Source organism: Microchirus variegatus, assembly GCF_963457635.1.
Source record: "Microchirus variegatus genome assembly, chromosome: 2".
In the NCBI taxonomy this organism is placed as follows: Eukaryota; Metazoa; Chordata; class Actinopteri; order Pleuronectiformes; family Soleidae; genus Microchirus; species Microchirus variegatus.
In genome coordinates this window covers 41,186,172-41,258,260 of record NC_139803.1, presented here as the reverse complement: position 1 = coordinate 41,258,260, position 72,089 = coordinate 41,186,172, and the positions used below count along the sequence as shown (strand labels likewise).

The 72,089-nt window shown below is 42.2% G+C and overlaps 3 protein-coding genes across 3 annotated transcripts in view; all 3 read right to left on the bottom strand.

The window, feature by feature from the left end:
• actn3b (actinin alpha 3b) overlaps positions 1–6,072 on the bottom strand; it is a 33,893-nt gene extending 27,821 nt beyond the window's left edge. Inside the window, exon 1 of the mRNA XM_083909583.1 lies at positions 5,698–6,072. Coding sequence (XP_083765709.1) covers positions 5,698–5,832 — 135 coding nt within the window. The 5' untranslated portion in view covers positions 5,833–6,072. The remainder of the gene's footprint in view (positions 1–5,697) is intronic.
• Positions 6,073–15,748: 9,676 nt separating this feature from the next.
• Positions 15,749–25,896, bottom strand: rbm14b (RNA binding motif protein 14b; the record flags this gene model as incomplete). Its single annotated transcript, XM_083885902.1, has 4 exons — positions 25,860–25,896; positions 19,898–20,250; positions 17,378–18,410; positions 15,749–16,076 (listed from the first exon to the last, which is right to left on the bottom strand). The coding sequence occupies exons 2-4, from the start codon at positions 20,244–20,246 to the stop codon at positions 15,749–15,751; spliced, it is 1,710 nt and encodes a 569-aa protein (XP_083742028.1). The 5' UTR covers positions 20,247–20,250; positions 25,860–25,896.
• A 3,845-nt stretch (positions 25,897–29,741) lies between these two features.
• ccs (copper chaperone for superoxide dismutase) lies at positions 29,742–35,162 on the bottom strand. Its single transcript, XM_083885803.1, has 8 exons — positions 35,040–35,162; positions 33,501–33,573; positions 33,199–33,336; positions 32,155–32,329; positions 31,982–32,042; positions 31,574–31,651; positions 31,330–31,433; positions 29,742–30,269 (listed from the first exon to the last, which is right to left on the bottom strand). Exons 1-8 carry the CDS (start codon positions 35,061–35,063, stop codon positions 30,110–30,112), a joined length of 813 nt encoding a protein of 270 aa, XP_083741929.1. The 5' UTR covers positions 35,064–35,162; the 3' UTR covers positions 29,742–30,109.
• Between the last annotated feature and the right edge of the window lie 36,927 nt (positions 35,163–72,089).

Below are 72,089 nucleotides of genomic sequence, written 5' to 3'. Positions count from 1 at the left end.
ATGTCCTTTTTTTCCTCCACTTAGATTAAAATCATATAAAAGAGTGATGGGCCGATAACCTATACTAACTACGGAGGTCTCTTCTGTAGTGAAATTCACTCACTCATCTGACCTTTTCTTCATTGTATAAAATGAAGAAACATGAAAAAATAACGATTATATTGGGCTCTTTTTGGGAAATATTGTACTGTACTGTACAAATACTCACCAACTATCGTTTTTTTATAGCATTCAATGTTTTCAAACTTTCAACTAATTCAAACTAATGTTACAAATAAACATTAAACTTTTTGTAGATTAGCATAAAAAAATCAATTGGCATTTCAGTCCACTAGATGGTGCCAAGTGCTCGCTGTTGTGTGGTATATCGCAATACATGATTTTGCAAATACTCGTATCGTGACTTACATATCGTATAGAGGTGTATCTGGTGATTCCCACCCCTACTAGCAGCTCACTCAGCCAACTGTTTTGGTCGTAAGTCACAACGCAGGAGCTTCACGTGTTTGCTAATATCCAGTAAGACATTTTAAAGCCAACACGGACATCAAGACAGCAATATCAGATAAGATGAGAGATCAAATTTCAATGCTGCATTAATATTTGAACTGTGAAGGGAACATGAAAATTAATTATCACCGGCCACGTGGTGTCAAATGTGATGATTCGAGTCACTTCCTTTCAGAAACGAGCCACGAGTTAAGCTACGAAGATGAGAAAAGTACAAAGACTGTCGTGTTGCCATGACTACACCATTGTGACGTGCACCAAGTGTCAAAAAAACCACACACACAGTGGGTTTACTGAGTCTTTCTCTGGGCTGCTGTGAACCTTATTCATTATCAAGTGAAAAAGCCACTGTTTACGAAATTGAATTTCCATGATGTTCCCTAAATAGAGCCGACGTGTGTTTGATATTCTCAAAACATCAGGTAGGAGGCCGAATCAATGGCTGCTGTCTGGCTGCTGCACTAAAGGCAGCGTTGTTAAAAGTGCAAAATGACATTAGGCGAGGATAGATTCGATCACGCAGCACATTACGTGTATGTTAGGTGCACTGGATAAATATCACCTTACTAAAAAAATAACAACTGAATGTAAAAAGGTAAAAAGCTCCTTTGGACACTTCATTAGTTTTGCCCTCAGGGGGATAGATAAGAATAATATAAAATTAAATTTGGTGAACGCATTAAATGACCTTTAACACTCAGGACAAACTAAGAATTATGCACCAGTCCCTTTTTCTATATTGATAAATACATATAATAGAGCTTTTTAACACATCTTTGTCCATTTTAATGTTGTTTCATAGCAAAGTTCAATCTTCAGTCTTGTTTTTGTGACTATAATTCAAACTTGGGACAATTTTGTCATCGACCCGGCGATAAATTTTCTTCTTTTTTTTTTACGCACGACAATAAACAACACTATTTTTAAAGTTCAGCGACAATATGCCAACTTGATCGTGTAATTTCCGAAGTGTTTGGTGCATGTGTTTATGGCGTTCCTGTGACTTAACACGTCAGCTGAGCATAAAGGGCTGTTTGTTATAAAAAAACTTATGTAATGTGTATTTATAGGTTATGGTTGCTAAGCATTAGCGCGGCTATGCAGTAAAAAGCTGTTCCACTTAGCCGTTTAGCAGCTGAGCTCTTAAATTTTTAATGTACTGAGATTTTCTACTTTAATATTCTTCGATATTTCGACACTTCATACGACCACAGATGTTTTGTCATTGGCAGAGCTAAACGCCGCTTTATCTACACATGTTCGGGATTATCGACGTGCCCAACGCGAGCGCACTCGTCCGCAGAGAGTTAATCTTTAAACGGCCATTGATCGCGCGGCGCTCTCCCGTCGATGTGTGCTCGTGTAAAGCCCTCTCCAGTCTGTCGGCTCAGCATCTGCGTGACGCAGACATCAATACGCTTTGGATCGTTCGTGGAAACATCTGCTTCTGTCCTCAACTGGCCCCCGAAAACTGCCTGACAAATGCCAGCGAGGGCCCCGTCTTATTACGATAGGATTACACTTACTTTGATAAAAGTAACGTGAATGTTGCCAAATCGCATCACTCCATCCCCTCATGCCTCGCTCCACCTGACACCCTTCCCTGGATGCAGCATCTGATTATTTTGCCAACTCGTATTAAATTAAATTCCCGCGCCATGAATCATGGAGCCAGCGATGTATAATACATATAGATATAGATATATATACGATTCAAATGCATACAGACACACCAGGCTAGGACTATTTCTAATGTCCGGTATCAGATTCGGCATCACAGTGTGTTGACAAACATTTTTACTACTGCGTCAAGTGTCGAGCCGCTTTTTCCACTGAATTTTCAAGGACAGAGGGCAGAACAGGTGGCGCGAGGACTTCCTTTCGTATTCATTACATTTCAAAATGATGCACGGGGTTATATTTACGGGCTGATATCAGCCCCTCAGGCTGGATCTTACATGCCGAGAAGAGCAACGGAGTACGGTGACCTACTCCCCCGGGAGGTTGAGAGGTGAAGACTAAAGAGGGAGGATGGGGAGGGGTCTAATTCATCATGTTACTTGATGAGAAGATTGACAGCATAAAAAAGTTTAGGAAAAGACAAAAAATACGACAAAGGGGTTGCATAAGGAAAAGGGAAAGTGGAAGTGTTTAGCGACAAGAAGAAAGCAAGAGATGAAGAAGAAGAAGAATAAGGACAGGGGGTGAAGTCAGAGCCGAGCAAGTCGAACGGTATTTTTAGGAAGATGTTTATTTGTGGGTCTGTGAAACCAACCCGGGGTGTATATCTACCAGCCTCTCTCTCTCTCTGTTACCATCTGTTGAGGTCTCTCAGCCTGTCACACTACCTCAGATTCAGGGAAGGAGACATTTTACACTGACAGAACAATTCTGCCACCAACATGCCTGTTTAAAAAAAATCATCTGTGATGTAATTCACCACAAAAGTGCAAATTAGATTAGGTTAGATTGTGGCAGGCTTGTTACAACAGCACATTCATAAGCTGAGATACGAGTTAAAATGTGTGCAAATGTATTGGCACGGCTGGGTTTAGTTAAATATAATTATTATTGACATTCGATCAATCCTAGACTCGGCCTAAACTACTTATATAGCGATAAATTAGACATATTTCATAGAAAAACAGCACACACACAACTGGATAATCCAATCAGGGTTTAAGACATTTCAAATACACCGTAATATTAACGTCTGTTTCGCTCAAGTAATGCACAGTGTTTACAAAACACGGCTAAAAACAAGTTAATAATACGCAAAAATAGAGGAACACAAAATTTCAGGAAGCTGCTTTTGCATTAGCAAACGTACGTCGCAAATATTTTCCCCCGCTTTTCCCAAATTCTACTCAATCAATGACAGCAGCAGAAAAAGAAGCGACTTCATTTATCGCATGTTCTTCTTGTTTACTTGTAGAATTCTTGTTTTTTGATTCCTCACGTTGACATTTTCTATATTTTCACCACACAAAACGAGCACAGGTTTATTTACGAGGAGTCAACTGATCAAAATACCGATAGTAACAATATTATTATATAATACCATGTATAACATACAATATTATTAGTGCTCGCTCAAATACATGAAAATACATTCATTCGATTGCATGACAGGTGTGTAAATTTGAGCTTTTTTCCACAACTACGCCTTATATTGTGTCCAGATTAACCTTAATATCATCAGTGTTTCTGATTTTTAACTTATATAAAAACATAATAGATGATATTTCACCATAACTGCAGCTTTAGAGCCACTGGAAATCTGTGTTTATGTACAGGGGCTCGTGAGGTCAACCAACATGGCGGCCATTCAGGCGAACGGCAAACTTGGCCAGGACAATACACGGCAGCCATTTTGAAAAATAAAATCGCAGTTATACAAAAAACATCTGCGAAAAATAATAATAATAATAATGAATAACGGCTGCGGTCTATGTAGCGCCCCCAAGTGTCAGGATACATGTTAGCTCACATTCACGCTGTCCCCATTTATATAAACTGAACCGTTAATGTGATTAGCATTAGCCGTTTTTCCAGCTAAACGTTTCAAAATGGCTGCCGCGAAAAGAGCCCATTAATATCTTATTTCCCCTCCGCTCAAACAACGCGGTGTCAGAGTGGCTCATTTAATGTGATACACAGGCGTCGTTTAAAGCTTTTAAATGTTGTTTATGTCGTAATTTACCTTGATTGTTGTCCTTTAGCTGCAGCTGCTAATTAAACGATCCTGTTCAGCTCGCGACCAGGGCAGGGCAGGGCGGGGCGGGGCCAGACTGTAAGTTGCCTTGGCAACAGTTAGCCACTACACCCGGCTAGCTTAAAACGGCTAATAATATGAGGATAAAAACGGTGTTTTTGCCACATATTTTAATTTTTTCTTTTAACAGTTAAATCGTTTTTTTGTGGCTGGATATGTTGTTAATTTAGGTCAGGCACAAACATGGACGCATCAGGCACACAGAGACAGTCAGCTTCAATTATATGTTGATTAATTTAGCAAATAAATCTGAAAACAGTAGCAATGACATATTAGTGAAATAAATTACATATCAAACATACTGGTAATGGAAAAAATTGGCCACAAATTGTATAGGAGGACCAGTTATTATACCAGTAATTTTTTCTTGTAACAGTTAAATCGTTTTTTGGGGGGAGAGATATTGTTAATTTAGGTCAGGCACAAACATTGACGCATCATCAGGTACACAGAGACAGTCAGCTTCAATTATATGTTGATTAATAATAATTTAGCAAAGACATTTGAAAACTGCCTATTTTATTACAGTTTTAAGCAAAAATCAACCAAAATATATGTAATAAGGGTGCAAAAAAATGTGAATATTGGGTAAAATCTATTTCTGGAGTTTTATAATAATAAATAAATAAATTACATATCAAACGTACTGATAATGGAAATAATTGGCCACAAATTGTATTATGGAGGATCAGTTATTGTTATAATATATATTTTTTTACCTCAGTTGTGCAAGTTATTAACATTTTATTATTATTATTCATTAAATTATGCAGAAGCAGTTGATATGTAGTAAACCTGGGTGTGGGTTATTTGGGACTCTACACATAGACCAGTTTTGGTAACCCAGCCATGCCAACAACAGACTCATTATGTGATCTAAAATAGCCACTTTAAATAAAGAAAATGCCTTTGTTTTCTTCAGGTCGAGCGTTTACATGTGTTTTTAAACCCTGCTGCACGTTAGTTTCATGTTGTTAAAAGCGCACAAACATATATTTATGTAGATATATATGTGAATTTCTAAAGTTCTGAGGGAAATGAAGGCTGAAGACTGGGCAGGGTCGTATTATATTTAGACAGACTTCGCGGGGCAAGCGGGGGTAACTGAAAGACAACACTAAGATAGTTCCACGGCCTAAAATATCTGCGCGCACAGCTTCCAGCAGAAGTGCCAGGTGCAAGGACAGCGGCAGCGCAGATGTCCAGTTTCCTGTTAGGCTGTTTTCAAACTCCACACTCTCTCTATGGGACAGACTACTGATACACAACACAGTCCAAACTCTAGTGTTAATGTGCTGAAAAGCAAATTAAAAAAAGGATGAGGAGTTAACAGCGTGAGAGCATGTGGGTGAGTCTGTGCGTAATTACGCACGGCGGCACACGCTGCTCCAAAACCAGCTCCAGACCCTTACCTTCCGCTGCTGCTTCTCCCAGGCGGGGTCCAGCAGCAGGTCCCTGTCCCAGTCGTCCTCCTGGGTCATGTACGCTCCTTCAGAGGTGATCGTGTAGGAGTTGCTGTATGTGATATGGGTCTCGACAGCTGTCATGGTGCCGCCTCTGTCAGGACTTCTCAGGTCCCCCTCAGCTTATGGTGAAGAAAATAAATAAATAAATAAATACAACGAGCTTCAGTTGGGACCAACGACGCCGCGAGGACAAGAACCTCCTGGAGACAAAAGGGGGGGAGAGACAGTTGGGGACTCCACGGATGCGAGGTGCCTGTGCGGAGGTGGTGCTCCCACTACCAGAAGACCCTGCTGGCCGGTGTTCCTTTCCTGGTCAAAAGTGGCACACGTGACCGCACCCGAATAAGTATGGGAACCGATAGCTCGGGGTATCAGGTTCTGACCCTAAAAAGGCGTCAAGGGCGGGCTGGTGTCCCGCGAGCGGGGGCCCCGGGGCCTGTGAGTGGCCGGCGCGGACGCCAATTACGCCCCCCACCGGCAGCAGCCAGGTTTTTATGGGCCTGTGCGGTGGTGCACCTGTCGCTGTTAGTGATCCTCAGTGGCAAAAACCCAGAGCCATCCACCAAAAAAAAAAAAAAAAAAAAACAGAGATGAAAGAAGTAAATCTGACAAAAAAAAGGGTTAGAATTTTTTTTTATTAATAACTACTTTTATTGTTGTTATTGTGTGACTCCAGACAAAAGAGCTCCAGCTCCAGGTAAATGGATAGTTTTAACTGTCTGTTATGGAATGGCTAACAATACAGGGCAATAACAACATGATAATAATAGATAATAATAAGAAAATGGTAAGATATGGCACAATATGGTAAGATAAGATCAAATAAGATATGATAATTGTAAGAAAATAATAAGTAAATATATATAAATAGTAAAATATGGCAAAATATGGTAACCGTAACAAAATAAGAATAACAAAATAGTAAAATATGGCATAATATGGTAATATAATATATGGTCACAGTAATATAAGATAATTGTAAGAAAAGTTATATAAATAGTAAGATATACCATAGTACACCACGATAACATCAAACAAGATGAGATAATTGTAAGAAAATTATAAGAAAAAATATATATAAATAGTCAAAAATGGCGAAATACTGTTACAGTAATAGAATAAGAGTAAGAAAATAAGACAATAGAAAAAATAAGTAAGATATGGCATAATACAATAAAATAAGACCATAATAAAATAAGATAATTGTAAGAAAATATATATAAATAGTAAAATATGGTGAAATAGGGTTACAGTAATATACAATAACATAAGATAAGAGTAAGAAAATAGTAAGATATGGCATAATACGGTAAGATAATACATGGTCACAGTAATATGACATTAGATAATTGTAAGAAAATAATAAGAAAAGTTATATAAATAGTAAGATACCATATTATGGTGAGATAAGATACAGTTACAGTAATATACAATAATAGTAAGATATGGCTAGTCCAACGAAAGACACATTTTTATTGTCAGCGCAGCAGAATTACTGTAATGTTTGTTATTTATGATATAAAATATACAATTGCCACACAATAAAGTTGAAAATGTACGATTTAAGTCTTGTATTACCATAAAAATGCCATTCAACGCGTTGAACTATAGTGTTTAAGTGGTATTAAGTGAACAATAAAAGAGACGGAGGCATTAAAATGAGATAAAAAAAAACGTAATTTATTGGAGATTTGCATGCAAACGGATGGACAGTACACGTTCAAAGGCAAATATAGGCCACACACAAGCAGACGGTATCACTTTTGCATTGATGTCAGTCGGTGACGTGTGATTAAAACACAGTAAAACATGACGACATTCATCAGATCATAAAGAAATAACGACTCATTTGTCTTGAAATGAGGTCGGTGACGCAGTAACTCTGTCACTGAACTGCTGTACGTTGTAATTACTCTTTTTTTACGCTTCGTAAGCACAGCTCGGTCCATTAACCCAGTTGACGACTGACGACGCTAGCTGCTACAACGAGCCCGAGGGAATTTAACTGCGTTGATCACCGTCAACCGATCGTATAAATATAGATGTATAAAAAAGAAAGAAAGAATTGGACCACAGAAAAAGACGAGACATGGAACTCTACAGTCAGGATATTATACAAGCCAACGCTACAACACTTTATATACGAAATCATGTCGTTAGCCTTTCTCCAGTGTTCCTGAAACTTAACCCCGTTCTTACATAATCAACAATCACGAGCAGGTGACCATCGATACATAAAAGGCACTTGAAAAAAAACAAAAATATTGTACATTTCATCAAGACTATGCTAGGCTAGGTCTAAGGCCGGCAAACAATTACAGAAGGTTTCCGGCGGAGGATCTTAGCCTGGTGGGGGCTAGTTGACGGCCCGGTGTACGGTCCCTCAAAGGGTTCCGATCGGGCTAACACTTGCCCCACGAGTTGTTGGCGTACTGCTTTTACCTCTCGGTTTCACGCCCTCTTGAAACTATCTCCTGAAAGTTCTTGCCCACCTATCAGGTGTGGTATTTAGCCTTAGATTGAGAAAAACTTACTGTTTTATTTACTAGTTTAGTAGCTAATTTGGGGGGAGGGCGATTTCTACCGATATCGCTAGCATTCCTCATCCCAACAACGTTGAAGTCGGTCAGCCAGTCAAGTCAAGCGAACCGTTAGGCGTTATTGGAGTGTATTACGTACGCGCACCTTTTCCATCTGTTGTTGGAACATTATCAAGATTAATTCCCTACGGTGGTCATTTTTGACTCGGCAGTTGTACTTGGCGTGCAGACCTTGACGCAGTACGATGCAATATTAGACCGAACACTGGGGGAAGGCTAATGAATGAATGTGTTGTGTCGGATTCACGTTGCGTCCACACCCTGAGGTAAGGCTGAGGTACGACTCTACTGCTGGTGTTTCTGCCTGAAGGTCAAGCAGCGGTAGAGTCTTGATATTTGTGCTAAAATAACTATAATACTTGTGAATTACATTTGATTAAACCAAAGGCCATACGGCATATGTGTTTCCACCAAGCCTGTGATCTGGCTAGCATTTCCTGGTACCTGGTAGGGGCGTGGAAAAGGGTACGTAAGGGTACTCAAATCAAATTTACGCCTTGAGCTCCAACACAACTTGGCACAACGTGCAGTCAACAATGGCGACATTAGCAACTCTTGCTACCTCGTCAGCCATGACAGATGTGAGCCTACTTAACTTTGATAGCGACCTCTACCACAAGCGCCTGCTGTACGGAACACGCCACTCTTAAGGTACCGTTCGGAATTCGCCACCCTGAAGGTACCGTCTGGAATTCGCCACCCTTAAGATACCGTCCGGTACACGCCACCCTTCAGGTATCGTTCGGAATTTGCCACCCTTAAGGTACCGTTCGGAATTCGCCACCCTTAAGGTACCGTTCGGAATTCGCCACCCTTAAGATACCGTCCGGAACACACCACCCTTAAGGTACCGTTCGGAATTCGCCACTCTTAAGATACTGTCCGGAACACACCACCCTTAAGGTACCGTTCGGAATTCGCCACCCTTAAGATACCGTCCGGAACACGCCACCCTTAAGGTACCGTTCGGAATTCGCCACTCTTAAGATACTGTCCGGAACACACCACCCTTAAGGTACCGTTCGGAATTCGTCACCCTTAAGGTGCCGTTCGGAATTCGCCACCCTTAAGGTGCCGTTCGGAATTCGCCACCCTTAAGATACCGTCCGGAACACGCCACCCTTAAGGTACCGTTCGGAATTCGCCACCCTTAAGGTACTGTTTGGTATTGGCCACCCTTAAGGTACCGAGCGACTAAGTGGGATGACAGTTTCATGGGTTTTTGGTGGCCCTTCGCAACCCTTTGAGCTTTAGCTTACCAAACTGAACTGAACGCTATCACGTGGTAGAAACGAGTCTTACGAGTTTGTGCTCAAAGCTAACCGCTCAAAAGTAGGTGGAACTCCCCAGAGCTGTGTACTTGTGCGTCTCAGCTGCTAAACCTGTGGAATCCCGGGCAGAACAACACAAAACAAAAAGGTATGTGCACACAGAGTAGAAGGGAAGGGAAGGGAGGAGGCCATAGCGAGCTTGAGCTGTCAGGGGTTTTCAGAGATGCTAGCTGCATTCACCCAAGCACAGGAAGCCCAGACGCACAAGCAACTGAGCTGAATTAACCTTTATCATAGTGAGGATTTGGGAGAGTATGGGGAAAGATAGGAACAACATATGGGGACGGGGGGGGGGGGAATAAAGCATGTCCTGATCATGGAGGCCAAGGAGGCAGTCGATCTCAATCTGGAACTACACCTAACAAAGATAACGTGAAAGCTAAAGCCAGTTCACACGACGCGATCTTCAGGCCAATAATCGGCTCGGTGAAGGGTTTAGCTCTTGATTCGCAGTGGGGAAAACTTTTAAAGACGCAGTTCGAGAAGATCCGTCAGTACCAGACAAAACTATCAGACCAGGCTGAGGGGGCGTTTGCGTGTATGCAGTGGTAGTGCAGGAGTGGGCGAGGCAAGAAGTTTGTTTACATGAAGGAATTGCCAACTACAGTTCTAAGTATTTTTTTACCACATCGGTCGACCTGCAGACTCGAAACTGAGCTACATTTGAACCTATTTTCAAAAAAAAAAAGTGCGTCTTTATGACGACGAGATTGGCGAAAGATCGGCACGTCCTTCAAGAACAGGCACAGCGATCGTCCGACTCTGAAAATCGCCGAGTGTGAACTTGGCTAAAGAGGCAAATCAGCGTGGACTCACTATGATGATAATATTAACAGTAAAAAATGAATTATTGCATTCAACAAAAACCTCCTCCAAGATCAGGGAAAAAGTGGGGTTAGGGAGCGGAGTTTTCCGTCGACTCACCTTACGTTCAACTCATTTTTAATCATCCCTTGATCAGCTCCTTCTACCATTTCCCCTTCTCTTTGTTAGGCAGAACTTCATCCCACAGCTGTGGAGTCAAAGCCATCTCCGTCACAATCACGTACAGAAACACATATCCAAGCCCAGTCGTTCCCGGAGTGATCGCAGGGATTACAGAAAAACAGAGCCCGCCATCCCAGAGAAGTCCTATAGGAACCCTGAGATTGGTGAGAATCTACAGGTCAGACTGGCCTCGCAACCCCCCCAGGGCCGTATCTTATAGGACGTTTCTGATTGGCGCGCGGGCTGCGAGGGATTATGGAATTGTTAACCTCTTGCAGTCGGAGGTTGAGTGTTTGTTTTTTTGATTCTCTATTGAAGCTAAGATCCCTTTTCACAGCAGTCCATCACTGACGTCCCCTCTGAGTCCACACAATAACACAGGAGGACGGGGGGGGGGGGGGGGGGGAGGTTGGGTCAGGTGGGTGGTTCTGGGAAGTTGAGTTCCACGAACCCAGATCCAACATGGCGACGGCGGTGGCGGCGGGGGAAGGCAAAAAAAAGCGCTTTGTGCGTTCGTTCGTTTGTTTGTGTGTGAACGGCGGAAAAGTAAGGTAGGTATTAAGGGAGGAGGAGGAAGGAATAGGAGAGGAAGGAAGTAAGGAAGGGAAGGAAGGAAGTGAGGGCGGCGAATACGGCGGTGGAGAGGTGTTGACTAGCGGGCAAAAAGGAGGGGGGGAGAGGGTGTGGGTGGGCGTGTCCGCGTTGTGCCAAGCGTCACCCGTCAAACGAAACACACACACACACACTTCCTGTAGCGCAACCCCACCCACCAGCCGCCAGGAGGAGTTACAGAGCAGGGAGGAGGAGGAGGAGGAAGAAGAGGAGGAAGGGAACAGTCAAAGGAAGAGGGGGTCGGCAGGTGGGAAGAGGAGTTTGTTTGTTTGTTTGTTGTTTGCTTGCTTTGTTCATTTACCTTGGTGGTGGAGGAGGAGGAAGAGGAGGACAGAGAACAAGTTCCCGCTGCGTTGGTGTCGCGTTAAAAGTTGTCCCCCCACGTTGGCTCGCGCTGCCAGTTCCAGGTTGGCACGGGTGACCTAATTTCAGTTGAGATAGTTAGTTCAGAGCTGGACTGTCACTGTCACTGTCGTCGGGCTTTTTTGTTTGTTTGTGTTTTTGTTTTGTTTTTTGCGGCAGATGATCACACATGCAGGTCTGAGAGCAAGAGGACACAAAGACACACGGAGAGGAAGAGGAAGGAAGGGAGGAGGAGGAGGAGGAGGAGGAGGGAGGGAGGAGAGGACCAGACCAGACCAGACGCACACCCATCAAACCCCCAGGAACAGGACTTGCTCCACAGATCAAAATGCACCCAAGCCATTCCATCTGTGTGCCTCTCCCCAGCTCTCAAACGTCATTTTTGTCCTTTAAGTAGAAAAAGGACATCCTTTTATTTTATTTTTTTGCCAGAATTTCACCACTGAATTTTTTGGTGAGAGTCTGGGGAGAGAAAGGAGCGACCAACCCTCACTTACCCTGACCAAAGAGAGCAAAGCTGCGGCACCAACATCTCTACACCCGTGTCCACCCCCGGGTTCCCCACAGTCAAATGGGTCTGGTGGTCATTTTTTTTACACAAGAGAAACAGAATCGTGAAGAAGAACAACGTAAACAACAAGAAGAAGAAGAAGAAGAAGGGGAAATGTCCAAACCCTTTGCTGTCTTTTTGTCACAATAGTCAGCCAAACATTCTTTATTATTATTATTAGAATAAGGTGTGTAGTAGTTATACATTATTCTCCATAAAAAGCATGCGTTTTTTTGTTTTTTCCTTTCTTTTTTTTTTTTTTTTTTTAATCTTTTGTCTTTTCCTACAAAAAAAAGAGGCAAAAATTAAAATACTTCTCTATAAAATATGGTTTTTCAAACATGGCAAACAAGACATTTTTTTTTTTTTTTTTTCTCTCTCTCGCAAAACCACGTACTTCTACAAAGGATGCAACTGGTATGTGTTTGTATATACGACACAGAAAAGATTACACTGTGAAATGCAAAAGTCACTGAAGCACTAAAAACCACAGGGGGAGGAGGGGGAGGGCGGGGTGATTTCATAAGGTGTGTGTGTGTGTGTGTGTGTGTGGGGGGGGGGGGGGGGGGTGTGCATCAGACCGTTGTCAAATAGTAGCTGCACAAAAAAAACAAAAAAAACAGCGATTGTAGAAGCAGATCGGTGGAGTTAATGTGAGAACGCCACCGATCGGATAAAACAATGGCAATTACAATCCGACGCAGGTCTGGTAGTTTGTGTGTGTGTGTGTGTGTGTGTGTGTGGGGGGGGGGGGGGGAGGCGACTGGAAGACACTGCCCCGTCTCTCGCGTCATTGGTGCTATTATTTCTGCTTTTATAACCAGAACCTGTGAAGGCTCCATTTGTGGCTTTTTTTTTTTCATTTATTTATTTCAACACTGTGATATGAAACTAAACGAAAAAAAGGCCCCCGTTCAGACCTAGCATGTCGACGTCCTCGGTAAAAAAAAACCCCCCCCAAAAAAACAATCGACGGATGCTTTTTCCCGTGAGAAACGAGAGGAGCTGAAGGCAGACGGCGCTAGGAAAACGGTGTTAAAACTGTGGCAACACACGAGCGCTAATTAAAGGCGGACTCTTATTCCGTCCTGTGGACGAAACTAAATGCACGCATGCTAACGTGTGTTTTAACGGCGTTAACGTTAACGCACGACTGACCAGAAAGAGTTTGTGTTTACGTCTATGGCACCGGAATCCAGGCACCGTTTACCAGTTAGCTCCTTTAGCGCAGTTAGCTCCTAAAGCGCAGTTAGCTCCTTTAGATAACCAGCTTACCTGTGGACTGCGTATATGTGCCTCTGTTTTTTTTAAGTTTAGCTTTACTTTAGAGACTCATTTTAACAATCGGGAGTCACGTCAAACATGGAGTCGCTCGTGTCATTTGAACGCGCAACGTGTTTCCATGACGACTGACTGGAAAAAGACGTACGTGACGTCATGTTTACGTGCCGTGGCACTGGAGTTCAGGCACCGTTTTCCAGTTAGCTACGTTAGCTCTTTTAGTTTACCGGGTTGGCTACAGTCGAACTGGAGCGGTCTGTTTATTATTAAACGAGAAGACCAGCGCTACAAATAACTAGCGTACTTCTGCCTCTGTTTTTTAAAGTTTAGCGTTACTTTAGAGACTCATTTTAACAATCGGGAGTGCCACGGCACGTAAACATGACGTAGCGTGCGTCTTTTTCCGGTCAGTCGTCATGGAAACCCGTCAACGTTAAGGCACAACGTGTTTCCATGACGACTGACCGGAAAATTGACGCACGTGACATCATGTTTACGTGCCGCGGCACCGGAGTTCAGGCACCGTTTACCAGTTAGCTGCGTTAGCGCCGGGTTAGCGCGGCTACAGTAGAACTGGAGTGGTCTGTTTATTAAACGAAAAGAGCAGCGCTACAAATAACCAGCGTACCCGTGTACTGCGTATGTGTGCCTCTGTTTTTTAAAGTTTACCGTTACTTTAGAGACTTTAAAGCCGTAATCAGGACGGATGCTAACCGCGGGTCTGAACGGGGGGCCTAAAGTCGTACGGATTGTCGCACGGAAATTCCATTGAAATGATTGAAAAGTAACAATCGAAAGCACTTGAAAAAAAAAAGAAAATATGTGGGAGATATCACTCCGCGTAAATGCACTTCTTTCAAAGCTTATAGGCACATTATTAATTAAGCTCGTCACATTGTTATTGTGATTCCTATCGTCGGGATGCTAACGATCCGTTGTAAACAGCTCATTCAGTAGTCACGCGGGGGGGAGGCCGATCCCCTCCTCCCTCCTATTTACAGACCATTAAAACCACGTTATTCGACTCGTGTTACATGTAAACTACAGGACACGGAAACAAAAATAAACACACCGTTTTTAAAAAGAAAGGCCTCTGAACGTGGAGGATTATCTACAAACGTTACTGTCGCTGAAGGAAAAAAAAACACACAAAAAAAACACGTGATAATAGAGAGGTAGGCGGCTGTCGTCGGGAAAGGTGAAGCAGTGTCTTTCAGCGGAGGGGGAGGAGGAGGAGGAGGAGGAAGGGAATCAGAAAAGAGGGGAGGTGGGAGGGGTCAAGGAGCGATCCAAACATACAGTACAGTACGTATTATTATGTGTGCTTCACGTGTTTTTGTTTCTGTTTTGCAGTCGAAGAAGCTGCTGCTGCTGCGTTTGTGTGCTGCCAGGGCCTCATACTGCGTCATCCACATCGCATTCAAAAACAAACAAACCCCCACAGCTCCCACGCAGAGCACGTCCACCTCGATCCTGTTGGACACGTTGCAGCGCAGCCAGTAAACAACGCGTTTGCCTATTTTTTTCTCAGATTACATTAGAAATCATAAAAAGGCAAAAAAAAAATTAAGGTTTCAGATTAGCTGCCCCTGACGGATCATCTAGGCCCCGAAAAAAGGGGATCACGGGTCACGCTAGCCACGTTCCCATGGTAATTATATTCTTTGTAAATGTTTGGATACTCCTCAGTTTCCATGGTTACCATCTTTCTTGTTGCCTCTTTTTGAGCAAAGAAACCAATTTGGAGATGACGTGAAACGTGGAAAGTCTGACCCGGAACCCCCGAGGTGGAGGAACTGGACTCCAAACCAATGTTTTTTTTTTTTGGCCTTAGAAAAAAAAATCAACTGGCTTGAAGAAATAAAAGGCATATGGAAGCAAAACCGACAAAGGCGTCGGTTTAATACTGGCACAAGTGTGAGACTGGCACGGTCAAATAAGAAGGAAACACAAAAAATAAACGGCGTAGAAGAAGAAGCGGTAAAAATAATGCCCGTGGCTGCGCTGCGTGCGAACAAGACCCAGGTGAGCTCGTGGAGTCCCCTCATAGAGCAGGTTAATATTAATAAACCCAGGAGAGGTTTTCCAAACCTGACCCCCCCCCCCCCCCCACAACACACACATACATTCACACACACACGTATACAGCTGCTGTAAGGTGGTCGAGTTTGGGGAGGAAGAGGAGGAAATGTGTGGGGGTGTTCAGGGCAGAGAGGGAGGGGAGGGACGAGGTGGGGGGGGGGGTAAGGCGGGGGTCAGAGAGTTGCGTGTTGCTATCGGAAGGGGGGCTCAGGCGTGTGAAGGGAGAGTTCGGGGCGGCGGAGGATGGCCTCCTTGCGCGTGGGCGGCGGCAACGGCGGCTCATACACCCTGGGCGCGGCCATGGCGGCTGCCACTGCCGCGGCGGTGGGGACCACTGGCCTGAGGGCGTCCAGCGCGGCGACCTGCTGCGCCTGCATGGCGGACATGGCGGACATGGTGGGCATCTGCATGGCCGACACTCCCGGCATGCCGGCGATGGCCGTCATGGCGCCCGGCGGCGGGTAGGCGTACTGGAACTGCGGGTACTGCTGCAGCTGCTGGTAGTACTCGGCGTAGTACCTGTGAGAGAGGAGGAGGACGAGGAGGAGAGGCTTTATGCTAGCACTTAGCAACACAAAGGGTTCACAATGCACTCGCGCACACTTTAAAAAGGAGCGTTTGTTGCCTGAAATGAAATATACACTACCGTTCGCTTAGAAATGTCCTTATTTTTGAAGGAAAAGCTCTTTTTTTCAATGAATATAACATTTAAATGAATCAGAAATGCACTCTATACATTGCTAATGTGGTAAACAACTATTCTAGCGTAACCCTAACCCTGGTAATCGCGTTAGAAGGCTATTGGATGATTAGAAAACCCTCGTGCAATGATGTTAGCACAGCTGAAAACAGTTTGGCTAGTTCTCTGACAAAATATTTCTAATCTTGTCAATGTCTTGACTATATTTTCTATTCGTTTTGCAACTCTTTTGATGAATAAAAGTGCGACTTTTAATGGACATCCTTTATTTAGTGACATTAAACTTCTGAACGGTAGTGTAATACTTATAACGTCCACAAGAAACAACTTCCCCTATCACAGCCTTTGTAGCAAAAATGTAAACATGGAAGTGGGAATGAAACATCTTGGTCAACATTCGCTGTCGACTCCGTCATGAGCCATGTCACACAATTTTTATTTAATTTTTTCTAAACACAGTTTTTTTTGTGCCTTAGCATCCTGTTAGCTAACTTCACTCGGAATTGTACATAACTACAGCTGCATCATGTGACGTTTTATAGAGACGTACTCTTGCGAAACTTACTTATTTAGGCCTGGAAATCAGTTTTTTCCCACTTTCAAAACTTTCCTGGGAATTTCACAACCGTTGGGAACCAGGCTGACTCTGTAGCAAAGGTTTCTATTGATGCTAAAGTGGTTAGCGATGTCGAATCAGATCTTGCTTTGCAGTGGGGGGGGGGTTGGCCTGTAGCGAACAACCACGACCAACTAACCAACCAACCAACCAACCATGCTGCCTCATGCTTTCCATACAAGCAGGTGGTAATGGTCTACATCCATCACTGAAAATAAGGTAACTGGAAGACCTTGTCATTTAGCGACACATAAGAGCTAAAGTGTTAGCCACAGTTGTCTCTCGTTTTGCCTACATGCTGAATCAGTCGTAAAGCTGTCCCACTCAAAGACCCGGTCATCGACTGCCCGATGTCCCTGGCCCAAAACGCGTTAACATCCGTCAAGAGCAACGGATCTACAATCCAGTTCCGCAAAGCCTGATGCTGCCTCGTTCAAAGTGAACGTACATACGAGTGCAGTGAACAAAACAAAAATAATAACGATGACGATGATGTGTTCCTACCTGGCCATGGGGTCCTCGACGGCCTCCACAGCCTCCTCTGCTGCTCGACCGGCCGGGGTCGGGAGCAGCGGACGTCGCGGCTTGGCTCTCTGGTAAATGAACGGCTTCAACACGGGGTCTGGCAGCAGGGGCGCCGACCTCCGTAGGGGACTGCGGTCCCTCTCGCCGGACTTGGCCGCGGCCACCGCCGCCGACTGCTGCTCGGCCACGACCTGCTGGCCCTGGGCAAAGTAATGTGCCTGTCTCGCCGCCTCAAAGATGGCCGTGGTGGGGTCAGCCGCTCCCATGGCGCTGATGTGAGCGTAAGCCGGCGTGGCGGCGCCGTAGATCGCTGGCGACACGGAGTAAGCGGTGTTGACGGCGGCTGCGGCCGATGGCATCTCTATCCCAGGAGCAGCGGTCAGGTAGACCTGCGGGTTTCCGACAGCCGAGGAGTAAACTGGAGTGGAGTAGGCAGCGGCGGCAGCAGCGGCGGCGTGAGCTGCCGGGGAAGCGGCCACCTGGCCGTAGATGTTGGGCGCCATCTGGCTGTACACCTGGGTGGCGGCGGACGTGAGCGCCGCCTGATTGGCCACCGAGCCGTAGAGCTGGTTGGCGACGTTGGCGCCGTACACCTGGCTGGCGAGGGCGCCGTACACTGCCGGGTTCACCGGGTTCCCGTCCGTGCGCGTGCCCGTGGTGATCCCGGTGAGCGCCGCGTACGTGGGGTCGAAGGAGGTGGTGTTGTAGACCGAGTTGTGCACGCTCTGCTGCACCTGCAGGGGCAGTCCGGCGGCCGCGGCGGCGGCGGCCGCCAGCACGGCCGCTTGGCTCTGGTACTGCTCCAGGGACGGCTTCCCGACGGGGCACTCTCCGGCGTAGTGGCCCTGCTTCCCGCAGTTCACGCAGGGGATTTTGCCCGTCGGCGCCTGCTTGCTGGGCTGGACCTTGGACAGCTCGACGGAGAGCGGGCGTCCCTTGAACGAGGTGCCGTGCAGCGCCTCGATGGCCTGGAGGGCGTCCTCCTTGTTTTCCATGTGCACAAAGGCGTAGCCTGTGGAAGAGGAATGCCTGGCTGTCATTGAGCGCAGGGACAACAATTAGGATCACAGTGGCATCGCCACGGGCACTTACTTATTACTTCTATGAAACTATAGCAAAGCAGACTACGTTACGTTCTTTACAACAGGGGCTTTATCTTCTTTATACAATGAGGACTTTGCACCGACGATTGATATCGAGCCAATGAGATCATAAAGATGATTTAAAGAAGCGGCTGTATGAATTACTGCGACATAGTCAGTGCCGACTTTGCCTTCGACTCACCGAGAGAGAAATTTAGGATCATCCAATCCATCTACACCTGGTAAGTCTATGATATTTTAAAAAACAACACGTTTGCTGCCCTTTTATGGCTGGAATCTGAACTCTACTGCACCGAATCCCATAGAGAAAATCGTATTTTAACATTTTAAAAGGCAGGGACGTGAAAGCTGCTGATGCTGCTGCCTCGTCTGGGGATGTTTGTGTCACTGAGGAAAAATCTGATCTTGGAATATGAAGAATCAAAGTCACATATTACACATTTGAACTCCCGTGACGGGAGGCAGCAGTGCAGGATGGACACGTGCTGTGTGTTGTGAAAATTGCTTATTTTCTCTAAGGACTTAGGAATGGGGGGGAAGTCAGCGAAATGACACAAAGTGACACTAATTTTCAAAAAAGTCTGGATTTATTTTGATTTTATGGCAGTAAAATGTTCAATGCAATGAATGAGTGAGTGCTTTTTTTTCCCCACGATAACTTTCACTTTCCATTCCTGGATAAAGTAAGTCAGTCAACCGTTACGGCATCACAAACGTGTGGCCGACCCTAATAACAAGTATACGGTTCCTCTAAGCCACACGTGTCAAACTCAAGGCCCGGGGGCCAGATGTGGCCCGCCACGTCATTTCATGTGGCCCGCGAGTGATTAACTGGTCTTAAAAATCTGTGTTAAAATAGGTCTATGCTGCATTAAGGCGCGCGTTGACCATAAACTACATTTCCCACTAGATCGCAGTTTATGCATCATGCGACGAGTGAAATTGAATAAGTAATAAATACAGAAAGTTATTTAGCAATATGTAACGGAGTAGTTACCTTTATTTTACATTATATTTGGTTACATTTAGTTACATTTATTCTGTATGACAGTTACATCTGGCCTTTTGAGGGTTACCATTATGCTGATGTGGCCCCCAGTGACACCCCTGCTCTAAGCTCTATTTCTCTTGCTTTCCGGTAGATTTTGAATCGTCTAGATATCCCAAACGGTTGGTTTGCGCTAGTGAGAATGCCAAATCCTGGACGGTAAAGTAATGGCTGACTAAATCCAGAAGCAAAACTGAAAACTGGCATGAAAATCCACCACCAAGCTGACTATGTGTCAGTATCTCATACAACCACACTTTATTGAGCGTATAAGGGGGGGGGGGGGGGATTATCAGCTATAATCTGGGTATTTCTTAACAGTAAAACATGACTCGGCTCGTCACTCACCTTTGACTTTGTCGCACTCGAGCACTTTCCCGAACGTCTGGAACAGCTGCTGCAGATCCTCCGTGGTGCACATGCCGCTCAGGTTGCCCACGAACACCTTGGTGGAGTGCAGCGGCCGCCCCCGCGACTCCTCCACCACCAGGTTGCGGCCGCGGAACTCGCGGCCGTTGAGCTCGCGGATGGCGCGCTCGGCGGCGCCCTCGCCCTGCAGGTGCACGAAGGCGAACTGCCGCAGCACGCTGCAGCTCACCACCTGGCCGTAGGGTTCGAAGATGGCCGACAGCTCCTCCTGCGTGGTGTCCAACGCCAGGTTGCCCACGAAGAGCTTCACCGTGTGGCTCTTGTCCATGGCGCTGAGGGGGGAGACACAGTTGTTGACGTTTAGGAGACGGAGGGGGATTAACGATGACGCGGCGCGGCTATCGCGGAGGAGGCGAGCGAGCACGAAAAGCTGCACCTTTCAGTTGTGAAGGAGGAGGAGGAGGAGGAGGAGGAGGTGGAGGAGGAGAGGGACTGCGGCACAAAGGAACATCGCTGTGTCAGCGATTTAGTTTCTTTTGCATGGCTTTAAAAAAACGCCTGCGAGGGAGGGGACACTTCCGAGTCCAGTGTGAATTTACAGTAAAAGGCTTTAACTGCACAGTGAGTCAGGCGTCTCAGTAACTGACTGACTTTATTATTTACTTCCTATTATACTTCTCTTTTCATTGTTTGCTTCTGAATGCAGTTTGTATGGCATGCTTTCATTTTGTATATCAACCTTTGTCAGCAAAAGTTTAATTTTATATATATATATATATATATATATATATATATATATATACACACATACACGTATATATATATATATATATATATATAAACACATATATATATACATTTATATATACACTGTAGATGTGCATATATATATACACATATATATACATATGTATACGTGTATATATGTGTGTATACATATATGCACATATACGTATATATGTATATATACGTATACGTGTGTATACATTTATGCACATATATGTAAATACATATATGTATACATATACACGTATACATATATATATATATGTATATATATACACATATACATATATGCATATATATACACACATACATATATGCATATATATACACACATACATATATGCATATATATACACACACACACACACACATGTATACATATATACACATATGTATATATATGTGTGTATGTATATATACATATACATACACACACACATACATACAAATACATATACACATAAAATACGTATACCTATACTGTATATTTATATGAATATAAAACTGTGAATATAAATATATATACGTATATGTAGGTATATATACACATGTATATATGCATATACATAAATGTTTGTCCACAGACATAAAATGATTCAGTTTTAATTATTATTTCTTTGTTATTCGTTGCAGCCCAAACATTAACACGATACAATATGATATTTTTTACCATAATCTAGGGGTGGAGAGGGGAAAATATCAATACAGTGAAATATGTGATATTATGATATTTTCACGACACCAAATAGCAATCATTTCACGATTAACTAACATTAAAGAAATAAGTTTTTGTTGACGTTTCCGTCCACTAGATGGTGCCAAGTGCCCACTCGAAGCTGTTGTGTGACTGTATCGCAATATACAGCATATATGATTAAAGTCATATCGTTACTCAGACATTGCGATAATATTGTGTATCGTATATAATAAAGTGTAAATTATACTCTTAAATAATAATAAAAAAATTAATCAAACAAACCAAACTTGATTGTGTTACGTGGTACAGTTGCAGCTAACGATGATTTTTGGTCCATAAAATCTGTTTCCTGTTGAAAATATTCACATTTAAGAAGCTAAAAAATCGGAAAAATTTTCACAAAAGCCGATTATCAACATAGTTGACTATGAATATATCGGTAATCCACTCATAATCGTTGCAGCCCTGATATTATCACGATAGTAAGTTTTAGCAGATCTTTTTTGTTTTACTCGTGTTACAAATAAACATAAAACTTTTTTATGGATTTTTGACATTTTCGTCCACTAGATGGTGCTGTTGTGCGAGTACATCGCAAAATATGATTAGAATCGTATCGTTGCGTCTTCTAATCCTCCTCCTCCTAATTACATTGTTCAGTTTTAATGATGAGCAAAGAAACCAGAAAATATTCACATTTAAGAAACTGAAAAATCGGAAAAATTCCCACTAAAACCGATTAACCGATTATCAAAACAGTTGACATTTCCGTCCACTAGATGGTGCTGTTGTGCGAGTACATCGCAATATATGATTAATATTGTCTGGTGGCGTCTTCTGGTGGTTCCCACACATGCGATAATAAGTATTAGCTCTGTGCCTAATTTTTCAGTTTTAATTATTTCTTTGTCAAACGTAGCAAAAGAAACCAGAAAATAATCACATTTAAGAAGCTGAAAAATCAGGGGGAAAAAACGGATTAATCAATTTTAAAAACAGTCAATAAGTTAATTTAGTTGTTGATTAATAATCGTACTTCACAGTACGTTGAGAGATGGATCTCACACGCATTATGTTTTTTTGAACGGTAATTACATTTCAGTTTAAGTCCGTCTGAATCTCTGCAGGATCAGCCCGGTGATTACCTGTTGCACAGCTATGAGTCACACTCACACACAACGCTGCGCTAGTCCTCACTGCATCGGCTCTAAACGCCAACGCCATCATACCAAGACAGAGGAGGAGGAACACCGTGTGACTTCCTCTGTGCAAAGCAGAGGTCTACGATTGATTCTGGCAGTTTTTTAAAAAAAGCGTACGTTAGGATTAAATCTGCGTCCTACGACTTTGCTCGGCCCGTTTACACCACTGTATTTTAACGTTATTTTCCAACTTGGTATAAAAAGAACGAGAACCACTGGTCTGTGACGCGATGTCTTTGCAACTTGTTTCGTCGCCGTTACACTTTGTCTTATCGGCTGGAAACAGAAGTGTGTAACTCTGTCTTTCTCTGCACCAAACCCCATAGAGAAAACCGTCGATTTTACACCACAGCAACACAGGAGTTGTTATATATACATATATATATATATACACTGCTGCCTCCATTACTAAGTTAGAATGTGTTATTTAGCGACTTCTGTGTTTAATATCCTCCGTTTGGATTTAACCAAGTGACACAAACGTATAAAACGAGGCATACGTTCACCAGAAGCTCCTGTGTCCCTGTGTGTAAAAAAAAAACGCTTGTTTTCTCTATGGGATTTGGTGCCATTTCTTTTTTTTACAATCTTCCATTTCCAGCCAGAAACGGCTGCCGAAATACAAAGATAAGGCAGCAAAACACATTCTTTTGTGGACTCGAGACGGCGTAGATTTCGTAAAATGAGGCATTTTTTTTTAAATCAGCCGTGTTATCAGTGATAGCCGGGGGTCACAGACTGGTTTCGTGGAAACAAAACATATCGAACAAAAAAAAAGGGTATGAGGCCCCTGAACAGCCTCCTTTATGACAGCGCTGTAAATCTGAAGTGTACTGTGGAACCTGACACCAGAGAATGACACTTCTATTTTTCCGTTTAAGACTCCACAGTCAGCTGCGGGTCAGGGAAGATAATACGCTTCTGCTTCACTGACCGTCAACGATATTCTGACATTAACCAGATTAAGACAATAGTCTGACTATTTAATGTCTCTTAACATAAATAAAGCAATGCTTTAATTAACCAATAGTCAGATTAAGACAATAGTCTGACTATGACCCCGCCATGTAGTGACCTTAGCATAAATAAAGCCATGCTTTAATTGACCAATAGTCAGATTAAGACAATAGTCTGACTATGACCCCGCCATGTAGTCACCTTAGCATAATTAAAGCCATGCTTTAATTGACCAATAGTCTGATTAAGACAATAGTCTGACTATGACCCCGCTATGTAGTCACCTTAGCATAAATAAAGCCATGCTTTAAGCGATAATCAGATTAAGACAATAGTCTGACTATGACCCTGCCAAGTAGTCACTTTAGCGTAAATAAATTTGATTAAGCGATTGTCTGATTACATGTGGTCTAGCATTTGCGAAATTCGTAATCAGACTATGATCTGGAACAGGAGTGGAATATTCCATGAGCAATCTGACTGCTTTACTCAGAATAAAGTAAATTATCAGATTATTTGGTGATGTAAATGTAAACATAAACACAACGAATGCGTCTAAAATAAGAGTAGTCCATATGTCTTAATCTGATTATTGCTTATACTGCGTATGGTGGTATTTGGGTTAAGGTAATCAGAAAATGTGAAAATGTATTCAGATTATTGAGTGAATTGGATTAAAATTCACTCAATAATTAAAAGCGGAATATTGCCGTCAATGTAAACAGTTGTAATCCAACGATGCTTGGGTTATGACTCTCTATAACATTGTGGTAATGTGTTTTCAGAAAGAGGTCCATAATCCGATTATTATCCATGTCCACGAAGTCAATGTGACTATTATCAGATTACTCCACATCTTAATCCGATTAGTACCGATCAGTGCTGTCAACAAAGCGGTACTTATTCAGTCTATTGACTTAACAGACATCATCAATATATGGCCGCTCGTGAAAATGTCATAATCAGAATATATTTTTCATGATGACCATGTTATTAGTGGAATACTCTATATGCCGTAATCGGATTATTGCTAAGTAATGTTAAAAAGTGTTTTACATGGCAGTGACCTATTCAGACTATTGCCCTAATCTGGTTAACGGTTGTTAATTCTGATGTACAGCCCTGTATCAACTCACGGAATCATAATCTGAATAAACAACGTCTTCTTCAGAATATATCACATGGTGTAAACACAGCGTATTCAATATGTCCGTCGTTACAACACTCCAATTCGTCTTAATCTGACTATTGCTTATTCCAAGTAGGCTAAATGTTGTTACGTGGCATATGTGACTTATTCTTTCTTAATCTGGTTAACGAAAACAGTCAGATTTAACACACGCTCAGTTACACACAGCACTGTACCAACTCTAACTAGAACAATGGCTCATAATCTGTCATGAGAGCACTGCATGGCGTCTTAATCTGATCATTGCTTCATCTCGGTGCGATAAGGTCGTGAGAAAGTGCTGTTTTTACAGGGCAGTTAATCTGGTTAAAATGTGAATGTTGCTGTGTGTGTGTGCTTTAGAAAAACAAAGACGTGTTTGTGTCCATGTAAACGCAATCGCTGCAAAGGTTCTGTCCAGATTACGGATTATAGACGGTGTTATATATACAGTATACTGCATTAACTCTGGGTTCATAAACCTGAGGAAACAGATGGGGGGGGGGAGAGGGGGGGGTTTCTCTGCTTTTCTGATGACGCAGCACGACGACGCTGAGTCAACACTTTTTTCTGCCGCTGGACTCGTTAAAAAAAAAGCAGCGAAAATGTCTTAATTTGACAAAATAAGGACGCAGAAAAAGGGGAATTATACGATGTTTCGGCGACACAGCAATGGACACGTCTGCAGCTGTGGACACACGCGCGCGCACACTCTCTCACACACACACACACACGGGATGCTTGTTTTGGTTTCGCCCGAGACTCGAACAACAACCATTGAGGAAAAAACGATAAAACTATGATTTATAACTGCGTTAAAAACACAACAACAACAACAATAACAACAACGTAGAATAACGACGCGGAAGACGCCGGTGTAATACGAATAAATCACCGACGACACACAACGTGTCCACATCACATTGTTCCTTTTCTTCTCTCGCTGCACCGGAGCGAGCGGATTACCGACTAGCAACAACAACGCGGTCAAACGGTTCCCAAAAACACACACACGGAGGGGAAAAACAGCACTGTTTCGAGCGGAATCGGGTTAAATTATATCTCGTTCGGCCTCAGAGTGAATAACACAGCGGGGAAAATGCGATTAAATGAGAGGTTCTACCATCTTACCTAGGCGGTGCTGCGTTTCAAAATGGTAGCGCCCTGCTTCCGTTTGAATGTCGGGCATGTACTACTGGAGAGGCTGCGGAGGGGGGGGGGTGGAGTGGAGAGGGAGGGACTGCCGCATCCCCATCGATCGATAATCGGATGTGAAGTTAATCGACAACTGTTGTGATAAGCGAACGATATCTATAACAACTGTCGTTTCAGCTTTTAAATGTAAATCTGCTCTTGTTTTATATATTTACTTGTTTTTTTTTTCTTTTGGAAGAAACCACTTTTGGATTTATCGAGGAAAAACCGGGAAATTAACCTGTAATGAAAAAAAAATTCACGAGTTGCGGAATGTACACCAGTAATCTGATTACTGATCTTCTTCTGAATTAAACATTCAGATTAGGATGTTGCTAAATGGTTTTTTATTCATATTCAAATTAACATGTGACAGAGCATTATCTGATTATAACTGTTTACATGAAAACCAATAATCTGATTATGCTGAATAAAGATTCAGATTATATTTAGATGTACTGCTAATATAATAATTCCTGTTTATGTTACTTGGACATCAATAATCTCAGTATTGATTTTACTCTGAACACGTTCAGATTACATTGTCTCACTTACATCACTTTACATGTAAAATAATCTGGCCATTGATTTTAATGTGAAGATTATGACATGATTTACATAAACCGGTGACAGAATATTCTATTTACATGTAACAGCATAATCTGAATAGACAGTCAGATTATAACATTTACATAAACTGCTGACAGAATGCAATAGCATAATCTGATTGAAATAAAAATAACAAGGACATCAAAAATTGTATTATTTGATTTATTCTGAAAAGGTGAATATTCTTATTATGACATTGACATTTCATGTTTTTCAAAAATTGACTCAGAAAGCAACATTCTAATATAAATATTCTGAACAATGAAATGACTGGATTAAGACATATGACATATTCCGCATTAAACACATACACTGTACGTCTCAATCTGACAGATTTATTCAGATTATGATACTCAATTAGTGCAATGTTTCAGTTTCATTTAGACTTTTGTGCTAATCCGGTTAGAAGATTGCTTTCTATATATATATATATAAAAAAAATCAGATGAAATGATTCACTGACATTTTTACTGTAGTGAATGAAAAGGAAGGATTTCCTTCATTCTTTCTTTGAAATGAACGGTTGAAAAAGCCACAGATTAAACCCTAATTTGAGAGCCTTACGTTCACGCTGCCTTCACAGTTCTCCTCACACAGAAATTGGAATAAAGACACTCGCTGAACATTTGGAGGGGAATTCAATAAACTTATTCAGGCGTCACCCACATCGAGACGGATCAATGGAAAACTTTGCTGCACACTCACAGAGCCCAATATGGTGCAGCCAGTGTCCTCGTATGGATGTTTTCAACAACAAGTGTCAGCTCTGGGAAGTTTTTAATGTTTTTCCTTATTATATTCCAGTTGTTGATCATTTTCCGCCATTTTATGACTCTGGGTTTGTCGTGTAGCAACTGTCTTCTCAGCAACAGCTGAGCACACATCTCTTACGCCTCTCTCTCTCTCTCTTTGCCCTTTCACCTCGCAGGGAATCTGACTCTCTCTTTCGCTCTATCGAGGTCATGCTAGTCTCCGTTTTTACACCACCGGCCCATGAAGGCAGCACCCCTGTTCCTTCTCAAGTGTCCTCCAGTAGTTGCACTGTAGTTGAACTACCCATTCAATTTTGAAACATTATCTCAGAAATTTTGGGGTAGTTTGGGACAACCGGAGGAAGAACCCTTGAAACCTAGCAAAGGTCTGGGAACGTAGCCCAAGGTAGAATCCATACAATTCTGCAAAGGGATGGGTCGTAACCTGAAGAAGAACCTATAGAATTTTACATAGGGGTTAGAAACATAACCCGTAAAAGAACCTGTGGATGTTTGAGGTTTTACATGTAGAAGATTCCAAGAAATCTTGTTGAGGGTTTGGGACACGACACTAGGAAGAACCTATGAAGGTCTGCAAAGAGTTGGGCCATAATCTGAAGAAGAACCTATGAAACTTTGTTGAGAGTTGGGAGAACCAAAGGAAGAACCCATGAAATTCTGTAAAGGGTTGGGACATAACCCGAAGAAGAACACATGAAGTTCTGTGGATGTTTGGGGTAGTACATGTGGAAGATTCCAAGAAATCTTGTTGAGGGTTTGGGACACGACACAAGGAAGAACCTATGAGTTGGGCCATAACCTGAAGAAGAACCTATGAAACTGTGTTGAGGGTTGGGACAACCTATGGAAGAATCCATGAAATTCTGCAGAGGGTTGGTTTATAACCTGAAGAAGAACCCGTGAAGTTCTGTGGATGTTTGGGACATTACACATGGAAAATTCCAAGAAATCCTGTTGAGGACTTGGGACACGACACAAGGAAGAACCTATGAGTTGGGCCATAACCTGAAGAAGAACCTATGAGTTGGGCCATAACCTGAAGAAGAACCTATGAGTTGGGCCATAACCTGAAGAAGAACCTATGAGTTGGGCCATAGCCTGAAGAAGAACCTATGAGTTGGGCCATAGCCTGAAGAAGAACCTATGAGTTGGGCCATAACCTGAAGAAGAACCTATGAGTTGGGCCATAGCCTGAAGAAGAACCTATGAGTTGGGCCATAGCCTGAAGAAGAACCTATGAGTTGGGCCATAACCTGAAGAAGAACCTATGAGTTGGGCCATAGCCTGAAGAAGAACCTATGAGTTGGGCCATAGCCTGAAGAAGAACCTATGAGTTGGGCCATAGCCTGAAGAAGAACCTATGAGTTGGGCCATAACCTGAAGAAGAACCTATGAGTTGGGCCATAGCCTGAAGAAGAACCTATGAGTTGGGCCATAGCCTGAAGAAGAACCTATGAGTTGGGCCATAGCCTGAAGAAGAACCTATGAGTTGGGCCATAGCCTGAAGAAGAACCTATGAGTTGGGCCATAGCCTGAAGAAGAACCTATGAGTTGGGCCATAACCTGAAGAAGAACCTATGAGTTGGGCCATAGCCTGAAGAAGAACCTATGAGTTGGGCCATAGCCTGAAGAAGAACCTATGAGTTTGGCCATAACCTGAAGAAGAACCTATGAGTTGGGCCATAGCCTGAAGAAGAACCTATGAGTTGGGCCATAGCCTGAAGAAGAACCTATGAGTTGGGCCATAGCCTGAAGAAGAACCTATGAGTTGGGCCATAACCTGAAGAAGAACCTATGAGTTGGGCCATAGCCTGAAGAAGAACCTATGAGTTGGGCCATAGCCTGAAGAAGAACCTATGAGTTGGGCCATAACCTGAAGAAGAACCTATGAAACTGTGTTGATGGTTGGGACATAATCCAATGTAGAATCCATGAAATTCTGCTAAGGGTTGGGACATAACCTGAAGAAGAACCTATGAAGTTCTGTTGAGGGTTGGGACAACCTACGGAAGAAGCCATGACATTCTGCGGTGGTTAGTACATAACCTGAGGAACCTATGACATTTTGTTGAGGGACAACCTAAGGAAGAACCAGTTCATTCGTTAGTACATAACCTAAGGAAGAAGCCATGACATTCTGCAGAGGGTAAGTACATAACCTGAAGGATCTATGATGTTTTGTTGAGGGACAACCTAAGGAAGAACCCGTGAACTTCTGCAAAGGGTTGGGCCATAACCTGAAGAAGAACCCATTTTGGAGGGGTTTTGGGACACAACACAAGGAAGAACTTTTCTATTTTTGTGTTGACTTTTTCTCCAAAATACTGTATAAATACTGTATAAATGATTTCCCCCCACACATCAACAGGTGAACCAGCCCTCAAAGTGGTGTGAGTGAGCTGCTGGAAGAGAGAGAGAGAGAAACAGGATGTAGCCGTCTTAACCGCGATGCTCCTTAAGGGGCCGGCGTAATTAACTCGGACACTTTAACGGCAAACTACAGCGCATTTATCTCTTTATTTATTTACCGGGACGCGGCCAAAATGGAAACCTGGGATCTTAAGAGCGCATCAATATTGACGGTGATGAGATTGTTGTGTCAAAGGCAAACTGGATAAACTAATCAGACGCGACTTTAACAACGCCTGTTTTAATCTGCTTTAGTGCGTTTGATTTCATCACAAAGAGACAAAGATTTTCAGGAAAATTGACACATTTTTACTTTGATTGTCCTTCAGTGTGGGAAATGCATCCCTAAGTGCTCCGACTTCCTGGACAAAAATGTCCACTCCTGCCCGTTAGCGTTCACAGATTTGCTGCCGGTGTCTCCGCGCTGGCCTTGCTTCGTCCTGTTCCGGCGATCGGCCGGTCTCTCTCCTCCCACAGCGTGACCCCGTCACAGGCACAGATCTGTTTGGGGTTTTGGAAAAGGCCGGCGGATCGAGCGATGATCCCACAGGCCAATCTGTGAACCAAAAGAAACGGAAGAACGATAAAGACGAGCTAGCCACAGACTGTGATACAGGGCTCCCACGCCTTGGTTGACATCAAATTCAAGGAATTTGAACTTCCCCGGCATCACGTCGTCATTTGCTCTCTTGCTTAACTTTACTCGCTCATTGTTGTGCGTGGAATCTCACGTCATCGGCGGAGACAGACAGCGGACAGTGTCCAGGACACCGCTAGTGCTTATGACTCAGCGTTTGTTCTGCGTAGGCCTTGTTTACTATGTACCTTAGTAGTTGACAGTTACCTAAAAACTAACTCAACTTCTTTGTTGCACAAAATTCCAAGCACTTTCAATGACCCGTGTCTATTTAGCGCAATTTTTCAAAACTTTCTAGGGTGTTTAAATTTAAAAGGACCCGTGGGAACCAGACAGCACGGGAAGCTCAGCTATGTCTAAAATGTCGTCAAACACGTACTGCGTTGTATGTACATTTTCAATAATAAACTAGCACTAGATTTGAACGCATCACTAGTTCGTGCAAAATTAGCTGTTTATCACAGACGCCGGGTCGTCTTACGTGATTTTCGTATTCTCGTAGCAGCTTCCGCATTAAAAAAATATTTTTTTTTGGTTAGCTTGGCGCTGGTTGGACAAATTCTTTCTTCCACGGAAGCTCAGCGTCTCTGGGAGTCGATATAGCAGTGGGCGGGGCATGAATGCTAGGCTTCCGCGTCTTTAAGTAAGAATTTATGTATAAATAAATGGGCCTGATGGCCAAATATGGACAAAATCGTCACTTCCGCAGAAGCTCGGCTTCTCTTGGAGTCGTTGGAGCAGTGGGCGGGGAGTGGACGCTAGGCTTCCGCATATTTAAGTAAAAATGTATGTTTAAATAATTGGGCCTGATGGCCAAATGCGACAAAATCGTCACTTCCGCAGAAGCTCGGCTTTTCTTGGAGTCATTGGAGCAGTGGACGGGGCGTGGACGCTAGGCTTCCGCGTCTTTAAGTAAGAATTTATGTATAAATAACGGGGCCTAAAATGAGCTTCCGTCTTCTACTTGCGAGTGACCCACCTTTCGCCAGAGTTTCCCGTCTGTTTGGAGAGAGGGTGAGCGCCGCGGCCCAAGTCGTCCTCCTGCGCATCCACCACCAGTGACCGGCCAATCACGTCCCATACCTGCAGCGAGGGATTTTGTAAACAAAAAAAAAACCTTCCATCTGGTGTTGTTTTCTATACTAGGTGTTGAAATATGACATCCAAACCATAATTATTCTCTAACTGCACCGAGGACGACGGAGGGCCTGCGTGAGAGTTACCTTTAGCTGAGTGTCTTCCAGTCTAAATGAGGCTCTGCCATCTGCCTCGGCAACGATATTTCCCAGATCACCTGCATGCTGCACAACAACACTGCATGTGAGAGCCACATAGAAACAGTCAGGGAGAACACTTCAAAATGGCTCCCCAGGGGTCAAAGTGCTATATCACTACTTCAATTTGGCTTTTATTTCACCTTGGGAGCGATTCTGTCAAAAGTAATTATACGGGAGTATTTATTTACTTAGGGAAAGTTTATTTACTGAAAGTTGTTCACTGTTTGCTTCTCTCACACTGAATGATTTGGCACTGAGTTTCACCACAAAGCGAGTTTGCTCGGAACTTATAACCTCAAATAAACGAGGTGTCGTAGGTAAAGCTTCCTGCGTAGCACAGATTATGTTTCGTACCCTTTCAGAGTCTCCTGGACCACCGTGTTGTCTTCCAAAGGGGTTAAAGTGCTCCCCACAACTGCAGGGATGGAGACAAAGCAATTTTACCAAAGATGTATCCCAACTGAAATAAAATAAACTTTCTGGTTCCCGAAAACAGTCCGTTTTTTACCCCCCGACAAATGTCCGACCTGTTGCAGTCCTGCGTGAGGTCGCCCAGGGCGTGAACGTGCAGGCCGTGGAGTCCGGGCTCCAAGCCGTCGATGGTTCCGTCGATCAAACAGCGCTCGGTCGACAACTGCAGGAAACGCACCACGCCCTGGATGTTCCCTGCACCGGCCAACATGGCCACGGCTGTACCCAAGTCTGAGAGAGGGGAGGAAACGCAAAGATGCCGTCGTCAAAACGTCTCGTTTTCATATCTAAAATATCCGCGGTTCCAAAATTTGAAAAACATTCCATGGGAATTAACGGGTATTTGAAGGGATAGTTTGGAATTTTGGACATGAGACCTATTTTCCAACTCAGCCGGTGCGACGGAGACGTCTGGAGACGTTTTCAAGAAATTTCATTCAGTTCTTCTAGTTGCAGAGTTCGCTGGTGCTATGGCTAGCGCAAGTCAATGGTACCTGCTAGCATGGCATTAGAAACACTCATACCGACTCCACAGTGCACCCGAGGCAAATCAATTGTAACGGCAGACTATCGATGTACATATCTGTGTTCATAGAATAATATTTGAAACAAAACTAACCTCGCATCGCATGAATTTTTTAAGGACTACTTTCTCAGCAGCTGCTGCTGAGACATAAATCCTTCAAATTGCAAGGTTGGTTTAATTTCACACATTCTATCAACACAGATATGTACATCGATAGTCTGCCGTTACAATTGATTTGCCTCGGGTGCACTGTGGAGTCGGCATGAGTGTTTCTAATGCCATGCTAGCATGTGACTTGCATTAGCAATAGCACAAAAGAACTCGGCAACTAGAAGTACTGAATGAAACTTCTTGAAAACGTCTCCATCACACCGGCTGAGTTGGAAAATAGGTCCAAACTATCCCTTGAATGCACATACAGCTCATTGACGCCGTGGTTTCTTGCTTTACTCGCTCCGTGCGCTTCTTCCAAAACCCGCCCGCTCAGCCTTGCTTGGCGCGAACTGAATCACGCGCGGCAACGGGGGAAAAACAAAAACCCCTTGCTATACTCCCAGAGAGAGTCGTTCCTCACCTCGCTCTGATCCCCCGATGCCCTTTAACACGGCTCTGCTTCCGGTGCTTTCGATCAGGGCCTGAACCTGAGCGATGGTCAGAGCGCTTTCCACCAACACCTCCTCCCTGCTCACGTCGACGCTGAACGACTTCACTCCTGCAAAAACACACACGGGGGGGAAACTGAACGACAACGTCCGCTTTTGGCGCTTTGCCACCGTATGGTTCCGGGCATGGTTTCTCCATTATCAGTGACAGGCAGAAAAGGAAGTCTTTTAGACACAGTTGTTATGATTAATCGTCATGTTTGTGTTCCCTCACCTGGTTTACCCTCCAGAGCAGCTCTGATCCTCTGTGCACAACTGTCACATGTCATCTGCACGGCAAACTCCAGCTGTGGAGCACACAACACATACTTTTTAACAGGATGTCTGTAGTTTAACACAATAACAATGGGTAATTTACGCAAAAAAACAGTACATCTGCACTTCAATGTCTGCAGTTTAACAGTGTATAACCAGTGCATCTGTAGTTTAACACAAAAAACATATTTATTATAGGGATAGTCTGCAGTTTAAAACAACAACAGTGGTGGAATTGGGGTTATAAATAATTATGTAAGAACAGTCTATCTGTAAGTCAACATCTGTAGTTTAATAGTTTTACATTAAGGCTGTACCTTTAGATAAATGATATATAAACATATCTGTGGTTTAACTTTCACCAGTGTATAACAGTGGTGGTTAAATTGTGTAAAAAAACTCTATCTCTGTAATTTAACATCTGTAGTTTAACATCATATAAACAGTATGTCTGTAGTTTTAAATATAAGAGTGCGCTTGTAGTTTAGTAGTATGCAAACAGCATATATTTAACAGTATATTAAGAGTGTACTTGTAGTTTAGCAGAATATTAACAGTAGTTTGACAGGATAAGCATGTACCTGTAGTTTAGCAGTATATAAACAATATATAACATCATATCTGTAGTTTATCTGTAGTTTAGCAGTACATGCTTGTAGTTTAGCAGAATATTAACAGTATACATGTATCTGTAGTTTGTCAGGATAAGCATGTACTATAGCAGTATATAAACAGAATATATGTAGTTAAACGGTATATTCAAGAGTGTACTTGTAGTTTAGCAGTATATAAACAATACATATAACAGCATATCTGTCGGTTAGCAGTATATTAACAGCATGTCTGTAGTTTAACAGTGTACTTGTAGTTTAACCGTATATAAATAACATATATAACAGCATATCTGTAGTTTAACAGTATTTTAAAGAGTGTACTTATAGTTTAGCAGTATATAAACAACATATATAACAGCATATCTGTAGTTTAACAGTATTTTAAAGAGTGTACTTATAGTTTAGCAGTATATAAACAACATATACAACAGTACATCTGTAGTTTAACAGTATATTAAAGAGTGTACCTGTAGTTTAGCAGTATATAAACAACATATATAACAGCACATCTGTAGTTTAGCAGTATAAACAACATCTGTAGTTTAGCAGTATATTAAAGAGTGTACTTGTAGTTTAGCAGTATATAAACAACATATATAACAGCACATCTGTAGTTTAGCAGTATATTGAAGAGTGTTTAGCAGTATATCAACATATTTAATCGTGTACTTGTAGTATAACAGTACTATATTGAGAGTGTACTTGTAGTAGCAGTATATTAACAGCATATATGTAGTTGTATAGCATACAGTCATAGTAATTCACATCATCACACAGCTGTTGCACTGTAATAATCATCACAACATCCCCTGAAAGACGCGCAGTTTCCCCCCTGTTTGCGCTGTAATTTACGCTGTCGTTTGCGTCACAAACGCGGGTCAAACCTTTGCGGGTCTCTCGGTGTCCATGTTGCGTCCACACTTCGCCGCCTGTGCGACAAAAAGCGACTGAAACAGACAACTTCCTACTTTTTTGACAGCGGAAGCTAACCTGCCGCCGCTGCTTCTGCTGCTACTGGCGGACGCCATGTTTGTGAGGTCACAGTGACGTCGTCTCCGCACGTCAGCACCACCTGGTGTCTATTACACGACACTGCAGGTTTGGCGATAAAGAGTTTCACATGAAGGTTTAACCAGAAGAACGAAATACCACTTTATATAAAGACAAGTTAACTAATTTCATTGACTTTTTTATATCAATATAATAAATATTATACATTATTATATAATATAGCAACTCATTTAAAGCCATATTTGTAGAACCTGATATGAATTTGGGCTGGTAGATTAATAATATCCAAGAGATGGTTGGTAAATTAATTAAATCTTTTTATTTTATGTACATCATACTTGTACTTGGAAATTGAAATTTATATTCAATAAACCAAAAATATATAAAAAAGTGTGTACGGAAAAAATATATATAATCAAATCAAAATAGGAAACACACTATAGAATAGAATAATAACAATACATCAAGCTTTTATATACAGTGCCATCCAATGTAAGGTTTATGCCACAGCTGCCCTAATTCCTAATGGAATTGTTTTTATACATACATATATATATATATATATATATATATATATATATATATATATATATATACATATATCATAGGGGATCATAGGGAGGATTTCATTTGATCCGGACGTAGAAGATTGTATGGATAAAGCCAAACAGCCCTTCCATGATGAAGGTTGTGCAGCAGTAATAATAATAATAATAATGATGATGACGATTGCGTCCAATATTTTAATTTCGTAATGTGTCACGGTCCAGATTACCGCCGCAAAGTCAAACATGCGGCAGATTAAAGATGTGTGTCTTTGCAGCAGATTTTGCCGCTAAGCTACCACGCTGTTTATTAGAGGCTCAGAGCTGACCACTGTGTGTGTGTGTGTGTGTGTGTGTGTGTGTGTGGGGGAGTATAAAGTGGCCACTTTATTAGGTACACCTGCTCAAATAAACATATATATGTATGTATTTTTATATATATTTATATGTATGTATGTTTCCAAATATATACATGCATACATACATATATAAAAATACATATGTATGTATGTATATGTATAATGTATATATATACACATGTATATATGTATGTATATGTGTATATATATATATATATATATACTCTCTCTCTATATATGTGTGTATATATTAGTGGTGGGCACGTTAACATGTTAGCGGCGTCATGCATTAACGTATGTCACGTATCCATGACGACTGACCGTAAAAAATATGCGTGCGACGTCATGTTTACGCGACTCCCGATTGTTAAAACGAGTCGCTAAAGTAACGCTAAACTTTAAAAACAGAGGCACACATGCGCAGTACACAGGTACGCTGGTTATTTGTAGCGCTGCTCTTTTTTTTTTCCCTTTAATAAACAGACCGCTCTAGTTCCACTGTAGGCGCGCTAACCGGCGCTAAAGGTGCTAATGCAGCTAATGGAGCTAACGGAGCTAAACGGTGCCTGGACTCCGGTGTCGCGGCACGTAAACATGAGGTCACGCGCGTATTTTTCCGGTCAGTCGTCAAGGAAACGGCGCCATGCGTTAGCGCGTGTTAACCTAGTGCCCACCTCTAGTATATATATATATATATATATATATATATGTATATTTATATGTATATAGTGCTTAAACGATATAGTATATAAATGTAGCCACAAAAAGTAAGGAGATTTGTGTTCATTTCCTTCTTATTTGCTTGGTTGCAAAACAACCAAAAGTTACACACTGCAGCTTTAATCGGGGCTCTTGTGTAAAGTGCAGAGCGTCTTTTTTTCTGAGCGTAAAAATCTGGGTCGTAAAAGCTTCCAAATAAAGCCTGCTCCGATTAAACGTAACCTGAAGAGAGCGACACGAATCTCGTCCGTGTGGGTGTGTGTGTGTGTGTGTGTGTGTGTGTCGCCACAGGAACACTCGTGTAATTGTGTCAAAACAACACAAAGAGGCCCTCCGTGTTTTCCACAGAAGAAGACCCCCGAATGGCCGCCCCGAGCGGAACAGAGCTGCCTACTGTATGCGGTGGCTCATTGGCGATGACCTTTGACCTCGGGTAACACGACCGCACTTCTCTAAAGAGGGGGTGGAGCCTAACCGGTGGGTGTGCGACCAGGCTCTTGGAGCTTTTATGTATGCGTGCATTCACTCCATGAGAAACGGCGAAAAACCTCCACGTTCAAAGGGAGAGAGCTGAGGCGACACCTGAGCCAAGAGGAGGAGGAGGAGGAGGAGGAGGAGGAGGAGGAGGAGGAGGAAGAGGAGGAGGAGTTTCATCAGCACTCACATCAGGAGTAGGATGTGAACGCCACTTGAGCATGACAGATTCAGACAGAGCGAGAGAGTCAAGAGGAGAAAGCAAGAAAACGAGTGGAACGAAGCCTGGAGGTGGACACATCGCTGCAGAAAACCCACATTTCGATTCCACGACGTCCAACTTTGATTGGATTTCTTTGATTTAATAAACGATAAACTTGACACAGAGAGTTGAGTGAATTCAACCTCTACAGACGTACATGTCGGACGATTCTAAACGGTTGTGCCGAAACAGTCGTAGCGAGGCTAACGGCAGAGTACGTTACCGGATTCCGCGCAGATCCAGGCGGTTAAAACGCTGTTAAAAGTCACATTTTAGTCAGACTAAGACAATCATTCGCTTTTCTTAATGTCATGTAAATACAGTACGTTAGTCTGACTAAAATCAAGCTAGTCTTAGCGGGACTAGCATACCCGGGATAATGCGATTCATAGTCCGATTACTGCTGCATGTGTACTCTTAGTCGGACTGGATTCAATACGCGCTAGCTTAAAGAGAGATACAGCGGCCTGTCTAAGACGTCCCACTTTGATTGGATTTCTGATTTAATAAACGATAAACTTGACCCAGGGAGTTGAGTGAATCCAACCCCTACAGACGTATATGTCGGACGATTCAAAACAGTTGTGCCGAAACAGTCGTAGCGAGGCTAACGGCAGAGTACGTTAACGGATTCCGCGCAGATCCAGGCGGTTAAACGCTGTTAAAAGTCCAATTTTAGTCAGACTAAGGCAATCAATCGGTTTTCTTAATGTCATGTAAATACGCTAGTCCGACTATAATCAAGCTAGTCTTTAGCGGGACTAGCATACCCCGGGAAAATGCGATTCATAGTCCGATTACTGCTGTATGTATACGCTTAGTCGGACTAGAGTTGGACTTGGCATTTGGCGCATGCACCGAAATCTCCTCCCCGGTCTTTGACATGGTAGTAGAAAGTATAAATTACGGCGCCATCTTTCTTCGTACAACACGGATTCCACACAGATCCAGAGAGAAGGCGGAAAGTAAACGCCGTTAAAAGTCCAATTTTAGTCAGACTAAGACAATCATTCGCTTTTCTTAATTTCATGTAAATACAGTACGTTAGTCTGACTAAAATCAAGCTAGTCTTAGCGAGACTAGCATACCCCGGATAATGCGATTCATAGTCTGATTACTGCTGCATGTGTACGTTTAGTCGGACTGGACTTGGAGTCTTTGACTTGGTAGTGGAAGGAGCCGACGTATAAAATGCGGCGGCGTCTTTCTTCGTACAACGCTGATTCCACACAGATCCAGAGAGATGGCGGAAGGTAAACGCCGTTAGAAGTCCAATTTTAGTCAGACTAAGACAATCAATCGTTTTTCTGAATATCATGTAAATACAGTACGCTAGTCCGACTAAAATCAAGCTAGTCTTAGCGGGACTGGGATAATGCGATTCATAGTCTGATTACTGCTGCATGTATGCGCTTAGTCGGACTGGAGTCGGACCGGAGTCGGACTTGGCATTGTTTGTTTCACTGTGACTTAAAGGTCAACAGGAAACAGATTCAGTACGTGCTAGCTTAAAGAGAGATACAGCGACCTGTCTTAGTCGGATTACGGCGTTAGCTTGATTAAACTGTGAATGTAAACTTTAGTAAATTTGTTCTGTAATAACAGTTTGCACTTCCAGGCCACCGTATGACATGGCTCTTCTGACAGTGTCGGACATTTCCCTGAACCTGAACCAAGGCTTTCTGGTTCTCCTGAAAACAAAGCAAACATTAACCACGCTGGAGTCCCGAATAATGCATGATAAGAGGGAGGCCCCCACTCCTGAGTGAGCCTGGGGGCCCACAAATCACTGAATGTGCCCCTGCTGGCTCAACATTTACATATCGGTCTGCCATCAGCCTTCACTTCACATTGAAATGAGGCTGTAACGGCGTGACTGCTAATGTGAGGTCATGTGAGGTCATGTGACGCCGGGGACAACAAAGCAGCATTAAAGATGCATTAGTCCTTACATGAAACAAAGTACACAGTTATACCCTACTTTACATAAATACTACATGTCATACAGTAAATGTCTTATACCTTAAGACTTTTACTTCAGTAATGTTATAAATAAAAGTGACTTCAGGTTCTACCAAAGTACTTTTTACTCATTTATGCCTTTAGGGTACTGCGTCAATGCACCGCCCAAGGCAAATATTTAAACCACATATCAAATGAGCAGCTGTGTGTCTCAGGAGTGAGGATGGACAGTCTTTTTTCATTTGGACTGAATTTGATTTGGAATTTGAATTTCCAAGCTCATTGATTTCCCAAAAAATCAGAAAAAACCTCGGAGAAACCTCCTCCTCGACATGGGATTCTGAAATGGTTGCCGGGCTACAAGCGATGCTAACGATGCTAACGATGCTACTTTTGCCGTTTGCCGTGATCCTGCTTGGACCAGTAATCCACACAAAAACAGGTAACGTAGTCCACATGGAGACCAAAACCTGGTCCTAATGAGGAAGAACCTCATTTCTAAAGAAACTGATTTAAGTTAAGGTCTAATATTCGAAAAACGTGTGTGTATGTGTTTGTATTTGTTACCTTTTTAGGACCTTTTTTTTTGGACATAAACACTGACTTTGTCAGGACAAGTAGGTCCTCAGTGAGACTAAAACCTGGTTCTAATGAGGCAGAACCTCATTTTTGAGGAAGTGATTTAAGTTAAGGGCTAATGTTTGAAAACACGTGTGTGTATGTGTTTGTATTTGTTACCTTTTTAGGACCTTATTTTTTTGGGATTAATCCTGACTTTGTTGAGGCAGAACCTCATTTCTGAAGAAACTGACTTCATTAAGGTCTAAGATTTGAGCTCAAAAATGAGGTTCTGCCTCATAAGGACCAGGTTTTGGTCCTAAGGTACCTCATTTTTGAATTAAGTTAAGGGCTAATATTTGAAAACATGTGCGTGTGCTTGTACTTTTTTGGAGGATTAATCCTGACTTTGTTGAGGCAGAACCTCATTTCTAAAGAAACTGATTCAGGCTTTGTTTAGGCTGATTCTAAAACATGTGTATGTGTGTGTGTTGTTGTTCCTGTACCTCTTTAATGACCTTTTTAGGTCCTCACAGAGACAAAAACCTGGTCCTAATGAGGTTTGATTGAAGTTAATGTGCTTGCGCTTGTATTTTTTTGGGATTAATCCTGACTTTGTTGAGGCAGAACCTCATTTCTGAAGAAACTGATTTAAGTTAAGGGCTAAGATTTGAGCTGTGGTTAAGTCAAGGTTAGAGATAATGTTTTGTTTAGGCTGTGTCCTTACAAGGATAGATTAAAAAACACGTGTGTGTTGTTGTTTCTGAAGAAACTGATTAAAGTTAAGGACTAAGATTTGGGATGAGGTTAAGTTAAGGTTAGGGATAAGGTTATGTTTAAAACATGTGTATGTGTGTGTTGTTGTTCCTGTACCTCTTTTATGACCTTTTTAAGGTCCTCACAGAGACAAAAACCTGGTCCTAATGAGGTTTGATTTGAGTTAAGGGCTAATATTTGAAACCATGTGTGTGTGCTTGTAGGTATGGAAGCTCGTTGCCGTCACTTGGGGGAAAAAATAGCCAGATACTAAGTCAAAATAATGACTTTATTATGAGATAAAAAGTTGAAATTATGAGATATTATCTCATAAATATGAGATAGAAAGTCATTAACAATTATCTCATAATTTCGACTTTTTATCTCATAATTTGGTCATTTTATATCATAATTTCGACTTTTATCTCATAATTTGGTCATTTTATATCATAATTTCGACTTTTTATCTCATAATTATCATTTTTATCTCATAATTTAGACTTTATATCTCATAATTTCGACATTTTATCTCAGAAATAATGACTTTTTATCTCATAATTATGACTTTTTATCTCATAATTTCGACATTTTATCTCATAATTATGACTTTTATCTCATAATTATGACTTTTTACCTCTTTGGAACCTTATTATCTCATAATTTCGACTTTTTATCTCAAAATGTCGACATTTTATCTCATAATTATGACTTTTTATCTCATAATTTCGAAATTTTATCTCATAATTATGACTTTTTATCTCATAATTATGACTTTTTATCTCATAATTTCGACTTTTTTATCTCATAATTTCGACATTTTATCTCAGAAATTATGAATTTTTTTATCTCATAATTTCGACTTTTTATCTCATAATTATGACTTTTTATCTCATAATTTCGACTTTTTTATCTCATAATTTCGACATTTTATCTCAGAAATTATGACTTTTTATCTCATAATTCTTTTTCTGTCTCATCATTTTGACTTGGTATCTGGCTATTCCCCCCCCCCCCCCAGGGGCGGAAACGGGCTTTCACATGTATTTTTTTATTTACCTCTTTGGGGCCATATTTTTTAATGACTTTGTTGAGTCAGAATCTCATTTCCAGTGAAGGTTGTTGTGTTTGGGGATAAGGTTTTGTTTAGGCTGTCTTAATGAATGGAAGTCCTTCAAAGGATAGCTGTGTAAACATGTGTGTGTGTGTGTGTCATATTTGGTTTGCTTTGTGCGCGCGTGCCAAAGAAACAAAAACAAAAACAAAAAAAACGCCGGCGCAGCATCATCACAGACTTAAACGCGCGCGCGCATTGGCTACTGAAGAAAGAGAGAGAGAGACAGAGAGAGAGAGAGAGAGAGAGAGAGAGGGGGGGCGCGAGACACAGAGAGAGAGTGTCCCGTTTTTGTTGCACGCGGACAGAGGAGATTCTCGCGGAGCCTGTGATGACACACACACACACACACCCACACACACACTCACACACATACACACACAGACAAGATAGACAAGCGGATCCACGGCTGCAGCGCGAGCACCGACTGCGACACCTGAGCGACCACCGACACACACACACACACACACACACACACACACACACACACACACACACACACACACACACACACACACACACACACACACACACACACACACGGAGGGAAAAGAGCGGCGGGGCGCACGCTGAAGGCTGACCGGGACACGGAGCCCCGATCTTTCGGGGGGAGAGAGGAAGAAATCACCGCCACGAGCGTCACGTCCTCCTCCTCCTCCTCCTCCTCCTCCTCCGCAGCAGCAGTGGCGGCTCCTGTGATGACCAAAGGTGGGTGACATTGTTACATCAGCGGCTGCTGCCGTTAATCCTCACACCACAGGGACAAAAAGGACCCCATCATAACGGTGTGTGTGTGTGTGTGTGTGTGTGTGTGCGTGTGTGCGCGCGCCTCACTGAATGACAAGATTCATGAATCGGCTGATGACACTTTTCTCTCCTCATGTGTGTGTGTGTGTGTGTGGGTCATTGAAATATGCGCGATAGTGAGTGATTTCACCCCCCCCCCCCAAAACAAACAAAAAAAAAAAAATCCTAATCCAATCTAATCTGGCCCATTTTCTCCCTGTGTGTCATTCAGTCCAGACTGAACTAAAATACGGCCGAACGGGGGGGGGGGGGGGGGGGGGGGGGGGGGTTGTGATTGGGAAGAAACTCTCTGACTGATCGGTGGCCGCCAGGCAGAGGTACCGTCGCTAATGGAAACGCCGAAAACGAGTCGAGCGGTGCCATAAAATAAAATGGTACGGTCCAGATAGATGTCGCTCCCTTGTAAATGAAGAAAGGACCTTTTTTTTAGGTCCTCACAGAGACCAAAACCTGGTCCTAATGAGGAAGAACCTAATTTTTGAGGAACTGATTTAAGTTAAGGGCCTATATTTGAAAACACATGTGTGCTTGTATTTGTTACCTCTTTGGAACCTCATTTTTTGGGTACTGTCGTTACTAATGGAAATGCAAAAAACGCCAAAAATTAGTCAAGCAGTGCCATAAAATAAAATGGTACGGTCCAGATAGATGTCGCTCCCTGGCGTGAAGAAACTCTCTGACTGATCGGTGGCCGCCAGGCAGAGGTACCGTCGCTAATGGAAACGCCGAAAATGAGTCGAGCGGTGCCATCAAATAAAATGGTACGGTCCAGATAGATGTCGCTCCCTTGTAAATGAAGAAGAAGAAGATAAGGAATTAAATAAAACGGTGCCGCGTTAACTGTTACCCCAACACCAGTGGGGTCCTCACAGAGACCAAAACCTGGTCCCCAAAAATGAGTCAAGTGGTGCCATAAAATAAAATGGTACGGTCCAGATAGATGTCGCTCCCTTGTAATCGTTTGTTCGAGACGCGAAGAAACTCTCTGACCGATCGGTGGCCGTCGGGCAGAGGTACAGTCGCTAATGGAAAAGCCAAAAATGAGTCGAGCGGTGCCGTAAAATAAAAATGGTACGGTCCAGATAGATGTCGCTCCCTTGTAAATGAAGAAAAAGAAGATAAGGAATCAAATAAAACGGTGCTGCGTTAACTGTTACCCCAACACCAGTGGGGTCCTCACAGAGACCAAAACCTGGTCCCCAAAAATGAGTCAGGCGGTGCCATAAAATAAAATGGTACGGTCCAGATCAGTTTGTAATCAGTTCAGTGTCCTTATGATGAGTAAAAAACCTGTGTGTGTTGTTCTACCTTTTTTAGGACCTTTTTTTTAGGTCCTCACAGAGACCAAAACCTGGTCCTAATGAGGAAGAACCTAATTTTTGAGGAACTGATTTAAGTTAAGGGCTAATATTTGAAACTTGTATTTGTTACCTCTTTGGAACCTTATTTTTTGGGTACTTTCGCTAATGGAAACACCAAAAAAATGAGTCAAGCAGTGCCATAAAATAAAATGGTACGGTCCAGATAGATGTCGCTCCCTTGTAATCGGTGTAAATGAAGAAAAAGAAGACGTGTTAACTGTTACCCCAACACTCTGGGGTCCTCACAGAGACTAAAACCTGGTTCCCCATGAGTCAGAACCTCACTTCTGAGGAACCGGTGAAGTCCAGGAAGGATTCAGGAATTATAGAATCCATTTTTAAAAATCTGGACCCTAACAGTTTAGAGCGTCTCCGTAACCTGCTGCAGCTTCAGTCTGAGCTCTTTTCCCCCCCTTTTTTTCCCTTTTGAATTCTGGTTGGTCAAACCGTGAGATCACACGCTGGATTGTGTTGAGGTGACAGCGGCAGAGAGCGAGTCGTCATCTGGGTTCAGTTTCCCCGACTCGTGCTCGTCCACGCGCTGAAGTGTCCGTGGGAAATAACACTTAACCGCAGGTTGCTCCTGACAGATGAAGATGGAAAATGCGGTGGCCGTAAAGACGAGAAAATTGCTCGCTCAAATACATTCATTGATCGTGGAGTGACTCTGACCTGTACTCAAACACACTCATAAATGATGATGTTGTGTTCAGGGTGGGTTATTTATGTGGTCAGCGTTAATATTGTGGTGCTGGGTTAGGGTTTTGGGTTCGGATTCATCGTTAATGCGAGTCATTTATGCACCAGCTGTACGTGCGCGTTTCATCGGCTCTTGCAAACTTCTTCCCTTACTCGATGATGCAGGCGATACCATCGTAGATGATACTGTCACAGACTATACTTTCTCACACAATATACATCGTAGACGATACAATCATAGATGACACTATCGCAGACGACAGACATCGCAGACGATAGACATCGCAGTCGTATACATGGTAAACGCTACTATCGCAGGCGATATACATCGCAGACGATATACATCGCAGACGATACTGTCACAGACGATACTGTCACAGACGATACTGTCACATACGATTTACATCGCAGACGATATACATCATAGACGATATACATCGTAGACGATACTATCACACACAATATACATCGTAGACGATACTATCGCACGCAATATACATCGTAGACGATACTATCGCACGCAATATACATCGTAGACGATACTATCATAGACGATACTATCGCACGCAATATACATCGTAGACGATACTATCACACACAATATACATCGTAGACGATACTATCATAGACGATACTATCGCACGCAATATACATCGTAGACGATACTATTGCACACAATATACATCGTAGACGATACTATCGCACACAATATACATCGTAGACGATACTATCATAGACGATACTATCGCAGAGGATATACATCGTAGACGATACTATCGCACACAATATACATCGCAGACGATACTATCATAGATGACACTATCGCAGACGATATACATCGTAGACGATACTATCGCAGACGATATACATCGTAGACGATATACATCACAGACATATACATTGCAGACAATATAAATCGGAGACACTACTTTCAAAGACAATATACATCGTAGACGATACTATCGCACACAATATACATCGTAGACAATACTATTGCAAACGACATACATTGTAGACGATACTATCGCAGATGATTTACATCGTAGACAATACTATTGCAAACGATATACATCGTAGACGATACTATCGCAGATGATATACATCGTAGACAATACTATAGCACGCAATATACATTGTAGATGATACTATCATAGACAATACTATCGCAGACGATATACATCGTAGACGATACTATCGCAGACAATATACATCGTAGACGATACTATCATAGACGATAATATCGCAGACGATATACATCGTAGACAATACTATCGCACACAATATACATCGTAGATGATACTATCGCACACAATATACATCGTAGACGATACTATCGCACGCAATATACATCGTAGATGATACTATCGCACACAATATACATCGTATACGATACTATCGCACGCAATATTACATCGTAGCTGATACTATCGCACACAATTTACATCATAGACGATACTATTGCAGACGATATACATCGTAGACAATACTATCGCAGACAATATACAACGCAGAAGTATACATGGTAGACGCTATTATCGCAGGCGATATACATCACAGGCGATATACACCGCAGACGATACTGTCGCAGACGATACACATCGTAGACAATATAAATCGTAGACACTACTATCGCAGGCGATATACATCACAGACATATACATCGCAGACGATATAAATCGTAGACACTACTATAGCAGACAATATACATTGCAGACGATACACATCTCAGACGATACTATCGCAGACTATACTGTTGCAGACTATATACATCGTAGATGCTACTAACGCAGACGTTACTATCGCAGACGATACTATGACACAAGTGTTGGTGAGGTTAGGGCTAAAAATATGACAAAAGGGGAATTCTTTGCTACATTTGACAACCGGCCCTTCAAGCAATTTGGACTGGCCCGCAGCCCATTAACCCATCACTAATGAATGTATTATTAAAAGGCCGATAAAACCGTAGCGTCGCCTATTTCTGGCACTTTGCGACACTTTGCGTCCCTTGTATGTACGCCTATGTATGTACCCGAGTATTTTGCACTATGAGCCAACTGTAGCAGTTGTACCTGAATATCATTGGTGCTGTTACTTATAATTCTGCAAAAAATAGCCTTTTGTGGCCATTGCACCTTAATGTTGTTTATGTTGTTGCCTCTAATTTTGTATGAGCCAATTGTGACGGTTATACTCAAATGTTGGTGATACTGTAACTGTCACCTTTTTGCACTATACGCAAATTGTATTGTACCTGAATGTTGGTTGGTTGGTTTTGTTACTTACCTTTTTTGCGCATTTTGTATCCATTTGTATCCGTTTACTGTACATGCAACACACAATAGTAGTACAGGGGTTGACCGGCCCCCTGAAATTATAGTTATAGTAGCCCTGGTTTAGCCCAACGTTTATTGTAAACAAGTCAATATGATGAAGTGTTTTTGTCCTGACTAGAATCTGCTGCATTGTTCTACCTCGTCACAAACTTAACTTTGGATGGCCCGGGGGGAGGGGAGTGGGGGGGGGAGAGTTTATTTACACAATATTAGACTAAGATAAACAGTTCCGTGGCTGCTTACTGTTCACTGTCCCCAAAGATGGTCGATCTCAGGCCCCGAGCCAAAATATGAAGAGCAGCTCTGTTTACTGCTTCCCTGGGAGCACAAAGCCTCGGAAATGTTGGTATATATCATAAATTCCTCCTACTGTCCAAGTCGGAGTCGGGCGGCGAATCGCGTTCCTCCCCCCCCCCCCCCAAAGTCGTAGATTTTCCAGATCGCAGGCCAGTGTGGATCATACAGGCAGCTGTTTGCGTCGCGGAGGGCAGTGAAAGTGCTGTAATACATACATTGAATGTGGCCGCTTATGAAAAGGGAATATTTAGCCTAATAAATGTGTCAATGATGAATCGGCACCGCGGCGACCGCATGGCGTTTCCATGACGACCGACCGGAAAAAGACTGACGAATGACGCCATGTTTTACGCGCCGCGACACCGTTTGCCAGGCACCGTTTGCCAGTTAGCTCCGTTAGCCGCATTAGCTCCAACCTATTAAGTAGCGTATTAAGTCGTGTGTAGACTAAAACCCGTCAAAGCTCCCATAGAGTGGTCCTATGGCACATATGTGACCGTTATGGAGGTCTACTAGAGTACATTAACTTGTTTTTATGGTCAAAAACCTCCTAGTTGCTGTAAGCGAGCCGATATAAATCTCTCCTCACTGAAGCTCTCATCGGCCACGGCGTTTCAGAAGTTAGAAGACACTGTCGCTCGTGAAACACCTCCACAACGGACGTTCTTCTTCTTCTGCGGTTCAATGTACGCAACCGGATGTGCCCGGAGCAGGAGGATCTAGGCGTCACTACCTCTTGTCACCTCACGATGGCGCTGCTCAAACAAATGAGGGGTAAGAACTTGGGTGGAAGTTACCTGGCCCAAAGGAGAGGGAGTTTTTACGGCGGGAAAAGCTACGCTAAGAGATGCCCGTTAGCGTTAACGTTTCACGTTAACGTTTAGACAGATACCGCTGGGACACATCGATTATACGACCGTCTTTTGCGATGTATTCATTGTCACAGAGTCGTGATATTATCGTGGACCATGTATTGCGGAAAAGACGGGCATAGAAGAGGACAGGTGGAGATGAAGTATAGCGGGTAATTATTGACGCGCATAAAGACTTTAACCCTTTAAATGCCAGGTTTTTATCATGATGTTGTTTTTAGATGAAAAATATGAATTATTTTTCGTGTTGCATTATTACAGCCTGGGATTTGTCAGTGATTGGCAGCAGCACTTGTGACAGTGCCATCTACTGGAAATAGCATATAGTTTTTTTCCCCTCCATTTTTGTAATATGGCCAAAATGTACGGAGCCCCCGAAGTGACATGAGAAAAAAAAAAAAAAAGACGTATTTTTCATATTTTTTTGGTAAACTCGAGATCTCGAGTTTCCCGACATCTCGACTTTGAAACTTGAGATTTCACATTTTTTTTTTCATCATTTTTTTTTTTTTTTTCTCATGTCACTTTGGGGGCTCCGTAAAAGTGACACCACCTGGTGGAGAGTGAAAAAAAAAAGTATCATCACGTTCAGGGCGAAAAAGCCCAGCTTGACACCCGGATATAATAAAATGTGCATTAAAGTATTGCAGTTTGAATGGGTGTCAATGGGACATTTTTTGCGCTCAACGTTACGAGTGTGATAGTTCTTTGTCAAAACTCTTGGCAGACATAAAAAATATCGGAAAATTCCATAACTTTCAGCCTATCACGCGTTTCCTGGAGACTTTGTCACGACCTTAACCGTCACTGCTCGCCTTTATAGTCGCAACTGTAAAATATGTGTTGACATAAAACGTTTTTATTGTTTACACACTGAGGATTTGCTCTTTGCGCCAACAAGGATGATGCGATGTGTCCCTATAAAGTCTTTATGTTAATGTTTAATATCTACAGCACATAGACACATAGACCACACACACACACACACACACACACACACACACACACACACACACACACACACACACACACACACACAACGCATATCTTAGCGAAAGACCTAACTTTAACCGTAAAAACATTGTCTTCATTCTGAAATGAGGCCCTTTAAAGTTGTGGAGCCCAGACAAATAGTCCCCATTAACGATAGTTTTGTCAGTTTTTTGGACACCCCCGAAAGATATGAATACAAGTAACCAACTAAAACCAAACCCTAACCCTGAAAAAGCCAATTTAGGGCCAATTCCAATTCCTATCTTAACCCTTAATCTTAACTGGCCCTCAAAACCAAGTGTTGAGGGTTATTTTGTCACTTAGAAATGGGACACCCCTTAAATGCAGATCGGTCTTCAGACTGTAGGGGGCAGAATAACATGAAAGCAGCTTCGTCCAGTCTGTCAACTCCAAAAAAGAAGAAGAAGAATTACGATCCATTTGTCAGTCAAGTTATTAGGTTGTCAGTTAGTTATAAGATGATACGCATACAAATATTCAGCTGACAGTTACCACACACCACGACTTATTGAAAAGTAAACGATAGCAAACAATCGCTTGTCCGCACCGGCCGGCTATTGACAAAAGATCGTAAAATAAAAATAAATGTTACGCAACAATGACGTCAGTAATCCATAATATGGGCCTAAACTAAGATAATACAATGGTTTTCATCATTTTTATATCTCTATTAACAAAGGAAATACTTCATTTGTAGCGTACTCGTTTCTCATTGCTTTCGGCGCCATCTTTGTTATGTGAAAACACGCAATGCATTCTGGGTAGCCCTTGCTCCCAAGGGTGGTCTCGGAAAATCTCAATATTGAGGGCGATACAGCCCTTAAACTTGGCCCTCAACTTAATTTTTCTGAGAATCGGGACAGCACTTGCACTAGAGGGAGCACATTTTTGAGATTGAGGGTTAAGATTGAGGGTTAAGCAAGGAATTGGAATTCACCCTTAATATGTAAGGACCAAATAAAAATGAAAACATATCGACCCTAACCTCAGCCTAACCAGTTTCTCAGAAATGAGGATCTGCCAGGTTACATGTCTCCTCGAGGACTTTTGGTCCCAAGAAGGTCAGTGGGGTTAGGGTTAGGGTTACATCCTACACATAATGCATTCCCTAGCACCTTAACCCAAATCTAAGCCCAACCCTAAAAGAGTGAAGAAGTTTTTAAAATTAAAGGCGCCATATGTAAGAATGTGGCCAAAAGCGGTTACTACATTCAAATTCAAAAATACCGAGGTCTTTTAGGTTTTGTTTTCTGACGTGACTGGTAACCCCGTGGTTTCTCGGCAGCTGAGACTCTACTGACTGCGATGATCGGTAGACGGCGGTAGGTGGCGCCACATGAGGCCAAAACATGATTTCAAAACATAAACGTGATTTGCAGTCTGCAAAATAGACGGCGGTAGGTTTCCTCCCACAGTCCAAACACATGTAGATTTGGGGATAAGGCAAATCGGACGCTCTAAAACGGTTGTTTAATAAAGTCCCTTCAAGTAAAAATGTAAGAATGTTTCCAGAAAATGACTTAAAGGTGCCATATGTAAGAATGTGGCCAAAAACGGTTACTACATTCAAATTCAAAAATACCGAGGTCTTTTAGGTTTCGTTTTCTGACGTAACTGGCAACCCGTGGGTTGCTCGGCAGCTGAGACTCTACTCACTGCAATGATTGGTAGACGGCGGTAGGTGGCGCCACATGACGCCAAAACATAAACATGATTTGCAGTCTGCAAAATATGTATTTTTTAATGCAAATATTTTGTCTGTACTGTTGTTGTTGGTGAGTTCAGTTTGTTATATGAACATTATTCCTGAGTCTCTGTGACATATTAGGGAGGATTTTACGGCCTTTAGTTGCCATTAGATTTATCACACAATGCACCTTTAAGTCACTTTTTGGTGAAGCGTGTTTCCACTTTGATGCAAAGGTGCAGCAGATTAGAGACGACGCACACTGACACTGACAGTGCGGCAGTGAAAACGACCTCTGCTGTTGTTATCACAGAGTCAGAAATCGATCGTGAGAGCATCAGCCCCCCAACCCCCCCCCCCCCCCCAACACCGCCACTGCCAACCCAGGTGAATTCCAGACATCTGTACAGCGGCACAGACGATTTCCCCGAATGCTATCTCGTAAAAACAAAAAACCGTTGGCTCGTAAAGGCTCGTCACTCATTGTCGAGGATGAAGACAGATGGACCAGGGTGTTTTTTTTTTTGTCGTTGCCCGGCTCCAGGGATCTGCCCTCGGTGCGAACGATTTCATCCGCTTGGTGGATAAACCCGGGGCAGCCAGATTCCATCAGACCCTGGATTAAAACGGTCTGCGTTGGGAGATTAAAGCAGCATAAAGACCTGTACTGTATCTGAACAGCACACACACACACACACAAAAAAAGAAAAAGTGTTATTTATTATTAATACGGAGCGCGAGCTCAATTTGGCTGTTGTTGTTATGGCCCGTCAAGAGTCCAGAGACAAAAAAACCCCCCTGATTTTATTATTTTATAGCAAAGCAGCACAGGAGTGTGTGATCTGATCTCAGTTGTTTCAGTGCAAATGTTTCCCAAAGCTCAAAATTGGACGACATCCTCAACTCCACAGTCGGTCGCCGCGAGCCGTTGGACACGTTATCTATAGAATCAGTGGCACACAACAATCCCTGGACACTGGATACGCTGAAGTGCTGCGGGATCGCTTTTCAGGTTCTGGTTCAGCGAGGAGCTTCGCTGGGACCCGGGGTTTTGACGAAGTCTCTCGACATTTAAAGAAGCCGTTTTTTTGTTTTTTTTACAAACAAAAGCCTACAGGTGATAAGGAGCTTCTTTAGTGTTTCTGTCTTTGTGCCTCATCGTTGAGCAGAGCTTCTGACGTCTTCAGGCTTTAGCTTTCCTTTTTGAGCGCAGTGCGTCGCGCGGAAAAAAATACAGGAAAACACGACTGTGTTTGTTTGACTTAAAGGGATAGTTCGGTATTTTGGACGTAAGACCTATTTTCCAACTCAGCCGGTGTGATGGAGACGTTTTCAAGAAATGTAATTCAGTTCTTCTAGAACTCTTCACCGAGTTCGCTGGTGCTATGGCTAGCGCAAGTCAATGGTACCTGCTAGCATGGCATTAAAAACACTCATACCGACTCCACAGTGCACCAGAGGCAAATCAATTGTAACGGCAGACTGTCGATGTACATATCCAACCTTGCAATTTGAAGGATTTATGTCTCAGCAGCAGCAGCAGCGCGTCATACTTCCGGCAGCGGCGGACTGATTCCGCTGCTGCAGAGAAAGTAGTCCCTCAAAAATTCATGCGATGCGACGTTAGTTTTGTTTCAAATATCATTCTATCAACACAGATATGTACATCGATAGTCTGCCGTTACAATTGATTTGCCTCGGGTGCACTGTGGAGTCGGTATGAGTGTTTCTAATGCCATGCTAACTTGTACCGTTGACTTGCGCTAGCCATAGCATCAGCGAACTCTGCAACTAGAAGAACTGAATGAAATTTCTTGAAAACGTCTCCAGACGTCTTCATCACACCGGCTGAGTTGGAATATAAAAATAGGTCTTATGTCCAAAATTCCGAACTATCCCTTTAAGCCAGACTTTTAAAACACACGTACTAGGACTTGAACTGTGTCCGTAGTAGAGCCGGAGGAGCCTGCACCACGTCGACCCAGGAGAACCCAGGTGACGTTGGAGCTGATAGTTTTGACCGTGGGCAGACGAGATCAGAGACTCTTTGTCCTGGAGTTTTATGACGTCCGTCGGGAATTTTCTTGGCCACCTTTTCCAGCAGCTTCTTCTTCCTCGTCACGTCTGTTCTTGCGTTGTGTCGTCAAAGGGCGTCAGGCGGGATCAGCCTCACAAGGAGCGACTCTGTTTTCTCTCCAGGAAGTGTGGAAGAGGAAGCGGCTACGTGTAAATGGAAAACCAGTTGAGCTGAAAGTAGATACCGGTGTAATGTCTTTCGGTGCCAATTCAGACATTTGACTCGATAAAGAGAAATTCAATTAATTTAGTCAGATTTCTCTGCAAAAAACATCCCCCATGTTAAAGGAACACTTCACCGATTAGCATTTGGCTTTGTATTACTAGCATAAGGGTAGTATTTTTGAAAAACTGTGCTTCCCATCCTCAGTTTCCCCTGAGTCAAGAAATATTGGTTTGAGGCTTGAAACTGCTACGCTAATCCCGCACTTTTTAGACCTAATTCCCAAAATGTAAACAGTGTCCATCTTTGCTAACAGTTATGCTAACAGGACCAAGTGCATTATGTAATAAATCTAAAGCAACTGGCCATAAAATCCTCCTAATATGTCACAGAGACTCAGGAATAATGTTCATATAACAAACTGAACTCACCAACAACAACAGGACAGCATGTGGCGCCACCTACCGCCGTCTACCAATCATTGCAGTCGGTAGAGTCTCAGCTGCCGAGCAACCACGGGTTGCCAGTTACGTCAGAAAACGTAAAACCTAAAAGACCTCGGTGTTTTGAATTTGAATGTAGTAACCGTTTTTGGCCACATTCTTACATATGGCGCCTTTACGCAAAAGTCTTAAAGTCTACGACATTTACTGTACTTAAGTATCAAAAGTAATGTTCTGCTATGAAATGTGCGTAAGTTTTAGTAGTAAAAGTAGTGCTGTGCAATCGGTTAACGCGCGCTAACGCTACCATGACGACTGACCGGAAAAAAGGCGCATGTTTAGGTGCCGCGACACCGGAGACCAGGCACCGTTTACCAGTTAGCTATTTTTTTTGCAGTCTGCAAAAATATTTTGCAGACTGCAAAATCATGCTTATGTTTTGAAATCATGTTTTGGCGTCATGTGGCACCACCTACCGCCATCTACCAATCATTGCAGTCAGTAGAGTCTCAGCTGCCGAGCAACCACGGGTTTCCAGTTAGATCTGCGTGACAGTGACAGTGAGCTGACTTTCTTCTCAAAAACAAAAAGTATCTCGGAATGACTTGAAATTTACCACCATAATAGTCGGCATCGCCCTGAACAAGGATCCGTCGAAAATATTTGCAAACCTCTTAAGGAATAATTTTTATGAATTTTTGAAATTCAGGAAATTATCCATCTGCCCTGATGCACTTTGACAGTGAGCTGATTTTCTTCAAAAAAAAAAAAAAAGTATTTCGGAATGACTTGAAATTTACCATCATAATAGTCGGCATCGCCCTGAACAAGGATCGGTTGAAAATATTTGCAAACCTCTTAAGGAATAATTTTTATGAATTCTTGAAATTCAGGAAATGATCCATCCCTCCAAAACAAAAGCCAGCAGCCTATGCTTCACGCACACGAGCTGACGCTGAAACCAGATGAGCGCAGAACGAGAAGGAGCTGCTATATTAGAGAAGCCTGTGCATGCTGCTCCAGCAGGACTGCAAAGGCTGATGCTCGGACTGCAGAACTATGACCTCACACTTTGTCTCGAGCTCCCAGAAGCTCGACGGAGGACGGCCGTGACGCGATGATGACGCTCAGCAACATCTCTTCTTCCCGGCAGTTGGGAGTTGGAAAGAACACACGGCAAATTACACAAACTCTGCTGAATCTCAGCTACGTTATCAGACACCGATGGCCGAGCAGACCATCAAGCCGTCCTCATCATCTCTCTGTACATGCACCACAGGCATCTTTCCATCTGCTTTTGACATTTTTAGAACGAGGGGAACTTGTGAGAACAGCGCGTTTATTGTTCTATTGTGGTTAATTATTCACAGGAAGGAACCCAGCTAATGAATTCACCCAAAAAATATGTAATTGTAAATATAATCACCCTTCAAACATAGCTACGGCCCTGCATCAAACAGCTTACAGCGTTAAAGTCAAATCGAAGGCGCTGGGACCCAGAAACTCAGCGGCCAATCAGCAGACGGCTTCCCAAAGCCCCGCCCATATTGGCACAAATCTAATTCCGTACACTTAAATTAAACCACGTTACTTCCTCGTCGTCAAACAAATACAGTGAGAATAAGTCGTAAAAGTGGTTATTTACTTGTTTCGAGGACCCTTTGTTTCATTAAAGCCTGAATATTGCCATAGTTTTTTTTTTGTTTTTTTTTTCAAAGTGGTCATGACACAGTAAATCATCTCAAAAGTGTTTTGCTGATCGCCTCGGGCAAAAAGGGACTGACGCTCTATTTGAGGAATCTGTCATTTTCTGCTTTTTGCTCCGGTTCCGGATGTGCCAGTGGGCGCCGACGCCAGAATGAGACGCTCCGATTGTCCGTCCACCACTTGTCCTTTGACCTCGCTGAGCCGTCACTGCCAGTTTGTCTGATTCACAGACAGAGGGACTGCGTTGAGTCACTTTTTTTAATACTTTTACTTGGTGCTGTCAAACGTTAGCGCGTCAACGGCATTTAACGGCGTCAACGTTAAGGCACGACACGTTTTCATGACCGGAAAAAGACACGCGTGACGTCATGTTCACGCGACTCCTGATTGTTAAAATGAGTCTCTAAAGTAACGCTTTAAAGCAGAGGTTTTACACAGGTACGGGCCTATTAGGGGCTATCTCCACTGCCCCCTACTGTCTGTTAGCGGAAAAAAACAGCCTTGGAAGTTTAGGGTCTCGCAAAACACATGTTACGACATCAAAGCAGCGATTGCGTTATTTTAGACGTTCTTTACCGGCGAAAAGGACGCAGAGACAACCGTGACGAGGAGGAAACACGAGCACACATCGGTTAGCGGCATCACATCCATGGCGACTGACCGAAAAGGTTAGCGCTGCTCTTTTCACTGTAGGCGCGCTAACAGAGCTAAAAGGAGCTAATGCAGCTAACGGAGCTAACTGGTAAACGGTGCCTGGACTCCGGTGTCGCGGCACGTAAACATGACGTCACGCGCGTCTTTTTGCGGTCAGTCGCCATGGAAACGTTAGCGCGCGTTAACCGTTTGCACAGCACTACTTTTACTACTAAAACTGACGCACATTTCATAGCAGAACATTACTTTTGATACTTAAGTACAGTGAATGTCGTAGACTTTAAGACTTTTGCGTAAAGGCGCCATATGTAAGAATGTGGCCAAAAACAGTTACTACATTCAAATTCAAAACACCGAGGTCTTTTAGGTCTTTTACGTTTTCTGACGTAACTGGCAACCCGTGGTTGCTCGGCAGCTGAGACTCTACCGACTGCAGTGATTGGTAGACGGCGGGAGGTGGCGCCACATGACGCCAAAACATGATTTTAAAACATAAACATGATTTGCACCTTTAAGTAATATCATAAAAAAAGTGACTTCAACATCTACCAAAGTCACTTTCTGGTGAGATACTTGTACTTGTACACACACAAGACTTTTAGCAGGTAACACAATCAGTCTGTGTCATTTCCAAACACATGTTTTCGAGCGTAGTCTTCCCTCCCCGCCACGTCCCTTCTTCATCCTGTGGCTTCTTTGCCTTTTAATTTTTTTTTGCACTCGTCGCCGCAGCCGCAACCAGAATCGACAAGGGATCTCTGCTGTGTCTGCTCGATGAACGCGGACGCTCGCTCTGGCTCCAGTGACGATCATCAACAAACTCCACTCGACGGCGCCCTCTCGAGCGCTGCGTAGTAACTTCAACGTGATATTGATGTTATATTGATCGAGTCAAGTCAAAGAAGTATTGATTTTACTGCTTCCTGCGTGGCGTAGTGGGGGTTCACTGCCTCATTAGTGCGTTGTGTTTGTAAACATGGGTGTGAAAATGGCCGGGGGGGGGGGGGCGGGGTTAGGGTTCAGCAACAGGGATCACTTGAAGTCATAGCGAAGCATTAGCTATGTAGCATTAGCTATGTAGCATTAACATTACAGAAAATGTACAGTCTATGGCAGAGGTCTCAAACCCTCCTCGCCATCAATCTGTCATCACTAATATTTTAATTGCAATATCAGGATGGAACAAAGTGATAGAATTCTAAGCTAGCGCTGTTAACCGCTAGCTAGTGCGTTAACGCACGTTGTTAAATTGAGTCTCTAAAGTAACGCTGAACTTTAAAAACAGAGGCACACATACGCAATACACAAGCTCCAGTTCGACTGTAGGCGCGCTAACGGCGCTAAAGGAGCTAACGGAGCTAACTGGTACGCGGCGCCTGGACTCCGCGGCACGTAAACATGACGTCGCGCACGTCTTTTTCCGCTCAGTCGTCATGTAAATGCGTCATGCGTTCACGCCGTTAGCGCTGTTAACGTGCGTTATCGCTGTTAGCGCTGTTAGCGTGCCTTGATTCGCTATGTTGCCTCCCAATATGTCTGTGCACCTCTGTAGAGTTTGTAACTCACTGATAAAAGTTGTCAAGCTATTTCTTTTTTATTTAAAAAAAGCTTAATTGCAACTTGCAGGCAGTTCCCGAGGTTTTCTGCTCTGCTGCAGGCAGAATCAAAGCTCTCCGGGTCGAGATTCTCCCGGCGGAGGCTCGCAGAATTTTAAGTGAGATGCGGTGACTGCTGCCGGCTTGTTCAAATTCATAAACCCTGCGTGTGTTGACATGCAGAAGAAGCGAAGCTGTCTCTATTATATTAAGTGAGAAGACAAATTGGCCAAACTCACCGTCATCGCAGACAAAATCAGGAACGCAAAATAGGCTTCGGTCCAGTAAAGTCCTGCTGGGTTCCTCAGGTCCCTCAGTGCTGCGGTAGCCGTTTGCCGCAGTGTTTCCCAACCCTGGTCCTCAGGGAACCTAGCCATGCCATGTTTTGGATGTTGCCCTGCTCCAAAAAAAACCACCTGATTCAGATGAAACATGAATTTTTGATTTTTTTTCCCCCAAATGTTAAAATATTACATTTTTGAATATATATATATATAATTTTTTTTTTTAAAGACAAAAGTTGAAACATTATTATTGTTATTATTATTTTAACAAAAGTTGAAACATTCAATTTTTGAGAAAAAAAAATATTATTATTATTTTTAAAGCCAAAAGTTGACATTTTTTATTTAATTTTTTTTTTTTTTTACAAAAGTTGAAACGTTAAATTTTTTGAAAAAAAAAAAAAAAAAATTAATAATACAAAAGTTGAAACATTATTTTTTACTTAAGTTGAAACATATTGTTTTTTTTAATAAGAAAAAAGTTGAAACATTAGATTTTTGAAAAAAAATAAAATATTATTGTTGTTTTTCAATAAGAAAAAAGTTGAAACATTACATTTTTGGTGGGAAAAAAGGACAAAAGTTGAAACATTACATTTTTGGTGGGAAAAAAGGACAAAAGTTGAAACATTACATTTTTTCCCAAAAAAGTTGAAATATAAATATAATTTTTTTTTGACAAAATGTGAAAGTTGAACTTAATGAGCTGACGATTAATTTGAATCAGGTGTGTTTGGAGCAGGGCAACATCTAAAACATGGAAGGGCAGTGTTCCCTTAGGACCAGGGTTGGGAAACACTGTTGCTATATATAATAATAAAAAAAAAACATGTAAAACTGTGGCCATTAGCGTTTCAAAGGAGAAACCGCAATAACAATTCAATATCTCGCCTCTTGGGTAAGAGGTGGAGCATTTTCACAAATCAAGCAAGTCCAATTGCTGTTTTAACGTGTTTTCTTATCTCTGATGACGTCTCGTCCTTCAGTTGCAGTCCTATAATGAGTGCGCTTGATGGGGTTAGCGGGGCTGACGGCAGGTCAGGCTAGTTGGGCCGACGGGAAGCTGTGATTTTTGTCTCGCGAAGACGCTTTAGGGGCTTTGCCTCGGAACAGCAAATTAATTTGGCAAGAAGGGAAGCCTGCGTCTTATGCAAATTGCAAACAGCTCAGTTGCAAAAGCACAGCGAGTTCCTCGAGCAGAACATGAATAAAGAAGAGGGGATGATATTTTGAAAGAGTGCTCCCCCCCCGTACACACACCGGGTGGTTTGAACTTAACACATAAACGCAAACACGCTCACCACAAACAAAAAGAAGATGAGCAGCAACATTTTCAGTGTGGTTGATGAGTACTTAAAAATGCAAATAACTTTTTCATTCGTCAGCGCCCAACAGAGGAAGCTCCCATCAGAGAATAAAAAAGTGCAGACATCTGGTTGAATTAAGTATAAAACCTCTTCAGAGTTAATTTCTGTGAGTTGTTGAGAAAACAGAAGTGGTCGCTTCTGATGTTTCTGCTTTTGAGTTCTCTCTGCGGCGCCGCATCGATCTACCGGTCGATCTTTGTACGTACGCTGGCCTCACGAGTCATGAGAAAGATCAGGATCGTGGGGATCAGCGGCTGAAATGGGTTTCCTCATAACGTTGGCTGAGGTCTCCCTTAGAGATGGAGCGAGAAGCTCAGTCATCCAGCTGCTGGTAAGGATGACACCAGTGTGACTCCCTGCGGAGGTCCTCTTGCAAATGGATCATTTCCTGAATTTCAAAAATTCATTAAAATTATTCCTTAAGAGGTTTTCAAATATTTTCGACGGATCCTTGTTCAGGGCGATGTCGAATATTATGATGGTAAATTTCAAGTCATTCCAAGATACTTTTTTTTTTCGAGAAGAAAGTCAGCTCACTGTCAAAGTGCACCAAGGCAAATGGATAATTTCCTGAATTTAAAAAATTCATTAAAATTATTCCTTAAGAGATTTTCAAATATTTTCGACGGATTCTTGTTCAGATCGATGCTGACTATTATGATGGAAAATTTCAAGTCATTCCGAGATACTTTTTGTTTTTTTGAAGAAAGTCAGCTCACTGTCAAAGTGCATCAGGGCAAATGAATAATTTCCTGAATTTCAAAAATTCATTAAAATTATTCCTGAAGAGGTTCTCAAATATTTTCGACGGATCCTTGTTGAGGGCGATGCCGACTATTATGATGGTAAATTTCAAGTCATTCCGAAATACTTTTTTTTTTTTTTGAAGAAAGTCAGCTCACTGTCAAAGTGCATCAGGGCAAATGGATCATTTCCTGAATTTCAAGAATTCATGAAAATTATTCCTTAAGAGGTTTGCAAATATTTTCAACTGATGCTTGTTCAGGGCGATGCCGACTATTATGATGGTAAATTTCAAGTCATTCCGAGATACTTTTTGTTTTTTTGAAGAAAGTCAGCTCACTGTCAAAGTGCATCAGGGCAAATGAATAATTTCCTGAATTTCAAAAATTCATTAAAATTATTCCTGAAGAGGTTCTCAAATATTTTCGACGGATCCTTGTTCAGGGTGATGCCGACTATTATGATGGTAAATTTCAAGTCATTCCAAAATACTTTTTTTTTTTTTTTTTTTAAGAAAGTCAGCTCACTGTCAAAGTGCATCAGGGCAGATGGATAATTTCCTGAATTTCAAAAATTCATGAAAATTATTCCTTAAGAGGTTTTCAAATATTTTCGACGGATCCTTGTTCAGGGCGATGCCGACTATTATGATGGTAAATTTCAAGTCATTCCAAAATACTTTTTGTTTTTTTGAAGAAAGTCAGCTCACTGTCAAAGTGCATCATGGCAAATGAATAATTTCCTGAATTTCAAAAATTCATTAAAATTATTCCTGAAGAGGTTCTCAAATATTTTCGACGGATCATTGTTCAGGGCGATGCCGACTATTATGATGGTAAATTTCAAGTCATTCCAAAATACTTTTTTTTTTTTTTTTAAGAAAGTCAGCTCACTGTCAAAGTGCATCAGGGCAGATGGATAATTTCCTGAATTTCAAAAATTCATGAAAATTATTCCTTAAGAGGTTTTCAAATATTTTCGACGGATCTTTGTTCAGGGCGATGCCGACTATTATGATGGTAAATTTCAAGTCATTCCGAAATACTTTTTTTTTTTTTTAAGAAAGTCAGCTCACTGTCAAAGTGCATCAGGGCAAATGGATAATTTCTTGAATTTCACAAATTCATTTAAATTAATCCTAAAGAGGTTTTCAAATATTTTTAACAGATCCTTGTTCAGGGCGATGCCGACTATTATGATGGTGAATTTCAAGTCATTCCGAAATACTTTTTTTTTGAAGAAGAAGAAAGTCAGCTCACTGTCAAAGTGCATCAGGGCAAATGGATAATTTCCTGAATTTCAAAGGCTGTGAGTGATGGATGCAAAAACCAACAACAATGTGATAGTTTGAGGCGTGAAGATGTTCTTGTTATTAAGCGTCACCTGAGAGAACATCGTCTCTCGCAGATTTATTTCCTTCTCTCCCTCTTGCTCTCTCCTCGGATTTAGCTTAAGACTTGCCGCTAATCTAAAAGGCTGCCTCGAGGGCCTTATGTTGATTCTGCGAGCTCAATCAGCCTCCGGCTTCTTTCATTTCATCCCTCCGCGTTCCCTGTTTGTCTTTCGTCAAATCTCATGCCGCCGCAAGCCCCCGCCTCCCACCCCCCACCATAACCCCCCATCTCATCACTCCCCTCTCTGGGGGGTCATTTCGGGTGAGATCAAGCCTTTATCTGTGGATCCACAAATGGTCTACCCTGCAGACGAGTAATGAACCGCACACACGCGTCAGCGAAGGCAGCGACACGAGGCGCACATTAATGCACATGCCCATATTAGGGATGGGCATTCCAGCCGTTCTTAGGACTTGTATTTACAAACCTCAACCACAGTCAGTTAATGTTTAACCATGACCTTAAGCTAACCGCAATTCAAATCAAATTCATTTGGGCAACTTAAGCAAAGCCTTAGCACGAGTTTGTCAGAGATTAGGTTCTGCCTCATTAGGACCAGGCCTTGGTCTCCATGAGGACTATACTGGTCCTGACAAGGTCAGTGTTTATGTCCTAAAGAGACAACAAATACAAGAAAACACACATTAATTGATTATTTACCATTCACGTCAATAGAAAAGAGCTATATAAAACGGAATTTGCGAGAATAAAACTTCGCACGAACTTCACATTAGTGTCTTAATGGTCCAGCAAACAGTAGCGGCTACTACTGGCTACAGTAGCTGCTAACGTCAAATTGGCTACACTAGCCGCTAACGTCAAACTGGCTACACTAGCCGCTAACGTCAAACTGGCTACACTAGACGCTGACGTCAAACTGGCTACGGTAGCCGCCGACGTTACACTGGCTACGGTAGCCGCCGATGTCACACTGGCTACTGTAGCCACAGACGTCACACTGGCCACAGTGGCCGCCGACGTTACACTGGCTACGGTAGCCGCCGATGTCACACTGGCTACTGTAGCCACAGACGTCACACTGGCTACGGTAGCCACAGACGTCACACTGGCTACGGTAGCCGCCGACGTTACACTGGCTACGGTAGCCGCCGGCGTCAAAATGGCTACAGTAGCTGCTGACGCCACACTGGCTACTGTAGCCGCCGACGTCACACTGGCTACGGTAGCCGCCGACTGGCTACGGTAGCCGCCGACATCACACTGGCTACGGTAGCCGCCGACGTCACACTGGCTACGGTAGCCGCCGGCGTCACACTGGCTACAGTAGCCGCCGACGCCGCTGACGTCAAACTGGCTACTGTAGCCAGTAGCTTCCCTGCTGAGGTTTTCTTGGCTCGTCCAACTCGGAGAAGACCTCGGGGCATACCAAGGGTTTGGTCGAGGGAGCTCCTGGGGATCCCACAGTCAGGGCTCTCTCATGTGTTATGCTAATGGACCCTGGTGCAGTGATTTGAGGAAGAGGAACTTGCTTCAATAAATCATGACCACAACAACAATAGGATGAAACATCCAAGGAGTGTGCACAAAATTCGGGTGTCACAAAAATGATCTATGACATGATAACTTCACATTAGTGTCCTAATGGTCCGGCCAACAGCTTTAAAATGACATTTTAAACGACTGACCTCATTAAAATGATCACAAATAGTCACTTTAACGGATTGCCTTTTATAATCAAACAAACAAATCGAACGTTCATCCCGACTTCACATTGTGGACATGCACTCGGTTTGATTGGGTCTTTGTCTGTGAGTCTCTAACAGGTCCAGGAACAGGGTGAGGCTGATGCTTAAACAGCACCACAGGGACGTTAGAATAGAGCTGCCTTTACTGTTAAGATAAACGGTGATGGAGAGTAAGAGCGAGTGAGGGGGAAAAGCCCAGGAGGAGAAAGAGTCAGTGAGATGCAGTTCAGGAGTAACGAGCATTGGGAGGGAGACTGTGAGCACAGAGCGATAACAGGGAATATGAGGAAGTCTTAAGGAATCTTTGGCTTCAGGCTGCGGCAAAATGTGTTCAATTCACACTGATGCAGGTTCACACACGCAGTAAACACTTTTCTTTGGTGCTCCATCAGTTCATCAGGCTACGCTGTAGCTGTTAGCGGCACCAGAAACGTTAGCTTCGCTAAATGCTAGCACGGTTGTTGGAAGTAATTCAAAATGCGTCTGACTTATAAACTGCTACATGTTTATACTCAGACTTACCCCACTGTTGGCGCTAGGAGGCTACGCTGAGAACACTGCAGCTGTTAGCAGCAGCAGAAACGTTAGCTTGGGATATTAGTGCACAGGATTGTAAGGTTAAAGTCATGTCAACAGTGTCTGAAGTAAGCAGCTACACATTTATATTCAGTTTTACAGTCTCGCATCAGCTGCGTTGAGAACACTGCAGTGGTTACCAGAAACGTTAGCTTCGCTAAATGCTAGCACATAGAGTTTAAGTTGTTGAAAGTAATTCAAAATGCGTCTGACTTATAAACACCTACATTTTTATACTAGGACTAACATCAGTGCGAGAGTAAGGAGGCTACGCTGAGAACTTGTTAGCAGCAGCAGCAGAAATGTTAGTTTTGCTAAACGTTAGCTTGGGATATTAGCACATATATTTATTTTAAGTTGTTAAAACTCATTCTAATTGCGTCTCGAGCTATAAACAGCTACAAGTTAATACTCAGCCTGACATCAATTTCACAGGTGAGAGGAAGCTGAAATGTTAGCTTTGCTAAATGCTAGCACGTAGAGTTTAAGTCCTTCAAAAGTAATTAAAAATGCGTCTGAATTATAAACAGGTACATGTTTATATTCAGACTTAAGGTAGGAGGCTACGCTAGTTTTGCTAAACGTTAGCTTGGGATATTAGCACATATACTGTGTGTATTTAAAGTTGTTAAAAGTCATTCTAAGCGCGTCTTGAGCTATAAACAGCTACCAAAAACTGATAAATCTGGAGTCTGCGTCCATTTCTTGCAAATTGAGAATCATTTAGACAAAACTGTGTTCAAGGTGTCTCCAAAGTTTAATGATACAATCTTTAAATTATTAGATTTTTGCCAAACATTCCTGAGTATCATAGATCACCGTGACGGAAAAAGCAATAATCGAGTTAGATGTTAATTGATGAATTCATTATCCACAGATTTTAATGCTGCTGCAGCAAAGACGAAGCCTTTGTCTCGTTTCACCAGCGTCACTTGAGCGTGTTTAGACGAGCAAAATCATTTCAAGCACCATATCGCAGATTGTTTTGAAGGATTTGAGAGATAAAGCAAACAGTCTTCCTGGAAAATAGATTTGTCAGGTCAGAGCAGCCGCCGCCGCTGATGATTTCATAAAACCTGACCTTGCTTTTTGTCAGAAACCCTAACCCCCCCCCACACACACACGCGCGCCAACGCGCCGCTCGCTGCTTCACACACTTTTAAACGTCTGAAGCGTTTTCACTGAGGACCGCGTCCTCACATCATCAGGAAATAATGAAGTCTTTGTCCTTGAACAGCTGCAGATGTTGACGGGCAGGACGACTGCAGCTGTCACCGTCTCAGCTCCACAGCGCATACACTTTGTTCGTGTGTGTTTTTTTCACGACGCACAAAAAGTTCCGACACCTTGCACCTTGTGAATCAGGGGTCTCAAACTGGCGGCCTGGGGGCCACATGCGCCCCCCCCCCCCCCAATTAATATCATGTTATAATGAAAACATGCGCCACGACTTCACCGTTTTTTTTATAACAGTAATAATAAGACAGAATTATCCCATTATTAAATGTGTAATAAACAACATTCAATTACACATATAAATACACTTGTTAGGGCCACGAACGGCAGCGGCCGAAACGGCTCCTGGTACAAATTTTAATGACAGTTGTCCACACTATAAATTAACACACTATAAATAAATATCTGTTTTTGATATTAATCCATTAATTTTGCATCGTAAATAGTAGTATTAAAGGGACACTGTGTAGTATTTACGGGTTAATATAACCCAAAATCCACTTTTTTATACATATTATGTGCTCCTGCATTGTCTAGTCGCTGTATAATAGTTTTTGTTTCATTTTCATAGTGTTTCAAAAAGTCATGTAAAATGACATGGTCATGGCAAGCCAAACTCGCTTAAACTCTATTATTGCCTAAGAATTGCATACATTATTTTCTTTTGAATGTTTTTAGAGTTCCGAAAAATGGAGACGGTTAGCTTGGCTCGGGACTTTTTGTGGGTCTGGTCACTCTTCGGGGCTCCCCCTACAGGTTCGGAGTACATTACATATTTTTACGATCATCGAAACATGATCCGTGCTGGTCGGCAAAAGTAGTGCTGGGCACGTTAACGGCGTCAACGTTAGCGTAGCAACAGTTCAGCAGGAGGTGGAAATTTGAGCTTAAAATAGTGCTGGGCACGTTAATGGCGGTTTACGGCGCTAACGGTGTTCACGCTTGACGCACTTGCATGACGACTGACCGGAAAAAGACGTGCGCGACGCCATGTTTTTTTTACGCGCCGCGGCACCGGAGTCCGGGCACCGTTAGCTCCGTTAGCCGTGCTAGCTCGTTTAGCGCCGTTAGCGCGCCTACAGTGGAACTGGAGCGGTTTGTCTGTTCATTGGAAGGAAAAAGAGCAGCGCTACAAATAACCAGCGTACGTACGTGTAACTGCGTATGTGGTTAGCCTCAGGTTAGCGTTACTTCAGAGACTCGATTTAACAATTCGGAGTCGCGTAAACATTTTTCCAGTCAGTCGCCGTGGAAACAGGGCATGAGCTAACATTGACCCCGCTAACCGATGATTACTCGCGTTTCCTGTTCGTCTCTGCGTCCTTTTTCGCCGCCTAAAACCAGGCAATCGCTGCCTCGATGTCATATCCGGTATATATAGCTAGGACGTGTGTGTTTTTGCGAGACCCTAAAAAAACAGACAGTAGGGGGCAGTGGAGACAGGCCCTAATCTAAGACACATTTCACCGCCACGACGACTCTGAAGCTGTTAAATTAGGGCAAAAACCCTCGAATCGTTCTGTTTGCTTTGTTTATATTTAAAAATATGCTGTTCGGCTTTAACATAAACAAGCAAAAAAAAACAAAAAAACAACGTTTTTGGACGATTGGAAATGATAATAACTCTCGCAGGAGGTGTCGGGACCATTAGAGGAACCATTAAACTCACACCCGCCTCCGTCATTGTTTGTGTTAATAATACTTTAAAAGGTGTGGATTATGCCTCTCGCTTAATCATCCAGTCAGTGTACAAATAAGAGCCCGCCATCGTTAGCGAAACCCGAATCAGACCTTTTTAATTAAAGAGGAGGAAGAGGAGGAAATGATGAAGGGAAGAGGTCAAGACAGTCCACAGAAAACCACTTCAATCCCTTTCTTATTAACTCTCAGTGACGCAGGATCTTCCTTCCCCCCCATCGATCTCTCCGCGTCCGTCTAATTATCGCGCTTCTTCAGGTCCTCGAGTGTGAAAGAGGTGAAGTTTCACACCATTTTTGTCTTTTAAAAAGAAGATACGGACGGACGAGACAGCCACGTTAATTAAAGATCTCTTCACACGGTCGAGTACAAATAGATGAAAAAATTGAGCTTGTGGACGTTGTTAAAGTGGGATTTTCCAAAGTAAAAGCTTTATTTAAAGGGAAAAAACTGCACTTAAATGTGCAGTAACTGTTAAAAAAGAGGCCGTTTTTTTAGGCTTTTCAAAGTAAAAAAAAAACGTCAATCTTTAATTTCTGCCCAAGTAAAGTCATTTTACCTACATTTTTGCTGGACCTTTAAGGCTTTTTCAAAATAAAACCATGTCTTGAATGTAACTAATAATTATATATGTACCTGTACAAATAGAATTTTTAGTAAAAAAAAAATAATTGTAAAAACTTATGTAACAAAAAAAAAGATGTTTCAGGCCTTTTCAAAGTAAAATGTGTGAAATAGAACTGTAAAAATATTACAGCTAGTAGCTGCTGAAATTCAATTAACTGGTTTTTTTTAGGCTTTTCAAAGTAAAAAAAAAACAACTTAAAGGTGCATTATGTAATAAATCTAAAGCAACTGGCCATAAAATCCTCCTAATACGTCACAGAGACTCAGGAATAATGTTCATATAACAAACTGAACTCACCAACAACAACAGTACAGACAAAATATTTGCATTAAAAATATATATTTTGCAGACTGCAAATCATGTTTATGTTTTGAAATCATGTTTTGGCGTCATGTGGCGCCACCTACCGCCGTCTACCAATCATTGCAGTCTGTAGAGTCTCAGCTGCCGAGCGACCACGGGTTGCCAGTTAGGTCAGAAAACGATAACCTTAAAAAAGACCTCGGTATTTTGAATTTGAATGTAGTAACCATTTTTGGCCACATTCTTACATATGGCACCTTTAAAATCGGATTTTCCAAAGTAAAAGCTTTTTTTTTTTTAAAGCAAAAACTGAGCTAAACAAACAAGCAAAATGGCCTTTTTAAGGCTTTTCAAAGTAAAAAAAAAAAAGAACTTCAATCTTAATTTCTGCCCAATTAATTAAAGTAATTTCAACTAAATTTTCACGGCTGGACCTTTAAGGCTTTTTCAAAATAAAACCACGTCTTGAATGTAACTAATAATGTGAAAACTAAACATTGATGTACCTGTACAAATAGAATTTTAAGTACATTTTTTACACAATAAAACTTACATAACAAAAAAAAAGATGTTTCAGGCCTTTTCAAAGTAAAATGTGTGAAATAGAAGAGAGACTGAGACTCTACTGACTGCAATGATTGGTAGACGGCGGTAGGTGGCGCCACATGACGCCAAAACATGATTTCAAAACATAAACATGATTTGCAGTCTGCAAAAAAAATGTTTTACGCAAATATTTTGTCTGTACTGTTGTTGTTGGTGAGTTCAGTTTGTTATATGAACATTATTCCTGAGTCTCTGTGACATATTAGGAGGATTTTATGGCCTTTAGTTGATTTAGATTTATTACATAATGCACCTTTAAAGATATATATTTTTTTTTTCATAGTTTTTCTTACGATATCGTCAGGTTGTAGCAACCGAAATTGAATACATTTAGCTTGTATGGACGTGTGAACAGCAGATTTTTCCAAAGTAAAAGCTTTTTTGAAGCAAAAACGAAACTTAAATGTGGGTCAAACGCAAAATTATAGCTGCTATTAGCTAAATTAGCTGCTACGCAAACGCACAAATTTGCTCTCGTCACAGAAACGCTGTGCAGTAAATCTTTAATTTTTGCCCAATTTCAGTGATTTCACCGACATTGTTGAGGCTTTTTCAAAATGAAGATGTTTCTTGAGTAAAATGTGGACGTACCTTAAAAACAAAGGAGCGCTTGTTTTTGGGCTTTTTCAAAGTAAAACGTGTTAAATGTGAAATATTACAAGTAATTGCTGCTTCACGTGGGCGCGCGGTGATCGACAGCGAGGAGCCGACGATGTGAAAAACACACAGTTACTCATGTTTCCTCACTGTGGAAAATGTCATATTTAATTCACCCGTCAATCTAAGGACACCTTTTCATGTCGCGTACGCGGGAAATGGTTTCTTCCGAAGAGGAGGACAACAAAGACCAGAAGATTGCAGGAAATCCATTTGAGCTAAATCCAGTTCCAGGAGCTGCTGATTCAAATTGAAATAGGTTTGAAATATGACGGACAGTCGCCTGTTTCTCTCGATGTCTCGTCACTGGGTTTTTTTTAACCAGTTTCCCTGGCAACAGTGAAATGTACGTTGTTTTGTAAATTGCAAAAGACTGATTTGGACTTGAAGTGGTTTGACGAGCAGAAACCACAAACTAGGTCTGGTTTCTGCTCCGGTTGCAGTTATTTACAATCCACTGCATGTTTAAAAAGTGCATTTACAGCTTTATTTGGATAAAAACACTGCAGTTGTACACGAATAAGAGATTTCGCGTTTTAAATTAGAAATTTGAAACAGTAAAAAGCAAATTTGGAATGTAGTTTTTGAAGTATTATGTCTCCCAATGTGCAAAAACAGGTCAAACAAATCTACATTTTACCGTAAAAAATTCAGTAAAATTATTTTAAAAAAAAGAATCGAGTTTTTTTCGCACTCAGATACACAAAGTTTTCAGTGGTGATAAAATACATCATAACACAATCATATAGCCAACGTGTATTTGTTTTAAACAACTTTCTATTTTGAAAAAAACACCCGTTTGTGTTATTTGTGTACAGTTTATTTTTGGAACTTCAGGGAGAAAAAGGCAGCTAGCGTAAGCTTTTATTTATGCAAGTTTTTTTTTTGTGCAGTAAGTAAGTTTTTATTTTTTTCCGAATTAATACAATTTATTCATTCAAAACAAATTAGCTAAAGCTAAAGCTAAAGCCAAGCTAACTAATTAACAAAAGTTAACTTTTGTCTTAAGTTTGCCTTTGTGTGATCACATGATCACATTATCGTATACAAACTGTATTGTTTTGATGCCATAATTTGCCATTTCAATTTTTTAATCGAGAATCGGTTGAATCCAGAATCGTATGAATCGAATCGGTTGAATCCAGAATCGATTCCCATCCCTATAAACAACATATGAACATAGAAACACGACATCACGTTTTTGCCAATTCAAAATTATTGCTGCTACTTAAACGCACAAATTTGCTCCCGTCACAGAAACACTGCGCTAAAGTAACCTAGCGTAGCGATAGCCTGTCATAGATAACAACACGTCATCGGCATATAATGAGAACTTCATTTTCTTAAGGTATGCAAATATGGAAAAAAAAACACAGTTTATGGGATTTTTGTTGTTGTTGTTGAAATTGCCGTGCTTTGTTTCCTCCACAGTTTTGGACACCGAATGATAAGAGGGTGAATCAGTAATGGTACGGTCGTTAGCTGCAGACGCGACGCCCTTGTCGAGGGTCAGATTTCCACACAGTCTGTAGAGAACCAGACCTGCCTGTTCCCCTGCAGACGAGACATTTTGGGGTGGGACAATGTCCCAGAATGGGCCCGAGTACATTTGGGGTTATGAATAAATAATGACCTCCCTCTCCTCGACGTTTGCCCTAAAGCAAGGCACTTTCGCTGCCCGGCAAATATAATGGAAGACAGCAGTGATTTAAACATTTGAAAAATAACGATGCAGCTGGGGTTACAGTACTCAGAGAGCACAGACCACCGAAATCTGAACATGCCGAGTCAGCGATTCCGACAACATATGCAGATGCCTTTGATTTGCCCTCTCAATACTTCATAATACTTCATAAAATCACTTGATTTCATTTAATATGCTAATATTTGGCAGATTATACCTCACCTATTCCTTTGTACTTGTTAGAATACACTTAAAAGGCCAGTGCAACCCATAAAATGCTCATTCCCACTTGCCAAAAAGTGATCGCAGCTCCTACCTTATAACCGTAACATTTGTTCTGCCCTAAAATCAGTTGATTTCATTTAATAGGCTAATATTTGGCAGATTACACCTCACCTATTCCTTTGCACTTGTTAGAATACTCTTAAAGGACCAGTGCAACCCATAAAATGCTCATTCCCGCTTGCCAAAAAGTGATCTCAGCTCCTACCTTGTAACCGTAACATTTTTTCTGCTTTAAAATCACTTGATTTCAATCATGAGGCTAATATTTGGCAGATTATACCTCACCTATTCTGTTTTTATTTATTTGAATAACTTCAAATATGTCAGTGCGACTCATACGATGTACATTCCCGCTTGCCAAAAAGTGATCGCAGCTCCTACCTCATAACCGTAAAAAATTTTCTGCCCTAAAATCTCTTGATTTCATTTAATAGGCTAATATTTGGCAGATTATACCTCACCTATTCCTTTGCACTTGTTAGAATACTCTTAAAGGACCAGTACAACCCAGAAAATGTACATTCCCACTTGCCAAAAAGTGATCTCAGCTCCTACCTTATAACCGTAACATTTTTTCTGCCCTAAAATCACTTGATTTCATTTAATAGGCTAATATTTGGCAGAGTATACCTCACCTATTCCTTTGCACTTGTTAGAATACTCTTAAAGGACCAGTGCAACCCATAAAATGCTCATTCCCGCTTGCCAAAAAGTGATCTCAGCTCCTACCTTGTAACCGTAACATTTTTTCTGCTTTTAAAATCACTTGATTTCAATCATGAGGCTAATATTTGGCAGATTATACCTCACCTATTCTGTTTTTATTTATTTGAATAACTTCAAATATGTCAGTGCGACTCATACGATGTGCATTCCCGCTTGCCAAAAAGTGATCGCAGTTCCTACCTTATAACAGTAACGTTTTTTTCTGCCCTAAAATCACTTGATTTCAATCACAAGGCTAATATTTGGCAGATTATACCTCACCTATTCCTTTGCACTTGTTAGAATACTCTTAAAGGACCAGTACAACCCAGAAAATGTACATTCCCACTTGCCAAAAAGTGATCTCAGCTCCTACCTTATAACCGTAACATTTTTTCTGCCCTAAAATCACTTGATTTCATTTAATAGGCTAATATTTGGCAGAGTATACCTCACCTATTCCTTTGCACTTGTTAGAATACACTTAAAGGACCAGTACAACCCAGAAAAATGCTCATTCCCGCTTGCCAAAAAGTGATCGCAGCTCCTACCTTATAACCGTAACATTTTTTCTGCACTAAAATCACTTGAT

Excerpts from the sequence above, each read along its gene's own strand:
- ccs (XM_083885803.1), bottom strand. The coding sequence starts at position 35,063 with ATGGACACCGAGAGACCCGCAAAG. Across the intron at positions 33,574-35,039 it reads ACACCGAGAGACCCGCAAAG|CTGGAGTTTGCCGTGCAGAT; the intron begins GTTTGACCCGCG and ends TGTGCTCCACAG. Across the intron at positions 33,337-33,500 it reads TGCTCTGGAGGGTAAACCAG|GAGTGAAGTCGTTCAGCGTC; the intron begins GTGAGGGAACAC and ends GTGTTTTTGCAG.